This window comes from Dermacentor silvarum, chromosome 4 (genome assembly GCF_013339745.2).
Source record: "Dermacentor silvarum isolate Dsil-2018 chromosome 4, BIME_Dsil_1.4, whole genome shotgun sequence".
NCBI classification, from domain to species: domain Eukaryota; kingdom Metazoa; phylum Arthropoda; class Arachnida; order Ixodida; family Ixodidae; genus Dermacentor; species Dermacentor silvarum.
The window spans coordinates 192,633,312-192,705,400 of record NC_051157.2 but is presented as its reverse complement, the minus strand read 5'-3'; positions in this window follow the sequence as shown (position 1 = coordinate 192,705,400).

Below are 72,089 nucleotides of genomic sequence, written 5' to 3'. Positions count from 1 at the left end.
CTGTTTCAGTTTTCGTTAGTATGTTCCTTCGGACAATTGAATAACTTGAATTAGCAGTTTTAGTTTACTTTGAAAATACAATGCAGTTTAGAGATTGATATAAATTATACTTGACGGCTCTTTAAATAGCACGTCACATTTGAATACGGCAAGAAGGGGAAGCCTTAGGGTAAGCTATTTTACACTTCCAGGATCCTATCTATTTATAGCAGCACAATGACCTATTTACGGGGAATTGAGAACGGCAATCTTGTGTTCAAGGTCCAGATGATATTTGGTGACAGATATATCATAAATAGCGTACTTTCAAAAGGATTGTCGGTTGCAAGGTCTTCACCGCACCTAGTGGTATCTGTGAAAACATCATTCCAACTTATTTTACAATAGCTAAGTTGCCGGTAAACGGCGTTTGGGTGGCTGTTGCTTGACGCACGAGTGCAGGCAAAATAAGTCATCCGGCGCTATAAGGATGGAGAAAATGAAGTTGTGAATGAGACACGCACTCTAATTGTAGTACTTTGTGCTATGAACCATGCTCTCTTAAGTCAAATTTGGCCTGTGAAATCATGTTTTATAATAGTTGTAGCCAATGAGGTCAATGGTGTTCCGCTGCTAAGCACGAGGTCGGGGCATCAAATCCGGGAAACAAATCCGGGACACGGCGGGCACATTTTGGTTCGGGCGAATTGCGAAGACACCCGCGTAGACCGATTTATGTGTGCGTTAAAGATCCCCAGTTGGCCCATATTAATCCGAATTCCCTCACTACGGCGTGCCTCATAATCCGATGGTGGTTTCGGCACGTAAAATCTCATGATATAGACAATGAGCTCAGCATGCTTACTTGACAAGTATAGAGTTATTGGCTACGCTCTACGCTAGGGCTGTTCTAAAGAAGAGACTACATGAATAGCCATGATGCAAACCCCGAAGCTTTCAGCTAGGAGGCAGCGTCGTGTTAATTTTTCATTATTCCTTCTTTAACAAAACTACATAATGTACATGTCAGCCCTGCAAATGTTCGTGTTCTGGCTTAGGATCAAAAGAATGATTCTCCATGCCATATAGGTTGCCATGGTATGGAAGTGGACGTGTCAAAATTGTTTCCACGTTTAACACTACTGGCATGCTAGCGTGTAAATTTATTGCGCACTTCACATTATGATGTCAAAAGGACAAACACTAACACCCTGTCTCTTCAGAATAATGCCGGAGGCGCATTGCACGGAGGCATCACATATTCCATTACGTCAGTAATTACCGGCATTCTCACAGTACACTCCCCGATGGGCTTCGCTGGTATTTACGTAGGAAAGTAGAAAAATGTATGGTGTATTTAGCCCTGTAGGGTCTCCTAATGCACTCGCCGTTAAAATATTAGTGAATGTGCTTCAGTCACTAAATAAAGATAACATTAGATGACATCGCTGTTGCTATCTTCGAGCAGTGAACACAATGTGTAATGCGAACTTTGCTTTTTTTTTAGTTTTCGATTAGGAAAATATGCCTTCAAAACGGCACGCGCTGCTATCTATTAAAGTTGGAGCCCTTTTTTATTTGATTCTCTGGATGCTTAGCTCAGTGGAACGTGTTGTTGACATTGTTCTTCAAGACCATTATGGCGCAGCCTCAACAAGACGGAAGAGAGTTCCATCATAGCAATGTCGAATTTGCCATTCCTATTCACATTTGTCCATAATGCGGTGAAGACAAAAAGACACCTTAAGATCATAACTATAGTCGTACTTTGCATGCTGACCCAGCCAATATTCATGTCTGCCCTTTTGATGAAATCAGAATGTTTCATTCCCCGCCGAAGGTCACATGCACTGCCAGGACGAAGAAAAGGCAAAACATAAATTTGGAAGAACGTCACTGAATTCCAGACCTCATCGAGGCACTCCGCGTATACGTACACGATGGTAAAAAAAAAGAAATATTTCATGGTAAAAGGAATGCCGACGCCCTTATGCACTCTTCTTTTTCCATAAAACCCCAGCTTAATACAGGAAAGTGCGTCAGCATACACGAATTTTAAATGATCAACATTCCTTGAGACAAAGAAAACGTGACGCGCATGCATGATGTCGTTGACGTTCACGTTCGTACACGTTCGTGTACGTTTATTAACAACGTTTGACATTTTACAGCCCAGCAGAAATCTAGCCTTTGTCTTTTATTACCATTGTATGAATTTCATGCCCACAAATGAAATGGCGGACATGTTTCTCAATTTAACATATCTGCCTTTCAGGTAAAAGCGATTTAATGAAAACCGCGTATTTATCGCATCTTACTTACCATTACGAACTTCGAAAGCATTTTCTGCAACAGAATATATGCAAGTGTGACATTTTCGCATTGCTGCAAAATATATTTTTTCGTTGACATTCATTCATTTTCGATTCGAGATTTGATGAATCATTCTCACGCCGACTGCTCAGGTAACTCTCGACTGATTTGGCAACATAATTCAATCAGCTGCTTTATTGTAGTATAGTGGCGGTTCTCGCTGTCGTAAAATAAAACATACCGTAGATTGCGTGAGTATGACTTGAAGCTTGGTCAAGTCTTATTCACATAAATGTGACGGAAAGTGTGCATCGCGCGTTCGCAGTTTTCCCTGAATGTATGGTAATATTAGAAGTTCTTTACTGTATCTGGGAGGCTTGTTGAGCCGTTGTAGTGTTTTTAAAGGAGTTAAGTCCCCAGAGGCACCACAACTGCGCAACTCAAAGTCCTGCATTTTGTATAACAGCAAGGGCTATGAGGTATGCATGCTTACCTTAGCTCCTTAGATCTTACCTAGCACAATAGTTTACCCTACCTTTCAAGAATTAGTCAGCACACCATTGTGAAATCATTTTGAACGATTTAGAGCCTGGGTATTACGCGTCTTAGTGGCTTACATGTACAGAAGACAGGAGGTCCGCAGTTGCTGAATAAAAGTTATTGCAATGAAATTCTCTGTTTCAGTTTTCGTTAGTATGTTCCTTCGGACAATTGAATAACTTGAATTAGCTGTTTTAGTTTACTTTGAAAAATAAATCAGTTTAGAGATTGATACAAATTATACTTGACGGCTCTTTAAATAGCACGTCACATTTGAATACGGCAAGAAGGGGAAGCCTTAGGGTAAGCTATTTTACACTTCCAGGATCCTATCTATCTATAGCAGCAGAATGACCTATTTACGGGGATTTGAGAACGCAATCTTGTGTTCAAGGTCCAGATGATATTCGGTGACAAATATATTAATAATAGCGTACTTTTAAAAGGAATGTCGGTTGCAAGGTCTTCACCGCACCTAGGGGTACTTGTGAAAACAACATTCCAATTTATTTTACAATAGCTAAGTTGCCGTTAAACGGCTTTTGGGTGGCTGTTGCTTGACGCACGAGTGCAGGCCAAAATAAGACATCCGGCGCTATAAAGATGGAGAAAATGAAGTTGTGAATGAGACACGCGCTTTAATTGTAGTACTTTGTGCTCTGAACCATGCTCTCTTACGTCTAATTTGGCCTGTGAAATCATGTTTTATAATAGCTGTAGCCAATGAGGTCAATGGTGTTCCGCTGCTAAGCACGAGATCGGGGCATCAAATCCGGGACACAAATCCGTGACACAGCGTCCACATTTTGCTGCGGGCGAAATGCGAAGACACCCGCATAGATAGATTTACGTGCGCGTTAAAGAACCCCAGGTGGTCTAAGTTATATCGGAGTCCCTCACGACGGCGTGCTTCATAATAAGATGGTGCTTTTGGCAAGAAAACGCCTGTGATGAAGCCAATAAGCTGAAACGCTAGCTTGATTGATAAAAAGTTACTTGCTACGCCCTGTGCTAGAGCTGTGCTCTATAGCACAGTGCGTACACGTTGTTCTTGAAGCCCCTTATTGTCACTTTGGCACTAATGTGACCGTTCACTTGAGCGGCTGTAGCTCGCCAACTAACCCTCAGAGCGAAAGGTGTTAAATGGCAGTCTGTTGTCTAAACCTGCCGCTATGTGTGCTCTGTAGGCGCACCGCACTATATCTGCCGGTTGGCCCGCTATTTCGAAAGTTCGGTTTCTTTTCAACACACCTGGTATAGTGGAGCATGTTTTTTTTTTCAATGTACAAGCATTGATAGCTCCAACATAGATTGTGGTATTGAAATTTAACACAGGTGTGCAGCAAGAAACGCTATCACAATAGTAATAATGCAGGGCATATGGCCTGTGAGTATTCACGGAATATTTCGTCGTACTGGTGCCATAAGATGCATTTTGGTGCACACCTATTTCTTCTTCAAGTGGGGCTTTCTTCTTCTCTAAGCTGTGTTGCTTCCCTGAAAGCGGATCTTTCTTCTAATATACACCTTTAGATTGCCCAATATGCACTTTGGCTGCTCCGCAAAGTTGCTCCAAGCTTATATATGCTTTTGAGGTTTCTGCTTCATGATCACAGTAGTGCTGCAAAAAAGTTGTAGGTGGCATTATCTATTACAGCATCCCAATATGCGAGCCAAATGAGATGCCAACAACAGGAATAGTACAATATAACTAGGGAATAGCCGTTCAATTCTTCATTTCATGTCAATGCGTGAAAAGTGTTCACAACAGAAATCTGTTCCCAATACTGATAGGCACGTTTTGTGTAGGATTTCAAGCAATGATACAGGCAGTGAGGCAAGCCTTGCAAGTCAGCCAGTGAACCCAGCATGCCAGCCAGCGAGCCCAGCATGCCACCTGCCGAGACCTGCGAGCCAGCCAGTGAGGCACCGCGATCCAGCGGTTTTCAGCGGTACAGATGAGCATGACGTCAATGACTGGTTGTCTTCTTACGAACGGGTGAACTTGCACAATCGATGGGACGGTACGTAGAAGTTAAATAACGTCATCTTTTACCGTGCGGTGGTCGCTCAACTCTGGTTTAAAAATCACAAAGCCCACTTTCAGTCGTGGTCCGTATTAAACACCAGTTTCGCCGAGGTTTTCGGTTGCCCCGCCGTTCGCAAGTTGCAGGCCGAACAGTGGTTACGAGAGCGAGCGAAACAATCCGGTGAAACATTCACCTGTTATATTGAAGAGGTTGTGGACCTGTGCAAACGTGTGGATGCTTCTATGTCTGAAAATGACAAATTAAAACACATTTTGAAAGGCATTGCCGATGATATTCTTCAAATGTTGATCGCCAAGAGTCCGCGCACCATAGCAGAGCTCATAAACCTGTGCCAAAGCTATGACGAGTTGAGGAGGCAGCGCGATTTGACCAGGCGCCCCTCAGCTGACGAGGCCCTCTCTTCCATGACCGTCTTCTCTTATCGCTCCCTCCTCCTTACATCAATGCAAGCTTTCGTGCGGGAGGAAGCTGCACGTCATCTTTCTCTACTACCCTTCGCTGCGCTACCCCAACAGCAGCCGCTGCCGCAACTGCCTCCTACACAGCTCGCCTGAGACTCCCCGACAGGTTATTGAAGATCAAGTTGCTGAGGCTCTATCAAAGGAGCATCAGTAGAACCATGTCGCCGTGCCACTTATTCACGCATCGGTCACCACGCAGCTCCTCGTCAACCACTCGCTGCGCTACATCAACGGCGGCTGCCACCATTCATTATCCCGTTCATCGATCTGTTCCTGCCTTTGCTAACCCGTGGCGCACGCAAGACAACAGGCCCTTATGTTATGCCTGCGGTATTCCCGGGACTCTGCCGCCGCCGCATGCTGCACTCTAATGGCTTTGTGCAGTCGCCTCCCTACGCCGACGTGCTACCATTCCATGACACCTATTTTAGTCGGCAGTCGAACAGGACACCAGATGAGCGCCCAATCCTTACACGTCGTTCACCTTCCCCGCATCGCCGCTCGTTCTCCCCCATGCGTCGGCGCCCTTTTCCCACGCAAGAGGAAAACTAAGGGCCGTAGTTCCGGAGGCAGGAACTTCATCACCATCGATCCGTACAAGTCCTCCATTCTGGCCTTCAAACGTTGTCGACCTTACTGTTGACGGCGTCCCTACCGTTGCACTTATTGATACTGGAGAAGCCGTCTCTGGACTAAATGAACGGCTCTCGCGTGCTTTACGAAAAGTTACGACGCCACTTCCTCGGTTTTCTATTCGCACAACAAGCGCCCAGCTAGTTCAGCCTTCAGAAGCATGCACAGCTAGACTTGTTATTCAGGGCGTTGTCTATATCGTGGAGTTTGTGGTTCTGCCATACTGCTCTCACGACGTGATACTTGGGTGGGACTTTCTTTCGCGAAATAACGCCACCATCAACTGTGCGCGTGTTGAAGTCGAATTATCGTCTTTGTGTGACGTGCCCCTTGTTGGCGCCACTTCTCTTCCCGCTAAGCAGGTCCTTCGGGAGGATATCGCCATACCGCCGTACTCTTCTGCTGTTGTTCCCGTTTTCTGTGGCGCTGTCTCGGAAGGCGCTGTCATCTTCACTCCTTCGGAACTCGTCATAACTCGCAAAGATGTTTCCGTCCCTTTCGCCACGCTTGACATTTCAGCTGGTTTCAGCTCCATCGTTGTCTGCAATCCGCTTCCTACAGCCCTGAAAGCTCCCTGCGACAAAGCATTTGGCCCGTGTTCAGCCTCTTGATGACATCAGCTCACTGACTTCGGTGCACTTCCCACTTCTGCTCCGCCATCACCTGCCTTATCCACTCCTTTCATTGCCGACATCGTTGTGTTTGTCCCTTATTGCAACACCTACCTTCTCCGCCTTAGGCAAGTGTTGACGTCCTCGACCAACCCAGGCCTGCAACTGAACCTAAAAAAGTGCCAGTTCGCCGCGCGCAAGCTCATGATTCTATGTCACGTCTTATCATAAGAGGGCTGTTGCCCCGACCCATCGAAACTTCGGGCTGTGGCAGAGTTTCCAAAACATAAGACACTCAAAGAAATCTGCGCCTTCATCAGCCTCTGTTCAAACGCTTTGTTCGGAAGTTTGCCTCGATTATAGCATTTCTGACACAACTCTTAAGTGGCGCCAACGACCTATCTTCCTGGTGCCCTGCATGCAGCACCGTGTTCGCGACCTTACGCCATCTCCTGACGTCTCCGCCTATACTGCGACACTACGACACCCCTGCCCCAACTGAAGTGCATACCGATGCCAGTCGTATTGCCCTTGGCGCTGTCCTTGTGCAGCGCAAACCTGGCTACTCCGAGTACGTCGTTGCTTACTTACGCCAGTCGTGCGTTGACCAAAGCGGAACGCAATTACAGCGTCACATGAAACAGAATGCCTGGCCATCGCTTGGGCATTCGGAAAGTTTCCCCCCCATTTACACGGCAGGCCTTTCAATGTGGTTACTGACCATCATACCCTTTGTTGGTTGTCCTTTTTAAAAGTCCCGTCTGGACGCCTTGCCTGCTGGGTTCTTCGCATTCAAGACTACGACATACACGTCGTTTACCGCTCAGGCCGCAAGCATACTGACGCTGACGCTCTATCACGCTCTCCGCTGCCAGCAGGCACTGCCTCCCTCTGCACCTTTGAGGTGGTGTCGTCGGTCGACATCGACAACTTCGCATCAGAACAGCGCAAGGATTCTTGGGTGGCCTCTCTTTTGGATCTCCTTTCTGGCTCGCCTGCATCTCCCATCTCCCGCTCCCTGCGTCGCCAAGTTGCCCATTTTGATTTGCGGGATAACCTCTTGTATCGACGCAACTACGAGCCCGATGGCCGGAAGTAGCTCGTAGTTATCCCGAGGACTTTGCGTTCTGAGATGTGCGCGTCTTTATGTACCGATCCACCATGTGCACACGCAGTCATTTAAGAACACGTATGAGCACCTGCCTACTGCGCTGTTACTACTGGCGAGGAATGTTTATCTTTGTCCAAAAAGCTTTTCCGCTCGTGCCCGCAATGCCAACGCCGCAAAACCCTGCCTCAATTGGCCCACGGTTTATTACAGCCACTTCCCTGCCCTGCTCGTGCCTTCGACCGTGTGGGAATTGACCTGTACGGGCCGCTACCGCTAACACGCGCTGGCAAACGACGGATTAATGTCGCAGTTGATCACCTTACACACTATGCTGAAACCGCCGCTCTACCTGCAGCCACCGCCAGTGACGCTGAATCCTTTCTGCTCCATCGTTTCAGTCTTCGTCATGGCCCACCTCGGGAAGTGCTGAACGATAGAGGCCGTGTATTTTTGTCACAGGTGGTCGCTTGCTCAATGCCGCATTGTTCACCGGACAACCACGGCGTACCATATTTAAACTAATGGGCTTACGGAGCGTTTCATTTGAAGTGTTGGTGAGATGCTCGCTATGTAGCTTTCATCGGATCACAGAAACTGGGACATTATCCTCGCATTTGTCACGTACGCATGCAATACGGTTACACAAACTACTACGGGATTCGCCTCATACTTTCTCCTCTACGGTCACCATCTTTCCCACACCATTGATGCAGTTTTTCCTTATCAACCAGACGCGTCAGAGTGTGCTCCCGTTTCGACCGTCAACCAATACGCCCAGGAATGCCGTCAATTAGCCCGAAATTTCACTTCCGACGACCAACAACGACAAAAAATTGTCGCACTTTCACCCGAAACGCGAAGCATCAATTGCGATAGCAAATTAGTACACACTATACGGATTAAGGATAGTAGTTTTATCAACTGCATAAACTTGGACATGCAGCAGCACTAGCAACGCGCAGAACTATTGTCGACGCCGTCGGCGTTTTGCCCGTGTTCGAAACGAACGCGCGCGGCGTTGGTGATTGATCCTGGTGCCTCTGGCGGTGGCTCGGAGGTTTTCGTCGACATGTCGAAATACGCATGTGGTGCCGCAGCTAAACGTTGCCTCCCCGCCCTTCCTGCCGTCCCCCCGCGGCTTTTCGCGCGACGGAAGAAGTCAAGTTTGCTCTCTCTCTCTCTCTCTCTCTCTCTCTCTATATATATATATATATATATATATATATATATTATGAAAGAAAGGCTCACACGTTTAACAACAACAAAAATACTATTATTTTACTTACTGTTAAACGTGTGAGCCTTTCTTTCATAATATTTTCACCGGGTTCAGCGCAAACTCCTAATTGACTATATATATATATATATGGTGATAGTAAAGGAGGAAAGAGTCGCTTAATTCTGCAGCCTTTCATGGAGCACAGCGCAGAACGCGCGTTTGCTTTCCGCCGTGCATTCGGTCCCCGTGAAAGTGCGCGTCCCTCGGGCCCTTTCACTCGCACATACAGCATACGGCACCCGGCGACGATTTCATCGCCGTTGTCATCATACGGAACCTCACGGCGACGGCGACGGGAGAAATCCGCGTTAGAGTGTTCATATAATTGCTATCGCAATAAAAGGCAATCGTGATGGCGACGCTATGAACCCCAACTTTGTTCCCGGCACACTTATCTTGTAGTCCTTGCCTTGTACCACGCTTAGACTTTCGAAAAAAACTTCTCTCAAAGTATGATACCGCATCGTCAAACGCACCTTTCCGATCACGCACATACTAGAACACAACGGACTATCGCGTAGAACATTCCCTCCACCACACGTGAAGCTGAACCGTGCAGATGCAGCGGCTTGGCGCGAGCTCCCAACTAATGTGTTCACCAGCCTTGCTCTCCGCCACACTTTTTACCCTAGCCAGTACCCCAACAAATATCCTTTCTGTGGTGGACACCCAAACATCTCCCATTCTACGCGGGAATGCTCAAAACCACCCGGCCTACCTAGAATACCCAATGCCTCCCCATCCCAGTGGGAAGCCGCTCTTTCCAGCACAGCCTTCGACGACCAGCAATACCTGATCGACCGGGCCAGCCGGATAGCAGCAGCAAATGGGGCCCTAGACTGAGGCCTCAACCCTCTGAGACTTCGTCACAAAACACCAAATGATAGTTGACCTTTCCGGTCAACTATGTCATAGAGCCGCTTACACCGACATCAGACAAGCGCCGCCGTGGACGTGATGTTGTCCACGTTCACCGCCTGAAAGAATACTATGACACGCTCGTCTCCACGTCGTAAGTCACCAGGATGGCACCGCTTTTGCGCCGGGGGTAATTATAATAAAGAAGAAGAGCACATAGACAAGGCCAGCCTGATCGTCTGTTTGATGCCTGCAGTGCAACCAGTGGGCCAGCCGGATCGCCGGTGTTTAGTACGAGGGTGAGCCGCTCAGGCACACAACTGTTCCTGCTCTGGGTCACCGGATTCTCGGTTACAAAGAGACGCTGCCATCTCAACTGTTCAATACACCCCTCTACAATTTATTACAGCGTAAGCTGTAATGGGCTCATTCCAATAGCTGCTTCGGTTCGCGATGCTGTCCGCAACCGCCGTTGGGGACCGTAACCGCTATCGCCGGAAATGCGAAAAAAGAGACCGGTTCCCTCTGGGATATAACCCGCGTCCACTGCGTGGGAGCCAGATGCTCTACCACTGAGCCACGCAAGCGCTTGCTATTGAGCGGCGGGAAAATGCCATGATAAACGCTCCCTAGGCAGGCGCACAGGCGCAGATGGCCCAAGCGTCCGCGAGTATGGTGGCGCCATCTAGGTAAGGCGCCTGGAATCGCAGCGTGCGCAGGCGCAGACGACGAGATACGATTCAGACGAGGCGCGCAATCAACGCGATTCCGATGCGAGATCTGCGCCACATATTCTGGATACCTCTTCGGTACACATTATGGCGTCTCCTCGTTGGTATACGAACCGCTGGTGAAGAAGCGAATCGTAGAGCTACGTGCGCGGCTACAACCAGGCATCATCGGGCTCAGCAGACTGCTGCGCAAAAAGCATTACAAGCCGCAGCTCGCCGTCGACGACAGGCGGACAGTTGAGATCGCTGTCGTCAAAACGTGGCGAAGATGACTTTGTCGCGAAGACTGTGGTGTGCGTGGTGCCGAAATTGGAGCTACTCTTGAGCCGCCCCACCAGCTGACGCTGTAACTGTGCTGCGCGTGCCTGCGCAGGCCTGTGACTTTTTTAAAGAGTGGTTTTGCGGGGAAGGGGAGTGACGGTGACAATGAACTTTAATTGGGAGTGTCATCTGTTCTTTGAATATGCTGCCAGTATGCTTAAAGGGACACTGAAGACAAATATTAAGGAAACCTAAAGTAACATATCAGTGCTGGCGAAAGTCTATGGCGTCAATATTGATACGGAACAGCTGCCACAGTGTGGCTGCACTGAAGAGGAGGAAGAGGATGCGTTGCCGCTTGATATAGGTCACCATCTTGGCCTCTTTTGCTTCTGTGTAAATAAATTGTAAATAGCCTTCCGCATCAGCTACACGTAACATTATTTAGTGGAAGTGGACTTTCCCCGTACCCGCTATGGAGCTTCCCAGCGGTCGCAACAACGCCAATGCAACTTCGGCTCCTGCTGGCGGCACTTCGTCTATGCAAGCCTCTACGCCGGAAGCCATGACTTACGTCCCCATTTCCCCCCTCGTAATCCGGGCGATTTCACTGGAGTCGGCAGTCCTGATGTTGACTACTGGCTCCGCTTGTACGAACGTGTCAGCACCAGTCACAGGTGAGATCCAACTATTATGCTCGCGAACATTCTTTTCTACATCTACGGCACTCCACAAGCATGGTTTCAGACTCACAAAAAGGAGATCACGAGCTGGGATTTCTTCAAAGAGAAGCACCGCTACCTTTTTAGCAATCCTTCTGGTCGCTAATTCTATGCAAAGAAGGCTCTTGTCACACGCCTACAGACGTTGACCGAGTCCGACGTGTCGTACATGCTCGACTTCATGGCCCTTTGTAGCAAGGCTGACACGAACGTGTTGGGGGACGAGACGGTTAGTCACGCCCTCAAAGGCATTGCTGACGATGCCTTCAATCTAGTGGTGTTCAACAACGTTACCAGCATCGATACCATGCTCGAGGAATGCCGCCATCTCGAGCATGCTAAAAGCCGCCAGGTATCCCAACAAATCACGCGCCTTCCAACACAGCTGCTACGTCATCTTGTGACGACCTCTTCCACCAGCCCTCACGATGTGACAACTCAACCCGCATCATTCGTCGTGAGTTCGAAGCAGCACAACCGGCGGTCACTTAATTCCCGTCATCTGATCCTTCTCCGGCGACGATCTCCTTGGTACAGGCCATCGTCCGTCAAGAATTGTCCAACGTCGGCCTTCACTCCGTTCGTCCCGTGTGCTCTGAACCTCTTTCTTCACCCACGTTCCAACCTGGCTCTTCTTACTACTCTTATGGACAGCGCAAACCGTCCGAATGGCGCACCATGGACGACAAGCCGATATGTTTTAACTAGCGACGCATCGGGCATATTGCTGGAAACTGCCGCAGCCGCTCGACATCTCCGACACGCTATTCTTATGACTACAGCCCGCGTTCCTCTAGTTCATGCTTTTCATTCGCTCGTTCTATGCCTAACCCTTCATCTCTCTCTGCGACACCTCTGACAAGAACTCGCCACTCCCGCTCACCTTCTCCCTCCAGCCGTCAATCCCGTTCGCCTCCGTCACGGCGCGCTCCTTCTCCGACCTATTCGCAGCTCCCCCGACCGGAAAATTAGACAGTGCAGCTTTTGGAGGTAGAGCTGCATCGACGACATTGGCACGAAGTCCTCGCTTCATATTACCGACGAACCACAATCTTTTGGACGTTCTCGTGGACTATATTCCTGTGGGCTCGGTGATTGACACAGGGGCGCATGTGTTCATTATGAGTGTTGCTCTGCGCCGTGGGCTCGAGAAAGTTCTGATGCCTGCGCCGAACCGAACCGTACGAGTCGCCAACATAGGGACTATCGCTTTTGTTGGCATGTGCTCTGCCTGACTCACCTTCGCTGAGAGAAACACCGTCGTTCTCTCTAGTGTCATCGAGTATTGCTCTCACCAACTCGTTCTCAGTCTGAATTTTCTCGCCACTCATTCTGCCCTCATTTACTGTTCGGTTGGCTCACTTCGCCTTGACTTACCTCTTCTTGCCAACCATGTGGACCCGCCTCAAATCCGTTCAAGCTGCATGGATTGTTTCCGCCTTCCGGCTAAATCTGTGACACACGCCGACTTGTTTTTCACACCAGCTGTACCCGACGGCAATTATATGGTCGCACCAATTCCAACCGTTATGCTCACACATGGTGTTACCGTTCCGTACACTCTGCTGACAATTACTGGCAACTGCACCTTCCTTCCTCTAGGCAACTTCGCACTAACCGCGCACGTACCTGCCCCAGGGGTTCTCACTGGCTGAAAATTAGCGCTCTGCAGGATGATCAGGTCGAGCCATTCACAGTCGAAGACTGTTGCAGCTAAGCCCTTCCCGCGACGTCATCCCACGGCAGTGGCATCGACATTGAGACCATGATTTCCTGTGATCTTACAGCTCAAGCTGAAGCCCTCTGCCGCGTTTTTGAAGGCTATCGCGACATTTTTTACTTTGACAATCGACCCTTAGGCCAAATGTCCATCGTGACTCATTGCATAAATACTGGCGATGCGAACCCTATTCACCGACGCCCATATCGTGTTTCCGCATAGGAACGAGCATTTACCCTGCAGGAAGTAGCAAAGATGCTTGAAAAGGAAATTATCCAGCCTAGCTGTGGTCAGTGGGCTTCTCCCATCGTATGTGTCAGAAAGAAGAATAACACGTGGTGCTTTTGTGTACATTATCCTAACCTGAACAAAATAACAAAAAGGACGTTTATTATTTGCCAAGTAATAATAACGCTCTAGACTGCACGTACGGTGCCACCTATTTTTCTTATTTGACCTACGGTCAGGCTACTGGCAGATTGCCGTCGACGACACGGACCGAGAGAATACCACCGACGTTCTTGATCAGTTCAAGGTGATGCCTTTCGATCTCTGTAATGCACCGGCAACCTTCGAACGAATGATGGAATCATTGCTTCAGGGACTCAAGTGGTCCACCTGTTTGTGCTATCTGGACTACGTCATCGTTTTCATGCCCACATTCATCACGCATTCATTCATTCATTCTTTATTATTAGGACACAAATATACAATCTCAGTAATTCGTCAGCCCGCCAATTATATGCGTGTAAAGCTGTATGCTCGCTTTACAGCTTTACAATTCGCTCGTTGGGCTTTACAGCTGGAAGAATATACTTTCTCTGTCGCGCACAAGATAGGCAGCTTGCACCAGGATGCAGATTGTTTATCCCGCTATGCCGTGGTAGATGCGGAAGATGCAGACGCCATCGCTTCCGTTTTCGCTGTGTCAAAGTTGCTTCAAATCGGCAAAGAGCAACACCGCGATCCTTCGTTACGAGCCCTTATCGAACGGCTGGATTCAACAAGTGATGACGCCTCTCTCCGGATGTTTCTCCTCAAGGAGGGGGCATTATACCGCAGTAATTTCGATCCCCATGGCCCTGAACTTCTACTAGTCATCCCATCACACCTTTGTTCGAATGTCCTCTGCCGAATCTCGACCGTCTTTCAGCCATTCTTGACGTTTTCCGCCGGGCCGGTCTCAAGTTGAACTCTTCGAAATGTCACTTTGCTGGCCTCCAAATCACCATCCTTGGACACCTCGTGGATGCAAGCCGCGTACGACATGATCCGGACAAAATTTGCACCGTTACGAACTTTCCTGTCCCAAAATATACAAAGGAGGTTCGCTGTTTCGTAGGGCTCTGCTCCTATTTACGGCGCTTTCTCAAGGATTGTGCGTCCATTGCACGTCACCGTTACCGACCTCTTGAATAAAGACGTCCCGTTTTCATGGGGTCTTGACCATGCCGCATCTTTTTCGCAGCTCACTACTCTTCTTACCACGCCTCCAATCCTGCCCACTTTGACCCGTCTCCCTGATGCCAGTGGTCACGGCATTGGCCAGTGTTAGACAACGCCAGCGTGGACATGATGGCGTTATAGCCTATGCCAACCGACTTTTATAATCCGCCGAGCGCAATTAGTCAATCACCGAGCGCGAGTGCCTCGCTCTTGTGTAGGCAGTCGTGAAGTTTCGTCCGTACTTGTACGGACGCCACTTCCGTGTGATCACTGATCACCACGTTCTCTGCTGGCTTTACAGCTGCTCGCTTTACAGCTTTACAATTCGCTCGCTGGGCTTTACAGCTGCAAGAATATACTTTCTCCGTCGCGCAAAAGACGGGAAGCTCGCACCAGGATGCAGATTGTTTGTCCCGCTATGCCGTGGAAAATACAGACGCCATCGCTTCCGTTTTCTCTGTGTCAAAGTTGCTTCAAATCGGCAAAGAGCAACGCCGCGATCCTTCGTTACGAGCCCTTATCGAACGGCTGTATTCAACAAGTGGTGACGCCTCTCTCCGAATGTTTCTCCTCAAGGAGGGGGCATTATACCGCTGTAATTTCGATCCCCACGGCCCTGAACTTCTACTCGTCATCCCATCACACCTTTGTTCGACTGTTCTCTGCGAACTTACCACGTTCCCTAGGCTGGACACTTGGTCGTCTCGCGCACATGCGACCGTGTACGTCATCGCTTCTTGTGACCGGGTCTCGTCCGCTCTGTGCGGCGTTACGATGTGAGCCCTGTCAGCGCCGGAAGAAGCCCTCTGCGCTTCCAGCTGGATGTCTCCAGCCAATCGACGTGCCCCCCGAACCCTGTTTCAGCGTTGGCCTAGACCTTCCTGGGCCGTTTCCTCTATCGGGCTCCGGAAATTAATGGGTCGCCGTCACTACCGATTACACTACGCGGTGCTTAATCACAACAGCCCTGCGGACAAGTTGTGCTACTGACGTCGCTAGCTTTCTACTCTACATCATTTTAGTGCACTGTGCTCCGCGCCAATTACTAACGGACCGTGGCCGTAGCGTTCTCTCGTCAGTCGTTGAGGACCTCCTCCACTCCTGCTCCACGTCATACCATCCACAGACCAACGGCCTCACGGAGCGCCTCAAACGGACCACCACCGACATGCTTTCGAAGTACGTAGCGGCCTACCACCACGACTGGGATCTTCATTTAGCATATGTGACGTTCGCGTATAATTCATCGCGTCACGATATCGCCGGCTATTCACCATTCTCTATCCTATATGACCGAGACCCCGCTTTACCCTTGGACACCCTTCTGCCCTCGCCCGCACGTTCAGCCAATGAAAAAAGTTAGCAGCCGATCCACGAAGTGAATGGTGATGATGGAGCGAAGCTCCTTGGACCATTATGAAATGTTCATGAAGTGCTTATTAAATGATTACGAGACCGTTTATGTGTTTGAAAGTGTTTGTTAAATGATTACGAGACTGGTTATGTGTTTCAAACTGTTTATTTATAGACATGTAGTAGTGGTTTTCGTTTTGCTTTAACGAGAACGGCTTTGTGGTCGTGGAAGGGTAGTGTGAGTAGCGTCTCAATCACATCCATTGGCGTTCACATCCACGTCACATCCACGTTGGCGAATACCATGTCTGTGCACTTGCGTTCAGTAGCGTGTCTTGCCTTGACTTCGGGGTCTTGCAGCCGTCGGCGCTGAGCTTCTCTCCTCGAGCTTTGGCTTCGGGGTGTTGCAGCCGTTGCTGGCGTGCTGCTGCTTCTCGTGTTCGTGGGTCGAGGTTAGCTTCGCGGCGTTGCCGTTGGGCTGCCGCGTCTCGTTCTCGATGTGTAGCATGAGAGTCACGACGTTTGCGCTTACGTTCGCGCTCCTCTATATTACAGTGCTAAGTGTAGCGAAAGCGGCGCAACACCTGCGCGCGGTCCGTATGCGCACCGCGTGCGCTCTGCGAACGGTTCTGCGCATGACGTCGTGCGCTTTCTCGGAGAGGGATTTCGGAGTGGCGCCGGCGCAGCGCAGCACCTGTGCGCGGGCGGTATGCGCGCTGCGGGCGCGATGGCGAGCTACGACGACGACGGCGACAACGGACATCGTGAGAGCCTAAGTAGCTTCGCTCCTAATACGCCCGCGACGCGATCGCACGTGCCGACCATGCGTGGCAGCTCGCCCGCACCCGTCTAGAGGCCTCACAGGATCATCAGAGACGATTCTATGATTGCCACCATCGCGATGTCCACTTTTCTCCGGGTTCTGTGGTGCTTCCCTAGTCACCCATCCACCGTGTGGGCCTTTCCGAAAAGCTGCTGTAGCGTTACACTGGTCCATAGCATGTGGTGCGAAAAGTGATCGATGTCACAGGTGAAATCATCCCCACCGACCCCTCAGCGTCGTTGTCAGCTGCAAGCGACATCGTTCACGTAGCAAGACTAAAGCCATATCACACACCTTTCACCATGGATGTGTAGCTTAAGCACTTGCACGGTGCTTCTACTGCCGGGGGTGATGATACGGAACAGCTGACACAGTGATGGCTGCCCTGATGAGGACGAAGACGACGTGTTCACACTTTATATAGGTCACCGTCTTGGACCTGCGTTGGCTTCCGTGTAAATAAATTTTAAATAGCTTTCCGCATCAGCTACACGAAACAATATTATCGCGAACAGAGGTTAGGTATTCGAGAAATTCAGGTAAATGCAGTACACAAGTTGATACTGCCCGGGCACATTTAACTACTAGCCTGATGACAGAGGTATTCCTAATTACAACTTTGTCAGTAGGTCTCGAACCACTCCTAAGAAAATGAACATAATAGTACAAAAAGAAATGCTACTTTTCCAGTTCTATTTCAATTTTAGAAAAGAACTCATTGACGTTACCCTCCACAACGATGCAAGCGGTCAAAAGGTTTCGTTTTCTCTGCACTCTGTACCGCCTGCACTTTCGCGTCTCAGTAGGTTTTTTTACCGCGTAGTGCTGCGTTGGTGTTGCTGTCTCGCAGTGCACACACAAACTGTAAGTAGCATAGAATGCCACGTTCATATGTGTCCACGCCACTTTACCATGAGCAGCCCTTTTTGGCTCTGTTTTGGCTCGGTTCTTGGCTCGGTTTCTTGATGCGTGCGCGTTTGCTTTTTGTACTAAAAATGTAGTGCCGTCTGTCGGGTGCCTTATTACTCACCGACGGTAGTAAACGGCGATGATTACGCATGCAATATATATATATATATATATATATATATTACATGCGTAATCATCGCCGTTTACTACCGTTGGTGAGTAATAAGGCACCCATAAGAACTTTGTTTTGAGCAAACCTTTGTCGTGACTTGTCTATATATATATATATATATATATATATATATTTATTTATAGACTAGTCACGACAAAGGTTTGCTCAAAACAAAGTTCTTATGCATTTTTGCAGAATGTGAATAATTCACGAGTTCACGCTTCCATTGGAACATTATGCTGATATGCAACATATGCACTTGAAATAAATACGACAAAATATAGGCGCAAATAGGGAAACGTTTTAATAGCGGACCTGTTTAATCTCAGTGTTAGTCCGTAACATGCGAACAGAAAATCTGGGCCGATCCTGGCGGTAGTGCGGATAGGGTCCAAGCGTAATTGCACATACCCCTGCGAACTAGCGAAGCTGAGCCTGGCTAAGTCTAACTAAGCAGTGTTGGGACTACTTAAGCTTAGTCAGTCATCAATAGCCAATCGATAGCCAATCAATAGCTAATCCATAAGGGATCAATAATCAATAAATTCCGGAAAATGCTGGGGAGGACTTTGTAGTGCTTAGCCTAGCCAAAATACGTGGCCAATACCATGCATTAGCCAATCGATAGCCAGTCAATAACGAATCGATAATTCATAAATAATCAATGAATTCTGGGAAATGCTTGGATGACTTGGCAGTGCTTAGCCTAGCCCAAAAGCCAGGAATAGCTAGGTGCCCATCAGCTCCGCTGTCTCTTAAGCATTAAGCCTGCAGCCTCCAGTGCCAGCTACGCTAATTTTTTAATGGGCAAAACACAAGGTACCTGTCCAGCATTACACGCGTTTTGTATATTACTAAAGAAACATAGCAGGCGTTCTTCGTACACATTTGTAGGGCAGAGTGCATGCCCTGTTATGCAAAATCATTTACGAAATGTATCTCGCCGGACACATCCACATGGCTCATACCGTACACTTTTTCCGTCATTCTATACAAGCCAATTGAAGATAATTGGTTATTGTTCAAATACGAGATGTGCGCCTTCGCAGGCCAACACGTGCCTCTAATAAAAATAACAGCAGATAAAAACCACCCATTGTTTACCTAAAATCTTCGTAAGCTCCGAAATAAGAGGACACGTTTATATAAAGCCGTTCAACGTTTGCGCATCCTGTCAGCTTAGGAAAATTATAACTGCGCAAAAAACAACTGCCAAGCTCTCTCTGTTGCAAAAGATAAATATCTTTCTCAATACCTCCCCTCGCTGCTCAAGATAACCACAAGAAATTCTGGCTAATTTTATGTCCTAACATATGCGATAATCACGTCAGCTTGCGCAAAGCTAACAGTGCTCGTCTTCCACACAACGAGTGTCCTTGAGTTTTCAATAGATTCTTTTCATCCGTTTTAACGACGGAAGGTTTAGAAGATCTGCCTGACGTTACGGATCTAGACTACCAGTATATGACACCTATAGACATGACAACTGCTGGTATCGCGCACATAATTAATAACCTCAAATTATCCCCTTCAGAAAGTATCGATAATATTAATCCCAAAATAGTAAAAAAGGCAGTTTCGGCTTCAAGCAAGACTTTATTTCCTGTTTTCCAGCACTCACTAACAACTGGTTGGAAGTCAATTCCTACTGATTGGAAGACCGCCAAAGTAGTACCTATATTTAAACTCGCGACACAAACGAAGTTGGAAACTATCGACCAAAATCACTAACGTGCATTTGTTGTAAAATGATGGAACACACTCTGGTCCCATGTTTTTCCTCACCTCAAATCCAATAACATTTTTTTCATTAAGCAGCATAGGTTCAGAAGCGGTTTATCATGAAAAATGCAACTACTGGGAATTAACGACAGATCTGCACATTTACATGGAGTTAAACTTACAAATTGACTTCATTGCTCTTGAATTTTCAAAAGCATTTGTCCGCGTAGCCCTTGTCGCCTCTTAATAAAATTATCCGCGTTAAAACTGGATTAACTAACTCTATCATGGCTTCGAAATTTTCTTTCCAAGAGGCAGAAATTCACTTTCGTTAACAGTTTCTCTTCGTTCCTTTCCAATGCATCCTCAGGTGTACCACGAGAGAGCGTACTTGGTCCCCTACTGTTTCTTATACAGGGAGTTCATTTTTAAGTTTTACGTAATTTTTCAAATTCGTCTGTGGCAGGTAGCGTAATTCTTATCGTTCAGCTGAGTTATTCGAAGAGGCGGACATTAGTAGCATGAGAAACCGAAACACATAGTCAACTAATTAACAAAAATTGGCACATGAACTACTTAGTTAATTACTTCACGACACATAATGCAATTTGCGACTTGTAGCCGGTGAGTTTGCAAGACGCATCCACTTGAAATGAATCTTCAGGATGGTACCAGTTTGGAGATATTATTTCCCAAAGTGTGGGATGAAATACATGGGCGTTACAGTTACTTTCCTGCTTCATTGTATAAAAGTAAGTGGAACAGTGCATTTTTGCTGCATATATCCGAACTTAAAAATGAACAGTCCGGTATATATTGCTACGGAACAGTATTTGCCATGATGAGGCGAGCAGTGTGAAAACGACGACGAAGATTAGAGGCTAGTGCGGGCTGTTGCCTCTTGGCCAAGTGCGGCGCATTTCCTTGTAAATATACTTGTATATAGCTTTTCGTCTGCGTCTTCCTACGTAACATATCTGGTGGAGGTGAACGTTCCCTGTACCTCGTCATGGAGCTTCGCAGTGGACGGTACGTCGAGCCTTCCGTCATGGCTCCCGGCGACGATAGCTCGACTCAGCCGGCTTCGCCACCTGCTGCCACTTCGACGACCTACATCGCTCTCCCCGCTCCCCGTGATCCTGGCGTATTCTCTGGCAAAGATGGGGAAGACGTCGAGGACTGGATCAGCCTGTAAGAACACGTCAGCCGCAATAACCGGTGGGACCCTACTATCATGCTCGCCAACGTAGTCTTTTACCTCGGTGGCACGCCTCGAGTTTGGTTTCGGACGCACGAAGATGTGCTCCGAGACTTGCTCGGCAACCCCTATGGTCACCAACTTGCCGCGCAGAGGGCGTTATCCGGCCGTGTGCCGACGTCAACAGAGCCCTACATCACGTACATTCAGGACGTCTTGGCTCTGTGCCGGAAAGTTGACGCACACATGACTGAGCCAGACAAGGTTTCCCATATCCTCAAAGGCATTGCCGACGACGCCTTCAACTTGCTCGTTTTCAACAACGTGGCGACGGTGGATGCAGGTATAAAAGAGTGCCGTCGCCTGGAACTCGCTAAAAGCCGACGTATCGACCAGCAGTTTGCCTGTCTGCCCAACACCCCTGCGACATCTTCCTGTGCCGACGCTCCTCGTCCCAACAACACTAGCGATGTTACCAGGATCGTGCGGCGTGAGATTGAGGCCACCTATCCGGCTGCCTTCGACTCAAGCCCCTCCAACGCACCTGCAGTCACGGTATCCCTGATCCAGGCAGTTGTCCGCCAGGAGTTCGCAAACATGGGTCTTCACACCGTCTGCTCGGCCCATCGCCCTGATACCCACCCGGCTTCTTCGATTCCGTCCCGTCCCACGTCTTCTTACCCACCACGTTTCCGCAACGCATCTGAATGGCGCACTGCTGACAAGCCCATTTGTTTTCACTTCCGTCGAATCGGGCACATTTCTCGCCATTGTCGAAGTCGCTGGAGCTCCCCGACCCGGTCTACTTATACTGCCTACTCTCGCCCAGGTGGCCCTTCTCGACCGTATGCCGCACGTTCTGATAATGCCACCACTGATTCTCCTAGTCAAGAGTTCGACGAAGGCTACGTCCGCTGCATTGTGAACAAGGAACCTGTACAGGCTCCGAAACGTCAAAACAGGTTTTTGACTTGGTCAGTGACCGTATTTTTCATTAACCCACTGATTCTCCTGCGCCGAACCGCCCCTATTCTCGTTCGCCTTCGCCCCAACGACGACAATCTCGCTTTCGCCAGCCCCGTCGCTCCTATTCGCCGACTCCCTTCGGACGCCGCTCCCAGCAGGAAAACTAGACGATGCAGCGCGTCGAGGTGACGCTGCATTGCTCCCTACGCCGCAAAATCCTCTACTGACGTTGCCCACTCATCCGAACCTTCTTGACGTGCAAGTCGACGGTGTTTCTGTGTCTGCTCTTATAGACACTGGGGCGCATTTATCGGTAATGAGCGCTGACCTTCGTAACCGGCTGAAGAAAATAATCACACTCGCCACGACACCTGTTGTCCGTGTCGCCGATGGTGGAACAGCCCCCGTAATTGGTATGTGTGCCGGCCGCGTCTCCTTCGCCGATCGCTCCACTATCGTGCTATTCACAGTCATCGCCCACTGTCCGCACGACATCATCCTCGGCTTGGACTTCCTCTCCGCGCATTCTGCTCTCATCGACTGTTCCGCCAGTACTCTCCGCCTTGACTTGCCTGTTCTGGATTCCGCTGAACCACACCCCAGTCGCCTCGGTTCCGTCGACTTCGGTCGCGTGCCACCTTCGGCACTGACTTACGTTGAGTGTCATCCCCACCAGTGCCCGACGGTCACTACATCGCGGCTCCCATGCAAGACGTCCTCCTTACACACGGGATCACAGTACCTCATACAGTTTTATCTATTACGGCGAATTGCGTCTGCCTGCCAGTGGTCAACATTGGCTTGACGACACAAGTGCTGCCGCGCGGGATGTCCCTGGCCCAGCTTTGCTCACTCGAGGATCACTCAGTAGCATCTATTGCAGTAGGCGACAATTCAGCCGATCCTCCTGTACCATCGGAGTCGGCAACTTGTACCATCGTCGACATACAGAAAATGATTGCGCCCGACATACCGTCCGAGCACGCTCGTGAGCTCTACCGCGTTGTTTTCCTACCACGATATTTTTTCACTTTAACGATCGTCCCTTGGCCCAAACTACAGCTGTTAAACATCGGAATTATTACCGGCGATGCCCCTCCTATTCATCGCCGCCCGTATCCAGTGTCACCGGCTGAGCGTCAAGTTATTCACGCAGAAGTTCGCCAAATGCTTGCCAAGAACATTATTGAAACGTCCTGTAGTCCATGGGCGTCACCTGTGGTACTGGTAAACAAGAGGGATGGCTCATGGCGCTTTTGCGTGGATTATCGGCACCTTAAGAGGGTTACCAAAAAGGACGTGTATCCCCTACCTCGGATTGATGACGCCCTTGACTGCCTCCACGGTGCTCGCTATTTCTCCTCTATTGACCTTCGCTCCGGCTACTGGCAGATTGCTGTGGACGATCTAGACCGCGAGAAGATTGCTTTTGTAACACCTGACGGTCTTTATCAATTCAAAGTGATGCCGTTCAGTCTATGTAACGCTCCTGCCACTTTTGAACGCATGATGGACTCCCTTCTTCGCGGTTTCAAATGGTCCACGTGCCTGTGCTACTTGGACGACGTTATAGTATTCTCCCCAACGTTCGCTACGCACCTCGAGCGCCTCTCAGCAGTACTGGACGTCTTTCGTCGAGCCGGTCTGCAACTCAACGCATCGAAGTGCCAATTCGGCCGCCGCCAGATTACCGTCCTTGGACATCTCGTTGACGCGAACGGAGTGCAACCGGACCCAGGCAAGATCCATGCTGTTACGCACTTCCCTGTTCCAAAGTGTTTCAAAGATGTGCGCAGCTTCATCGGCCTTTGTTCGTACTTCCGACGTATCGTGAAAAATTTCGCGGCCATAGCACGACCACTAACCGAGCTTTTGAAAAAAGACGTCCCTTTCCAGTGGGGCGATAACGAGGCCTCTGCGTTCTCGCATCTAATCGCCCTTCTCACAACGCCTCCCGTCCTGGCCCATTTCGATCCTTCTGCGCCTACCGAGGTCCGTACTGATGCCAGCGGCCACGGAATTGGCGCAGTACTGGCACAACGCCAGCGCGGCAACGACCGTGTTATTGCTTACGCCAGCAGGCTCCTTTCACCCTCGGAACGCGACTATTCCATCACTGAGCGTGAGTGTCTGGCCCTAGTTTGGGTGGTTGCGAAGTTCCGCCCATACTTATATGGCCGACCTTTTTCCGTGGTCACAGACCATCACGCCCTTTGCTGCTTATGCTTACTGAAAGATCCTACAGGAAGACTTGGTCAATGGGCATTACGCCTTCAAGAATATTCGTATACTGTTACCTACAAATCTGGCCTGACTACACAAGGACGCTGACTGCCTGTCTCGCTACCCGGTAGACGAGCCTGACGACGCCGACATTAGTACCGCCAACGGTATTTTCTCTATGTCTGCCTTCGCTAACATCGCCGATAAGCAGTACCGGGATCTATAGCTGCGAACACTCATCGAGCGTCTGCGCTCTACACCTACCGACGCCTCCGTTCGCCGATATGTCCTCCAAGGTGGCATTCTGTACCGAAGGAGCTTCCTCCCTGACAGATCTGATCTTCTTCTTGTCGTGCCAAAACATCTACGACAGGACTGTGCTCTTTGAGATACATGACGCACCCATTGCAGGACATCTTGGGGTGACCCGCACGTACGATCGCGTCCGGCTGCCGCTTCCATTGGCCTGGTCTCGCTCGCTCCGTCCCACGCTATGTTGCTGCCTGTGATCCCTGCGAGCGTCGGAAAACACCTCTGGTGCTACCTGCCGGTCATCTCCAGCTGATCACCGTCCCTGTGGAACCCGTTCTTTCGTGTTGGATTAGACGTCCTCGGCCCCTTTCCCACGTCATCCTCGAGGAACAAATGGGTAGCCGTCGCAACTGATTACGCCACCCGATGCGCTATCACGCGGGCTCTCCCTACCAGTTGCGCCACTGACGTCGCCTACTTTCTCTTGCGTGACATTATCTTGGTTCATGGCGCCCCGCGACAGCTGCTTACTTACCGTGGTCGCAACTTCCTGTCGAAAGTTATCGCCGACATTGCGCGTTCTTGCTCCACTCAACACAAGCTGACTACCTTATACCATCCTCAAACCAATGGCCTGACGGAGCGCTTAAACCGTACCCTTACCGATATGCTGTCCAAGTACGTTTCCAAGGACCACCACGACTGGGACATTGCCCTTCCTTAAGTCACATTTGCGTATAATTCTTCCCGGCATGACACTTCCGGATTTTCTCCATTTTATTTACTGTACGGTCGCGAACCGACCTTGCCCCTTGATACGGCACTTCCTCCTGCTGCGATCTCAACAAGCGAGTATGCGCGCGACGCCATCGCCCTCGCCGACCATGCACGCCAGTTTGCCCGTACTCGACTGACGGCCTCGCAAACCACTCAGCAGCGTCAGTACAACACCCGCGACCGTGATGTACAGTTTTCGCCTGGTGCGCTTGTGCTCCTGTGGTCGCCCTCTCGTCACATCGGACTTTCAGAGAAGCTCCTTTCGCGATACACACGGCCCTACCGCGTGCTGCGCCAGGTGACGCCTGTGACGTACAAAATTGAACCTGTCAGTTCGACCTGACCGTCTACTCTGGCATCTAGTGATGTCGTGCACGTCAGTAGGCTCAAGGCCTACTACACTTCTTCCGAGTCAGGCCTTTAATCGCTCCGGGACGGCACTTTTGCTGCCGGGGGTAGTGCTACAGAACAGTATTTGCCATGATGAGGCGAGCACTGTGAAATAGAGATGGGTTGCACAGGAGCGAGCCGGATCTTGTGAGCGGCTCTTTTTAAAGAGGGAGTGAGCGGTCGTTCAGTAAAAATGAGCGGCGGTTCTTTTGGAGAAAGGGTACCGGTTCTGTCGTGTTCATAGAGCCAAGCCGATGCATTCCGTCAGAGCCGGGTCTTCTGCTGGGTGCGACTTCCGCGCCATCTATTAGCGGTACGAGCAAGCAACTGCCCTCTCGCCCTTCCTCGCAAGAGTCGCCTTCTGCTGAAGAACGAAAGAACCGCCGCTCACAGAACCACCGCTCCCTCGCTCTTCAAAAGAGCGGCTCAAAAGATCCGGCTCGCTCCTGAGCGCTCAGGAGCCAGCCGCTCTTTTCGCCACGGCTCCCTCGCTCTTCAAAAGATCCGGCTCGCTCCTGAGCGCTCAGGAACGGGCCGCTCTTTTGAAGACCGAGGAAGCCGTGGTTCAGTAAGTGAGCGGCGGTTCTTTCGGAGTAAGGAAGCCGGTTCTCTCTCCTTGAATGAGCCGTGCCGAACCGTTCCGTCAGAGCTGGGTCTTCTGCTGGGTTTCGATGTTTTTCGATTTCTGACCTACGAATGGTGGCCGGTGTGGGCCGACTCGCGCTACTGGTACTCGCTCGCAGTGTGTGGTGTGCGCAGCAGTCCTCTTGGTTTTTTGTGCGTCTTATGGTGTGGCACCCGATGCCACCGAGGGGAGAAGAAGTCTTAATTGGCAAAGGATGCTACCGTTCGTTGCCTGCTGCTGTTCGAACGATGTCGCACGACTCTCACCGATCGCACATCGTGCGCTGGTCCAATGACACTTCGAAGATGGTCTTCCGTGTCTTTAAAGGGCCCCTAAACCACCTCAGACATTTTTTGAACATTTTAAGTAAATGTGGATCGAGTTCAGGATGCCGTCACGATCAACGATGCCAAACGCTGCAGCGCTACGCGCTGCGGGAGCACCACATAAAAAAAAAAATGCCGTTCTCCTCCCCTCGGCTTTCCGGTATCCCCAGCGGTCGTCACGATGTCAGCAGGGGGAATCTGGTGATGTCAACTGCGGAAACGATGTCCATCGGTTGAACAAGAACCTACGACTTCCGGGTAGTCTGCTAGCAGGTACGCGCGCGTTCTGCTCTTCCTCGTCGTGTTGCTCGTTTGTGCGCCCTTGCGAATCGGTAATTACAACCCGCAACGCAAGTGGCCAAATAGCTCGCGTTCCAACACAGTCGTGCTTAGCGGTCTGATTAGCTGAGCGAAGAGAGTGCGACAGTGTTGGCCTTTCCAGACGTGCGCGCAACACAGGGTCTATAGCGGTACGCTTCGCATAACACGGGCCGGCACCGCAGCAACAGCTGGTAGCCGAAGCGCTGAGTCCACATTACCGGCATTGTAACTCATCGCACGCCGTTTGCCATTCGCGCGCCGCCGTTCGACAACGGTTCTTGCCCGCAAACGGCGAGATTTCCTTGCCGTACCTAGAGAGGATGAGACCGGGACTCATTTGTGCGGCAGATTCACCGCCGCTGATCGCTCGACGGCGCCGATATCGTCGCTAGGCCTAACTTTTCTGGTTCCCTTGAACGCTAAAACGGACGGCGCTTTGAAATGAAATACCGACGCTCACAAGCCGCAATATTTTCTTATCGTTGTTATCGCTCTTCGCAATACTTGTACACAAAGAAGAAAAATACGCTGATATTAGCGGCGCCGTCGGCTGCGATGCGAGCACAGCCGAGCCCGTCGTCTCCCGGCTGCAGCTGATGTTTTAGTTGCCGGATGGCGGAATCAGGTTCGCGGTCGTCGATTGGGCCATTGATGGTGCAGCGGGCGGGGCGCCGGCCGAACTGCCGTCTACTTTGGACACCTCTCGCGCGGCAGACGTTCTACGGCACGGGCGGACGGTTCGCCGTCGGTATATGTGCCGCTAGCGTGGACGTGACCGGAAGTATGCAGTGTTTTGAGAAGCGCGTTGGCGATGACGCATGTCACGTGACCTTTCGAGAAGCACTCGGCGAGGAGGGGAGACCAGCCGATGAGGAGAGTATCGAAGGAATGAGCGAAACGAGCAACGGCCGTTTTTCGATCATCAAATGCGTGTAACTCCGCTATTACGGCATCATTTCGAAAAATTCTCGCGGCTCCGTGTTCGTTGTAGACTCGTGCACAACTGCAACACCACAACTAAACTTCGACCTCTGGGTGGTTTAGCAGCCCTTTAACGACAAGAGTTTACGTCCTGGTCTTCATTTGTGCTAATTAGTGTAGTCATGAAAATGTCGCCCATGACATCCACTTCAGTGCATTTTCTGAGCGTGCATCATTAGCACGTCAATAAAACGAGGCAAATGATCTGTTGTGTTGTAATATAACTTCATTTCTTTTTTTTTTCTTTCTTTTTTTGTGCTGGTGTATGATGGCATGATCGCCAGTATCGCGCGGGCACTCAAGAGAGAAAAAACGAAAGGTACATGCGGCAGTTTTGTGGATCTTTCGTATGATTTTTGTATTGTACTTCAAGAAATGCTTTCTACATTCATTTTGCATGGCGTTATAGCTTACTCATATTATACTGAACGTACGCATGTGAATAAATGAATAAACTTGAAACATAATGTACAATCATTTTGTGTTCTTAGTTTGACAAAAGTTGATTTTAAAGTACCACAATAACGGACAAGCTTCTGTAATAACGATGAAGTTACATATTTTTTTTTCTGAAAAAAGTACGTCGCATTCTGCCTGTCACAGTATCATAAGCGTTTTATCCACAATAGCACAAAAGAAAGCTTCATTACAAATAAAAATTCACGCTTTAATATATGTAAAAATATTCTCTAAACATAGCGAAAATACCAATAACACTGTTATTAAATTATGCATATGTTTTTTTCAAAGCCACATAACTATAGAATATGCATAACACAGATTACACGTTTAAGTGAACCGGTGAGCCGTTCAAATGAACCGGTTCATTTCAGTGAGCTGAGCCGTTCCGAGCAGCTCACTGAAGTGAGCCGCTTTGCCCATCTCTAGTGTGAAGACGACGACGAAGATTAGAGGCTAGTGCGGGCTGTTGCCTCTTGGCCAAGTGCGGCGCATTTCCTTGTAAATATACTTGTATATAGCTTTTTGTCTGCGTCTTCCTACGTAACAATATTAATGTTCCTGCCCAATAACATATCAATCTGCATGCACTTATTTGCTGATGATTGCATTGTGTATCGACCCATTAACAGTTGTCCGGACCACCAGACTCAAGATGACCTCAACCTAATTACCGATTGATGTGACAAAGACTAATGAATTTAAACTCCATCAAATGCAAAGTAATGTTTTTTAGCAGAAAGCCCTCAAACTATAACTTTTCCAACACTATAAAAAGCAACAGATTATCTCAGGTCTTTTCATTTGAGTATCTCGGCATCACCCTCACTCAAACCTTCAATCTGGTCTCCCCATCAAAACTATTTACCTGCCATGTTAGAAGCAATTCGAAATAGAGCCGCTCGCCTCATTTCTCAAAATTTTAATCACCACTCAAGCGTAACGCGAATGAAACTCTCTCTTTCTCTGCCACAGTTAAGTAATCGCCGTGTCAAAGCCCTGTTCTGCTTATTTCACAAATATGTGTATCAGAATAACTAAAATCTTTTAGGCATAGAAATGTCACCGCACACGTCACGTAGGCTACACAATTACCCAAGCTTCACGCACATTTAGCGACAATACTGACTTATATAACTTATCGGTGCTTCCACGTGCCATACGGCTATCTATAGCCTACCCCATAGCATAGTCTCAGAAGCTAACCCAGTGAAATTTCGGCAGTCAATTATTGCTGATATCACCAGCTAACGTTTAATCTTCCTAGCTCATCAAGTGTAGTGAGTTGTTCTTTGGGGTTGTTCAGTTGCCCGCGAGCCACCCATGTGCACAAGATGTTCCCGTAGCAACTTTTTACCAGTGTTAAGTTATCAGTTTGTTTTCAAGGTTAATTTTATTTATTTATACGTACGCTTTTGAAGTTATCTTTTTCAAGCGACGCTGTATACGCTAGCCTGTCGCGGCGATGTAACGCTAAAAAAGACCGCATACCCACGAAGTGAATGATGATGAGTGGGCGAAGCACCGGGGGATCATTCGGGTAACCGTGAATCCCCCGTACATTGCCCATTCGAAGGTGCAAATGAGTGACAACACATGTGTTCAGTATATAGAATGTTGTTGCATGGGTCGTATTTGGTATTTAGATGCGGACTTCGTTTTCCCTTCATTAAGACTGCCTTGTGATCAGTGCAGCATCAAGGCGACGCCGGCAAGCGGACCCAGAGGCGGCGAGAGCGCTGGAAGCGTCGGCAAAACGCCGAAAGCGTTCCCCGGAAACAGGAAGCCGGCTTCCGGCATCCGATTCCGGCTCCCGGCTTCCGGAAGCTGGAGCTTCGCGTACATATACGATATATTTACACACACACACACACACACACACACACACACACACACATATATATATATATATATATACTGCACATGTGTACAGTATATAGAACGCTTATTTAGCCCTTGTGCACCGCAGCGTCCCTAGCTGTCTCCATTCAAACCAGAGCTAAGGACGGACAATGGACAACGAGGGACAAGGCTCGGCCCTAAGGTGCTTCGCCCCTAAAACCAGCTGATCTGAGAGCTGCACAGGTGGCTCGTGCTCGGCACACGCTCGTGCCACTGCTCCCGCGTTCGTCGTGGTCGTCTTCTTCCCCAGTTGGCTCCGTTGCCGCTCATCATTCCAACGTAGAATTTCACTTCTCTTCTGTCGTCGTAATAGGTAGGCCGTGTTTATAGGGGTGTCAGCCATTGCTTAAGGGGGTATGAGCCATTCATTGTCTTACGTAACGGACAGATTTAATTTCGAAGAATCGCAAGCGGCAATCGCGTGCGAATGCTGCTAACCACGCAAACTCGAGACATCGTACGCAATCGACAACGGCGGACTGGGGGCATACCGTCAGTGACGTCGTTCTCTCTTTCGCAGCCGAACGTGTGGGTAACCTCATTAAGAAACACAAAGACGTAACCAATAATTGAGAAATACTTTAATGAAGCGTCCGGTTCATCATTTCAATTCAGCTGCCACACATAAGACAGATGCACAGTGAGGCTGTCACGTAGAATACAAATCAACTTTTACCTGTATTTGTTGCCCATTTTTAATAATTTTTTTGTTACTGCATTGGTGCTTTTCCGGATGCCCACTGCACAGGGCCGTTCACCTATAGCCATATATATCTTCAGGTTTCTTTTGACGCTACGCAGCTTCGGCAACACGTCTTCCCACGTATTAATTAGGGCACGCTTCTCCTCATCAGTCAAAATTGTGCCCTTTCTGCGTTGCCCGCCCTTCTCATTCTCAGCTTCCATAGCTGCTACAAGTGTGGTAGAAAAGTTCGCACCACAGGCGACGGCGAGCGTGGGACGGCGCCCAGGCCGCTGTATCTTGAAAGCTATCTGCGATGGGGACACAGTTTGCCGTGCGCTGTTTCCACGGCTTAGTTCGTGTTGATGCGAGGCGCAGCACGAAGGTCAATTCGGTCGCTGCCGCCGCGCGTCCTCACTCCAGCAATTTAACGCGATAGCGTCTAGTGCCCCGTATCGCAGAAAATGCGGCGTCGGCGTCGGCAATGGAGCCCGCGGCCGGCAAAATCATCCCCAACCACGTTAAGGTATGCCACACCATTCTATCGTTAATGTGGCTCAAGCCTTGTCTTGCATTCTTAGCAAAGCTATTCCTCGGAATTTTGAGAATGACATGCACAAAAAATACCATGAAACAAAACACCCAAAGCACATACCTTTTATGTTAAATCTTCTCAGATTGAAATATTGAAAGTGCCAAACAAACACTTACACCTCAAACTGATTTAATTTCTTTGGCGCGGTTGTGCACTATCTCCGGGATCGGCCCACGCAAGAGGCCGTGTTTCCACCAGAAAGCTCGCCTACGTGCATAGCGTTTGCCGCCAGTTTTTGGCAGTAACCATTACGCTTGCATACGCTGCAGTCGTCGGGAACCATAGGTAGCAGTCAGGGATCTTTGAATGTTATCGCGTTACACTCTTAAAAGCGAAGCTTAAGCGTCCTCCCAATTTTTTGACAGCGAGTTCCCAGCAGTAATCGAGTGATATGTGTTCATGTTTGATTGTGAACACCATACTGGTTAATTTATTTAGTATGGCAATATCTACAAGTTTATATGTCCGAGAAAAACTACAATCCTTACTTCGTATAGCGGACCACTAATTTGTTATCACAATCATTGATTCGCCTTTCAGGCGAAACTGCGAAATTTTCGGTAGAAGCTGGTCAACGAGTAAAATGAACTTTTGTGCCCTTTTTTCATGTGATATATTTTGTACCATTGTAGCCGCTGGCGAAGAAGCTACGAACTCGGCCGGCAAAGTGCCCGTTCCGTGAACGCACATTGCACGTTCCGTTAACTTGCCTGCTTTACGGGGGTATAACCTAGAATTTATTTTATGATAGCTATGTTATGGGGAAGCGGCGTTTGTTAGGCTGTTGCGTAATGCACAATTGCAGGCCAAAATGAGTCGTCCGACGCTAAGGATAAACAAAATAAAGTTGTGAATAAGAAATGCGTAGTATTTGTAGTCGTTGTTCATGTGAACCATGCTCTCTCCCGTATAAACTTGCGCTGCGAAGTCATGTTTCATAAATAATGCTTCCTTTCCCGTAATTGAGAGTAGATGTAAGCAAGAAATTGCTACCGGCAAAGCAGACTGGCGCCTCGACGCAGTCCTGAATGCTTACTGAGCAAAAATGAACCTGCTTTCAACTGAACCTCGTTCCAAGTCTCGTCTCAGCCATACCACCGTCCTCGGCGCGCCGGACGCTGCCAGGCAGGTCACGCCGTGAGGCGCCATCTCTCGATGGAGGTGGCGCAAAACCCGCGCCCCGGAACTCAAGTACCGATGACGTTGAAAAGAGCAAAGGCAACCCTGTCTCGGTGCCAAAAGATGACAATCAAGCATATGGTGCACTGTATCTGCCTTTTGAACGTCGTTATTGGAAATGACAAATTAAACCTCAGCGTACAAGAAGTTAAAGCTTGAGTGAGATTGTAAACCAACATTAGGAACAACTCGGAAGAAATATTTTTTGTAACTTGTTTCATCAGGAACTAGCGTATGTAATGCGGCCCTGTACAAAGGGTTCAGGGCTAGAGATCGCATTTTCTTCATTTCGACTGGTTGCCCGGATGATCTCGTTTTGCGCTCGCATCGATGCCCGGATGTTCTCCTTCCATTCTCGTCCTGGGTGCCCGGATAACTGCTCTGGATTTTACTCAAGGTCTCTTGAAGGCCACCGATAACGGGAGCTAGAAGCTTTGCATGCTTAATAGATGTAGCCAATGAGCTCAATGGGGTTATGCAGTTAAGGACGAGGTAGCGGGATCAAATCCCGCCCAAAGCGGCCGCATTTCCATGTGGGCTAAATGTGAAAACACCCGCGTACTTAGAATTACAACTGGCGTTAAGAACCACAGCTGGCCCAAATTGATCCGGATTCCCTCAGTACGGGGCGCCTCATAATACGATGGTGGTTTTGGCACGTAAAATCCCATGATATAGACAATGAGCTCAGCATGCTTACTTGATTAATAGAGTTATTGGCTACGCTCTGCGCAAGGGCTGTGCTAAAGAAGAATACTACACGGATAGCCATGATGCAAACCGCGAAGCTTTCAGCTAGGAGCCAGCCTCGTGTTAATTCTTGATTATTCCTTCTTTAACCAAACTATATGATGTTCATGTCAGACTTGATGTTATAGTTCAGCGGAAATCCACTAGGTGGAGTTTCCCTTTAATCATGTCAGACTTGCAAATGTTCTTCTTCTGGCTTAGGATCAACAGGATTATTCTTCATGCCATATAGTTGCCATGGTATGGAAGTGGACGTGTCAAGATTGTTCCCACTTATAACACTACTGGCCACCTAGCGTGTAAATTTATTCTGTACTTCACATCATGATGTCAAAAGGACGAACACTAACACACTGTGTCTTCAGAATAATGCCGGAGGCGCTTTGCACGAAGGCATCGCATATACCATTACGTCAGTCATTACCGGCATTCTCACAGTACACTCGCCGATGGGCTTCGCTGGTATTTACGTAGGAAAGTAGAAAAATGTATGGTGTGTTTAGCCCTGCAGGGTTTCCTATGCATTCGCTGTTAAAATATTAGTGAATATCTTTTGGTCACTAAATAAAGATAACGTTACATGACATCGCTGTTGCTATCTTCGAGCAGTGAACACAATTTGTAATGCGAACTTTGTTTTTTTTTAGTTTTCATTTAGAAAAATATGCCTTAAAAACGCACGCGCTGCTAGCTATTACAATAGGTACCCTTCTTTATTTGATTCTCTGGATGCTTAGCTCATTGAAACGTGTCGTTGACATTGTTCTTGAAGACCATTGTGGCGCAGCCTCAAAAACATGGAAAGAGTTGCCATCATAGCCATGTCGAATTTGCCATTCCTATTCGCATTCCTCCATAATGCAGTGAAGACAAAAAGACTCAGATCATAACTATAGTCATCCTTTGCATGCTGACCCAGCCAATGCTCATTTCTGCCCTTTTGATGAAATCAGAATGTTTCATTCCCTGCCTAAGGTCATATGCACTGCCAGGACGAAGAAAAGGAAAAACATAAATTTTGAAGAACGTCATTGAATTCCATACCTCAACGATGTCTGGAATTCGAGGTACTCCACGAGGTACTCCACGTATACGTACACGATGGTAAAACAAGAAATATTTCATGGTTAAAAGAATGTCGACGCCCTTATACACTCGTCCTTTTCCAAAATCACTAGCTTGATACAGGAAAGTGCGTCAGCATATACGAATTTTAAATGGTGAAACATTCCTTCAGACAAAGAAAACGTGACGCGCGTGCATGATGTCGTTGACGTTCACGTTCGTACACGTTCATGTACGTTTATTAACAATGTTTGACATTTTACAGCCCAGAAGAAATCTAGCGTTTGTCTTTTATTACCATTGTATGAATTCCGTGCCCACAAATGAAATGGCGGACATGTTTCTCAATTTAAGATATCTGCCTTTCAGGTAAAAGCGATTTAATGAAAACCGCGTATTTATCGCATCTTACTTACCATTACGAACTTCGAAAGCATTTTCTGCAGCAGAATATATGCATGTGTGACATTTTCGCATTGCTGCAAAATGTATTTTTTCGTTGACATCCATTCATTTTCGATTCGAGATGTGATGAATAATTCTCATGCCGACTGTTCAGGTAACTCTCGATTGATTTTGCCACATAATTCTAGCAGCTGCTTTAATGTAGTATAGTGGCGGTTCTCGCTGTCGTAAAATAAAACATACCTTAGATTGCGTGAATATGACTTGAAGCTGCGTCAAGTCATATTCACGTAAAATGTGACGGAACGTGTGCATCGCGCGTTCAGTTTTCCGTGAATGTATGGTAATATTAGAAGTTCTTTTCTCTATCTAGAAGGCTGCTTGAGCCGTTGTAGGGTTTTGGAAGGAGTTAAGTCCCCAGAGGCATCACAACTGTGATTTTTGTATAAAAGTAAGGGCTATCAGTTATGCATACTTACCTTAGCTGCTTAGATCCCACCTAGCAATTCAACAGCTTAGCCTAAGTTTAAAGAATTACTCAACACACCATTGTGAAAACATTTTAACGATTTAGAGCCTGGATATTACGTGTCTTGGTGGCTTACATGTACAGAACACAGCAGGTCCGCAGTTGCCGAATAAAAGTTATTGCAGTCAATTTCTCTGTTTCAGTTTTCGTTAGTATGTTCCTTCGGCCAATTGAATAACTTGAATTAGCAGTTTTAGTTTACTTTGAAAAATAAAATGCAGTTTAGAGATTGATACAAATTATACTTGACGGCTCTTTAAATAGCACGTCACATTTGAATACGGCAAGAAGGGGAAGCCTTAGGGTAAGCTATTTCACACTTTCAGGATCCTATCTATTTATAGCAGCACAATGACCAATTATTTACGGGGAATTGAGAGCGGCAATCTTGTGTTCAGGGTCCAGGTGATATTCGGTGAGAGATATATTATTAATAGCGTACTTTAAAAGGATTGTCGGTTGCAAGGTCTTCACCGCACCTAGGGGTATCTGTGAAAACATCATTCCAACTTAATTTTACAATAGCTAAGTTGCCGGTAAACGGCGTTTGGGTGGCTGTTGCTGACGCACGAGTGCAGGCCAAAATAAGTCATCCGGCGCTAAGCATGGAGAAAATGGAGTTGTGAATGAGACACGCGCTCTAATTGTAGTACTTTGTGCTCTGAACCATGCTCTCTTACGTCTAATTTGCCCTGTGAAATCATGTTTTATAATAGTCGTAGCCAATGAGATCAATGGTGTTCCGCTGCTAAGCACGAGGTCGGGGTATCAAATCCGGGACACAAATTCGTGACACAGCGGCCAGAATTTGCTGCGGGCGAAATGCGAAGACACCTGCGTAGATCGATTTATGTGTGCGTTAAAGAACCCCAGGTGGTCTAAGTTATTTCGGAGTCCCTCACTACGGCGTGCCTCATAATCAGATGGTGGTTTTGGCACGAAAACCCCTGTGATGAAGCCAATGAGCTGAAATGCTTGCTTGATTGATAAAACGTTACTTGCTACGCCCTGTGCTAGAGCTGTGCACAGGACGTAGCACAGGAAAACACGGGTATTTTCGCATCTCACCCCGTCGAAATGCGGCCGCCGTGGCTGGGATTCGATCCCGCGACCTCGTGCTTACTGCCCAACGCCATTGCCACTAAGCAACCACAGCGGTGAAAGATGTTTCCAAGTTTGCAGCAAAGTTTCACACACACACACACACACACACACACACACACACACACACACACACACACACACACACACACACACACACACACACACACACACACACACACACACACACACACACACACACACACACACACACACACACACACACACACACACACACACACACACACACACACACACACACGCACACGCTGTTCTTGAAGCCCTTTATTGTCACTTTGGCCCTAATGTGACCGTTCATTTGAGCGGCTGTAGCTCGCCAACTAACCGTCAGAGCGAAAGGTGTTAAATGGCCGTCTGTTGTCTAAACCTGCCGCTATGTGTGCTCTGTAACCGCACCGCACTATCTCTGCGGGTTGGCCCGCTATTTCGAAAGTTTGGTTTCTTTTTAACACACCTGGTATAGTGCAGCATGTGTTTTTTTTCAGAGTACAAGCATTGATAGCTCCAACATAGCTATTGTTATTGAAATTTAACACAGGTGTGCAGCAAAAAACGCTATCACAGTAGTACTAATGCAGGGCATATGGCCTGTGAGTATTCACGGAATATTTCGTCGTACTGGTGGCTTAAGATGCATTTTGGTGCACACCTATTTCTTCTTCAAGTGGGGCTTTCTCCTTCTCTAAGCTGTCCTGCTTCCCTTAAAGCGGATCTTTCTTCTAATATACACCTTTAGGTGGTCCAATACGCAGTTTTGGATGCTCCATATAGTTGCTCCAAGCTTATATATGCTTTTGATGTTTCTGCTTCATGATCACAGTAGTGCTGCAAAAAAGTTGTAGGTAGCATTATCTATTACAGCATCCCAATATGCGAGCCAAGTAAGATGCCAACAACAAGAATAGTACAAGATAACTAGGGAATAGCCGATCTATTCTTCATTTCATGTCAATGCGTGAAAAGAGTTCACAACAGAAATCTTTTCCCAATACCGATAGGCACGTTTTGTGTAGGATTTCAGGCACTGATACAGGCAGTGAGGGAAGCCTTGCAAGCCAGCCAGTGAAGCCAGCATGCCAGCCAGCGAGCCCAGCATGCGAGACGCTGAGGCCTCCAAGCCAGACGCTGAGGCCTGCAAGCCACCTGCCGAGACCTGCGAGCCAGCCAGTGAGGCACCGCGATCCAGCGGTTTTCAGGGGTACAGATGAGCATGGCGTCAATGACTGGTTGTCTTCCTACGAACGGGTGAACTTGCACAATCGATGGGACGATACCTCCAAGTTAAATAGCGTCATCTTTTACCGTGCGGTGCTCGCTCAACTGTGGTTTAAAAATCACGAAGCCCACTTTCAGTCGTGGTCCGTGTTAAACACCAGTTTCGCCGAGGTTTTCGGTTGCTCCGCCGTCCGCAAGTTGCAGGCCGAACAGCGGTTACGAGAGCGAGCGCAACAATCCGGATAAACATTTACCTGTTATATTGAAGAGGTTTTGGACCTGTGCAAACGTGTGGATGCTTCTATGTCTGAAAATGACACATTATAACACATTTTGAAAGGCATGACCGATGATACTCTTCAAATGCTGATCGCCAAGAGTCCGCGCACCATAGCAGAGCTCTTAAACTTGTGCCAAAGCTACGAAGAGTTGAGGAGGCAGCGCTATTTGACCAGGCACCCCTGAGTGGTTGACGTGGACCTTTCTTCCATGACCGTCTTCTCTGATCGCTCCCCCCTCCCCACACAAATCCGAGCTTTCGTGTGGGAGGAAGTTGCACGTTATCTTTCTCTACTACCCTTCGCTGTGCTACCCCAACATCAGCCGCTGCAGCCACTGCCTCCTACACAGCTCGCCTGAGACTCCCCGGCAGGTTATTGAAGATCAAGTTGCTGAGGCTCTATCAATGGAGCATCAGCAGAACCATGTCGCCGCGCCACTTACTCACGCATCGGTCACCACGCAGCTCCTCGTCAACCACTCGCTGCGCTACATCGACGGCGGCTGCCACCATTCATTATCCCGTTCATCGATCTGTTCCTGCCTTTGCTAACCCGTGGCGCACGCAAGACAACAGGCCCATATGTTATGCCTGCGGTATTCCCGGGACTCTGCCGCCGCCGCATGCTGCACTCTAATGGCTTCGTGCAGTCGCCTCCCTACGCCGACGTGCAACCATTCCACGACACCTATTTTAGTCGGCAGTCGAACAGGACACCAGATGAGCGCCCAATCCTTACACGTCGTTTACCTTCCCCGCGTCGCCGCTCGTTGTCCCCCATGCGTCGGCGCCCTTTACCCACGCAATAGGAAAACTAAGCGCCGCAGTTCCGGAGGCAGGAACTCCGTCACCACCGATGGGTACAAGCCCTCCATTGTCGCCTTCAAACGTTGTCGACCTTACTGTTCACGGCGTCCCTACCGTTGCACTTATTGATACTGGAGAATTCGTGTCTGGACTAAATGAACGGCTCTCGCGCGCTTTACGAAAAGTTAGGACGCCACTTTCTGGGTTTTCTATTCGCACAGCAAGCGCCCAGCCAGTTCAGCCTTCAGCAGCATGCACAGGTAGACTTGTGATTCAGGGCGTTCTCTATATCCTGGAGATTGTGGTTGTGCCATACTGCTCTCACGACGTGATACTTGGGTGGGACTTTCTTTCGCGAAATAATGCCACCATCAAATGTGTGCGTGTTGAAGTCTAAATATCGCCTTTGTGTGACGTGCCTCTTGTCGGCGCCACTTCTCTTCCCGCTAAAAAATTAAATTATAGGGTTTTACGTGCCAAAACCACGATCTTATTATGAGGCACGCCAGTAGTGGGGGACTCCGGAAATTTGGACCACCTTCTCTTCCCGCTAAGCTGGTCCTTCGGGAAGACATCGCCATACCGCCGTACTCGTCTGCTGTTGTACCCGTTTTCTGTGGCGCTGTCTCGGAAGGCGCTGTCCATCTTCACTCCTTCGGAACTCGTCATAACTCGCAAAGATGTTCGCCTCCCTTTCGCCACGCTTGGCATTTCAGCTGGTTTCAGCTCCATCGATGTCGCAAATCCGCTTCCTACAGCCCTGAAAGCCCTCTGTGGCAACCATCAGCCACCACATCGACATTGGCTCCAACGCACCATTGCGGCAGCAGCCCGTACCACGTCTCAGCCAAGGAGCTTCAGCTGATGAGTGAGCACGTCGACGACATGCTTCAGCGCGGCGTCATTCGACCTTCCAATAGTCCGTGGGCATGACCGATGGTTCTCGTCACAAAAAAAAAAGATTATTCAATTTGGTTCCGCGTGAGTTATCGCCGTCTTAATAAGATAGGACGTTCTGGCGGGCTAGTTGGTTCATAGTTTTTAGGAGTTTATATAACTGCGCGAAAAAAAAACAAGGACACATGAAAGAAACACACACGACACCACGAGCGCAGATGTCGTGTGTCGCTCCTGGTGTCTTGTGTTTTTTCTTTCATGCGTCCTCGTTTTTTCGCGCAGGTTTATAAACGTATATTAAGTTAACACGACAAGACGTGTACCTTATAGCGCGCATTGACAACGCTCTGGACAGCTTGCAAGAGGCTAAATTATTCTCTTCGATGGATTTACGCTCCGGCTATTGGCAGGTCCCAATGTCTGCAGTTGATTGCCCTAAGCCAGCCGCATTCATTACTAGAGATGGTTTATACGAATCTAGCATGATGCCATTTGGACTATGCAATGCGCCTGCTACGTTCGAACGAATGACTGGACAATATCTTGCGGGGCTTAAAATGGAGCAAGTGTTTATGCTACCTCGACGACATCATTGTGTTCGCCCCTGATTGCAACACCTACCTTCTCCGCCTTAGGCAAGTGTTGACGTCGTCGACCAACGCAGGCCTGCACCTGAACCTAAAAAAGTGCCAGTTCGCCGCGCGCAAGCTCATGATTCTAGGTCACATCGTATCATAAAACGGCTGTTGCCCCGACCCATCGAAACTTCGGGCTGTGGCAGACTTTCCAAAACCTAAGACACTCAAAGAAATCTGCGCCTTCATCGGCCTCAGTTCCTACTTCAAACGCTTTGTTCGTAAGTTTGCCTCGATTATAGCATCTCTAAGACAACTCTTAAGTGGCGCAAACGACCAATTTTCCGGGTCTCCTGCATGCGAAACCGCGTTCGCGGCCTTACGCCATCTCCTGACGTCTTTGCCTATACTGCGACACTACGACCCCACCGCCCCAACGGTGGGGTCGGTGGGGTCGGTGGGGTCGTACAATACCACTGTACGTATGTACAATACCACTGTACATACCGATGCCAGTGGTATTGGCCTTGGTGCTGTCCTTGCGCAGCGCAAGCCTGGCTACTCCGAATACGTCGTGGCTTACGCCAGTCGTGTGCTGACCAAAGCGGAACGCAATTGCAGCGTCACAGGAAAGGAATGCCTGGCCATCGTTTGAACACTCGGAAAGTTTTGCCCTTATTTATAGTGCAGGCCTTTCAATGTGGTTACTGACCATCACACCCTTTGTTGGTTATCTTCTTTAAAAGACCCGTCTGGACGCCTTGCCCGCTGGGCTCTTCGCATTCATGACTACGACACACACGTCATCTACCGCTCAGGTCGCAAGCACACTGACGCTGACGCTCTGTCACGCTCTCCGCTGCCTGCTGACACTGTCTCCCTTTCCACCTTTGAGGCGGTGTCGTCGGTCTACATCGACAACTTCGCATCAGAGCAGCGCAAGGATTCTTGGGTGGCCTCTATTTTGGATCTCCTTTCTGGCTCGCCTGCATCTCCCATCTACCGCTCCCTGCGTCAGCCGAGCTGCCCATTTTGCTGTCTAGGATAACCTCTTGTATCGACGCAACTACCAGCCCGATGGCCGGAAGTGGCTCCTAGTTATCCCGAGGACTTTGCGTTCCGACATGTGCGCGTCTTTCCGTACCGGTCCACAATGTGCGCATGCAGGCGTTTTGAAGACTAATGAGCGCCTGCCTACGGCACCGCTATTACTGGCGAGGAATGTTTACCTTTGTCGAAGAAGTTTTTCTGCTCGTGCCCGCAATGCCAACTCCGCTAATCCGTGACTCATCCGGCACATGGTTTATTACAGCCGCTTCCCTGCCCTGCTCGGGCCTTCGACCATGTGGCAATTCACCTGTACGGGCCGCTAACGCTAACACCCGCTGGCAAACGATGTATTAATGTCGCAGTTGATCACCTTACACGCTATGCTGAAACCGCCGCTCTACCTGCAGCCACCGCAAGTGACATTGCATCCTTTCTGCTCCATCGTTTCATTCTTCGTCATGGCCCACCTCTGGAACTGCAGAGTGATAGAGGCCGTGTATTTTTGTCACATGTGGTCGCGTGCTCAATGCCGCATTGTTCACCGGACAACGACGGCGTACCATCTTTAAACTAATGGGCTTACGGAGCGTTTCATTCGAACCCTTAGTGAGATGCTCGCCATGTACCTTTCATCGAATCATAGAAATTGGGACATGATGCTCCCATTTTTCACGTACGCATGCAATACGGCTACACAAACTACTACGGGATCCTCCCCATAGTTTGTCTCCTCTATGGTCGCGATCCTTCTTATACCATCCATACAGTTTTGCCTTATCAACCAAACGCGTCAGAGTGTGCTCCCGTTTCAGCAGTCACCCGATACGACCAGGAATGCCGTCAATTAGCCCGAAATTTCACTTCCGATGACCTACAACGACAAAAAAAAGTTTCGCAGTTTCACCCGAAAGGCGAAGCATCAATTGCCATAGAAAATTAGTATAGAACTATACAGAGTAAGGATATTTTGTCAACTGTATAAAATTGGGCATGCAGCAGCACCAGCAACACACAGAACTGTTGTCGACGCCGTCGGCATTTTGCCAGTGTTCGCACCGAACGCGCGCGGCGTTGGTGACTGTTGCCGGTGCCTCTTTCTTCGACGAGATCAGAATGGGACACTCGTCGAGCAGCGTAAGAAGTCTTTACCACCTTTTCGCCCCGCAACGTTTTATCGCGATAGCAATTATATGGACACTCCAAAGCAGATTTCGGCCGTCGTCGTCGCCGCGCGCCGTCGAATGCTGTATCTGCGAGAAAGGGCGCGAGGGACGCGCGCTTTCACGGGGAGTGAACCCACGGCGGAGAACAAACGCGCGTTCTGCGCCGTGCTCTCTTTAGGGCTGCAGAAGTAGGCGTCTCTTTCCTCCTTTACAATCACCATATATGTAGAGCAAACGCGCCTTCTTCCGACGCGCGAAAGGCCGTGGGGGGAGGGGGAGGGAAGGGAGGCGACGTTTAGCTGCGGAAACAAGTGCCTATTTATATCAGAGGCTCCGGCAACAGTCACCAACGCCGCACGCATTTTGTGCGAACGCGGGCAAAACGCCGACGGCGTCGACAAGTTCTGTGTGTGGCCGGTGCTGCTGCATGTCCAAGTTTATACAGCTGATAGAGCAACTATCATTACTCCGTATAGCTCTCTACAAATTTGCTATCGCAATTGATGCTTCGCCTTTCAGGTGAAACTGCGACCACTTTTTATTGCGATAGCAATTATATGGACACTCAAAAGCAGATTTCTGCCGTCGGCGTCGCCGTCGCCGTCGCCGTCGCCGTGAGGTTCCGTATGACGTCAATGGAGATGAAATCGTGACCGCGCGCTGCCGAACGCTGTATGTGCGAGTGAAAGGGCGCGAAGGACGCGCTCTTTCACGGGGAGTGAACGCACGGCGGAGAACAAACGCGCGTTCTGCGCCGTGCTTCCTTAAGGGCTGCAGAAGTAGGCGTCTCTTTCCTCCTTTACAATCACCATATATGTAGAGCAAACGCGCCTTCTTCCGATGCGCGAGACGCCGTGGGGGAGGGGGGGAAGGGGGAGGGAAGGGAGGCGACGTTTAGCTGCGGCACCAAGTGCCTATTTATATCACAGGCTCCGGCAACAGTCACCAACGCCGCACGCATTTTGAGCGAACGCGGGCAAAACGCCGACGGCGTCGACAACAGTTCTGCGCGTTGCCGGTGCTGCTGCATGTCCAAGTTTATACAGCTGATAAAGCTAATATCATTACTCCGTATAGCTCTCTACAAATTTGCTATCGCAATTGATGCTTCACCTTTCAGGTGAAACTGCGACAACTTTTTTTATATTAATAGGCATTTGGTGCCGCAGCTTAACGTCGCCTGCCCTCCCTCACTCCCGTCCCCCCACGGCCTTTCGCGCGACGGAAGAACTCAGGTTTGCTCTATATATATATATATAGTGATTGTGAAGGAGGAAAGAGACGCTTAATTGTGCAGCCCTTCATGGAGCACGGCGCAGAACGCGCGTTTGCTCTCCGCCGTGCATTTGCTCCCCGTGAAAGCGCGCGTCCCTCGCGCCCTTTCACTTGCACATACAGCATACGGCGCGCGGTGACGATTTCATCGCTGCTGGCGTCACACGGAACCTCACGGTGACGGCGACGGCAGAAATCCTGTTTGAGCGTCCATATAATTGCAGTCGCAATAATAAAGTTGTGACTAAGAAACGCGCAGTACTTGTAGTCGTTTTTCCTATGAATCATGCTCTCTCCCGTCTAAATTTGCGCTGCGCAGTCATGTTTCGTAAATAATGCTTTCTTTCCCATAATTTAGGGTACATGTAAGCATAAAATTGCTACCGGCAAAGCAGACTGGCGCGTCGACGCAGTCCTGAACGCTTACTGAGCAAAAATCAACCTGCTTTCAACTGAACCTCGTTCCAAGTCTGGTCTCAGCCATACAACCGTCCTCGGCGCGCCGGACGCTGCCGACCGGTCACGCAGTGTGGCGCCATCTCTCGATGGATGTGCTCTTTTCAACGTCATCGGTACGTATGTTCCGCGGCGCCGGTTTTGCGCCACCTCCATCGAGATGATGATAAGTGGTTCTTGAGGGAAAGGGAAAGCGCCAACCTTTCCCTTTCCCTCAAGAACCACTTATCATCATCTCGATGGAGGTGGCGCAAAACCGGCGCCGCGGAACATACGTACCGATGACGTTGAAAAGAGCACATGCAACCCTGTGTCGGTGCCAAAAGGTGACAATCAAGCATATGGTGCACTGTAACTGCCTTTTGAACGTCGTTATTGGAAATGACAAATTAAACCTCAGCGTACCAGAAGTTAAAGCTTGAGTGAGATTGTAAACCCACATTAGGAACAACTCGGAAGAAATATTTTTTGTAACTTGTTTCATCAATAACTAGCATATGTAATGCAGCCCTGTACAAAGGGTTCGGGGCCAGAGACCACATTTTCTTCATTTCGACTGGTTGCGCGGATGATCTCGTTTTGTGCTCGCAACGATGCCCGGATGTTCTCCTTTCATTCTCGTCTTGAGTGCCCGGATAGTTGTTCAGGATTTTGCTTCAAGGTCTTTTGAAGGTCGCCGATAACGGGAGCTAGAAGCATTGCATGCTTAATAGATGTAGCCAATGAGCTCATTGGGGTGCTGTTAATCCTTTAAGGCCCAGTGATTCCAAATAGAATCATCAATTTTGTAGCTCAGTGGGCAACCCCGGGTTAAAAGAAAACGAGTGTTCTTACGCTACAACTCGTATTTGGCCCTTGCTCTACATATGCTGGCAAGCTGGTAGACTCAAAGAAGTGCTGTCACCTCTGAAGGAAAAAAATAAAAGAATCGCTTGCACTGTTCCTGCCATTAGCTGAGATCCCCTCTTCTTTTCACCGTGCAGAGGTACGACAATAATTTTATTTTTGTCTCGAACATTTCGATTTGAATTATTAGGTGCTATGCTATCCCTTCGCAGTAAATTTATTCGGCAAAAAATATTTGCGAGTACCGGAGATCTTTGCGAATCTTGATGATTCCAAATGGAATCATTGGGACGTAGCGGCCCCGACTACTCACGCGATACCTTTTCGATTGACGTTACCTCACTGACAAAATCGCGTGTTTGTTCGCGCTCAAACGGCGTTTCCATGCCATACTTGGCCATGTTTTGTGCGCGTGTTACTGATGGATCATTATCGCGTCAGGAGCCTGTATTATTGGTGGAGCCTTGCTCAGTTTTTTGTGATTTTATGCTGTTGATACGAGCTTATGCCGTGTAGATAAAGTTTTTGGGGGGCAATTTCTTTCGGAACAGATGGCGACAATCAGCGCATGTGAGTTTTAATGGAAAAAGAAAGAAGTCGCGAAGCTTGAGCTGATCCTTCGAGGTGACATTCATTCGTCCGATGAAAAAGAAGTCATTGCGCAAAGACACCAGGGGCATATTGGTCCTGGACTTAACGAAAGCGCTCGACACGGTCAAACACAGATTTCTACTGGGAACGATCTCGGCGATGGAGCTCGGCCGGAAATTCCACTCGTACATAAGCTCCTTCCTCAGAGGCAAGAAGGCTACGATCAAAATAGGACAGGCCACGTACGATTGGTACACGTTGGGCGCGAAGGGCACCCCACGAGTGGCGGTGCTCTCCCCACTATTATTCAGTCTAGCAATGAAAGGACTCGCGGACCGGCTGACAAGAGTGACCAACGTCAATCACACCCTGTACGCAGACGACATTCCGGTGTGGTGCACGGGAGAGTCAGACGCAGAAGTCGAGCGGGCTCTCCAAGAGGCGCTGGATACAACGGAAGAGTACCTGATGGAAACGGGACTCCGCCTGTCACCCAGCAAATTGGAACTGTTGCTGTACAGGCCCTCGAAACAGGGCATGAGGAATCTGACGCCTATCGATCAAATCCCGATCAAATTACATACGAGCGACGGCCAGCCGATCCCCAGAGTGGACACTATATGAATTCTGGAACTGATAATTGAGGCTAAAGGCGGTAACACGCAGACGGTCATGAAACTCACGTCCAAAACGGAGAACATGCTCCGGCTGTTCCTCAGGGTGACCAACCACAGGGGAGGGCTCAGCGAGAGCAATCTCATCAGACTTTACCACGCCTTCCTCATGAGTCACGTAAATTACGTAGCCTCGGCGTTAAAATGGACCAAGAGAGACGCGGCCAAGATGAAGACAGTGATTGCCCAGAGCATCAAAAGGGTGCTATGCTTTCCGATCACTACAACCACAGAGCGGCTCGATCGGTTAGGGGTGCACAACTCGCTAGCAGAAATCATCGAAGCACAGACCAAGGCACAGATCGTGCGGCTGTCGACCACCAGGGTCGGCTGATGCATCCTAGAAGAAGCAGGCATATATACAGAGGCAGACTGCAACGCACGTAAGGTCGCGCTCAGCGCGGCGGTGAGGGGCACTTTCAAGGTAGAACCGCTTCCGAGAAACGTCCACCCGCAATTCAACGAGGGGCGCCGAAAGGCGAGGGCCCGAGCACTGCTGAAATCGACCGGCAACTGCCCGGGACTGGTGGTGGCATTTGTAGACGCGGCCCAGTACGGGAGCAGCGACCGGTACGCGGCCGTCTCGATACACTAGGATTGGACGATCATTAACGCGGCATCGGTCAAGGGGGTAACGTCCGAAGTGACCGAACAGGTGGCAATAGCCATGGCAATGAGGGACCCCGAACGTCCTTACGTGTACACCGATTCGCGATCGGCGGCCAGAGCATTCGCCTTGGGCTCGATATCACGGGAAGCGGCGGCCGTCCTCGGCAACGAGGGAGCCGCGGGTCATCCCATCGTCAAATGGTTTCCGGCCGACATGGGGGCCGACGTGCACCCCGACTTTCCTAACGCCAACGAGCAGACGCACGACCGCGCGCGAGGACACCGCGGCGATCGTGGCGAGCGAAGTGGCGCGGAGGGAGGGGAGCACCGAGCCCCGCTGCTCACCTTCAACGAAACAACAACGCACTATCAGCTGTCGAGGAGGGCCTTCCCGTTCCCCCACGCTAAACTCAATAGACCACAGTCATCGATATTCAGAATGCCTCAGACAGGGTCGTTCCCCTCGAGAGGCAGACTGAGCCTTTATTCACCAGAGGTAGAGCCGCAATGTCCGGATTGTGGCGAATCATACTGCTCGCTAGCACACATGCTCTGGCAATGCTCCGCGTTAAGCGGCACCAGGTTCCGTAAAGAAGAAGACTGGGAGGACGCCCTGCGCAGCGACGACCACCAGACCCAGCTCGGGGCTGTGCAGAGGGCTCACGAAAGGGCGGAGGCTCACGGGCGTCCCGTCCCAACGTAGGCTCGGCCCGCGACTCCTGTCGACCACTAAACCAAGAGTCGGCGGGGAGGGGTTCCTGAGGACTCAATAAAGTTATTTCCTCCTCCTCCTGTGCTTCGGTCACTAAATAAAATAACATTACGTGACATCGCTGTTACTACATTCGAGCAGTGAACACAATTTGTATTGCGAACTTTTTTTAGTTTTTGATTAGGAAAATATACCTTAAAAATGGCACGCGCTGCTAGCTATTAGAATAGGTACCCTTTTTTATTCGATTCTCTGGATGCTTAGCTCATTGAAACGTGTTGTTGACATTGTTCTTGAAGACCATTATGGCGCAGCCTCAACAAGACGGAAAGAGTTGCGATCATAGCGATGTGGAATTTTCCATTCCTATTCGCATTCCTCCATAATGCAGTGAAGACAAAAAGACACTTTCAGATCATAACTATAGTCGTACTTTGCATGCTGACCCAGCCAATGTTCATTTCTGCCCTTTTGATGAAATCAGAATGTTTCATTCCCCGCCTAAGGTCATATGCACTGGCAGTACGAAGAAAAGGCAAAGATCAATTTTGAAGAACGCCACTGAATTCCAGTCCTCACCGAGGCACTCCGCGTATACGTACACGATGGTAAAAAAAATATTTCATGGTAAAAAGAATGTCGACGCCCTTATGAACTCGTCCTTTTCCAAAAATACACCAGCTTGATACAGGAAAGTGCGTCAGCATATACGAATTGTAAATGGTGAAACATTCCTTGAGACAAAGAAGACGTGGCGCGCGTGCATGATGTGTCACGTTCGTGTACGTTTATTACAATTGTTTGACATTTTACATCCCAGCAGAAATCTAGCCTGTGTCTTTTATTACCATTGTATTAATTTCATGCCCACAAATGAAATGGCGGTCATGTTTGTCAATTTAACATGTCCGCCTTTCTGGTAAAAGCGATTTAATGAAAACCACGTATTTATCGCATCTTACCATTACGAACTTCGAAAGCTTTTTCTGCAACAGAATCTATCTGCAAGTGCGACATTTTCGCACTGCTGTAAAATGTATTTTTTCGTTGACATTCCTTCATTTTCTATTCGAGATTTAACACACACGCTGTTAAAATATTAGTGAATTTATTTCGGTCCGTAAATAAAGATAACTTTATATGACACGGCTGCTACCACCTTCGAGCAGCAAACAAAACTTGGATTGAGAACCTTGTTTGCAACAGCGAAGCTGTTTAAGCTAGGCTCAATTTGTGGTGCGCAGCCATGGTAACCCTGGCAGCCAATAAGAGTAAAAGGAGGAGACCGCGTGCTTGCGCACGCGGTCTTTTTCTCGCCAGCTTCCTGCCTTCCCGACCCCTGCCTCTCTTTCTCCGCGGCGCGCTGAGCCAGGAGAAAAAAAAAAAAAAAACAGGCGAAAGCTTGCACTAGGCCGCGCAAAGCTGATCATGACACAGCGAGGGTGGCCGATTGATATCGAGCGGCTAACCTCCAACACGTTCGGCGTCGGCAAGCAGCAGCGTGCTTGGCACTGTGTCAACCTTGGTTAGCCTGCCTGCGTTTGTTGCATGCCAGGAACGCTGTCGCTCGCGGAGATGGTGGTTAAAACATTTATTAAATCGTGAGCTTTATGATTACAGCCTATTAATGGGTTGGCTCGATATCGCGTACGGTGGCCGGGAGCTTATGGCTCTCAGCGACTCTCAGCGCCGAGCCCTCCAGCTGAGTTTGTGCAGCCGGGTCCGAGCTGGACACCATGGCCTCCCATCGCTCTTTGTCGGTGAGCTGCCATCCGGAGGGTAGCTGGAGCTCAGAGCAAATGAAGACGATATGTTGAAAGTCTGCTCTGGGTGCACCGCAGAGGGTGCATTCAAGGACCCCTAAACCACCCAGAGGTCGAAATTTAGTTATGGTGTTGCAGTTGTGCATGAGTCTACAACGAACACGTAACCGCGAGAATTTTTCGAAATTGTGCCGTAATAGCGGACTTACACGCGTTTGATGATGGAATGCGGCCCTCGCTCGTTTCGCTCTTCCTTCGCTACTCTCCTCGTCGGCTGGTCTCTCCTCCTCGCCGAGTTCTCCTCCAAATGTCACGTGACATTCCTCGTCGCCAACGCTCTTGTCCCACTTCCGGTTAAGGCACGTCCGCGCTAGCGGCAAATATATACCGACGGTGAACTGACCTCCAGTGACGTAGAACGTCTGCCGCGCGAGAGATGTCCAAAGTATACGGCAGTTTGGACGGCGCACCACAATCGGCACGATCGACGGGCCAGTCGACGACGCGGGAAGCTGCGCGCCTCCGCCGCTACCGACGAAAACATCGTACAGCTTCTGTTCCAAGCGAAATTATTTCCGCTAGTTAAAGCGATGCATAAATTGACAATTTAAGAAAAACAATATCCGCTGTCAAACGTTTAACATGAACGAGAGGTCCGATACCTGTCGAGCTCAGCTGCCGCGCACGGCTACCGACGGGAGACGACCGGCACGGCTATGCTCGCATCGCAGCGGACGGCGCTCGTATTTTAGATGCGAGAGAATCTTATGCTCGGGGCAGTGTCCGTTCTGCGGCGTCCGCACCCATACTGCGCATGCGCAATTCTCCCTCATTCTCCTCTCCTACGCAGGTGTGCGCTCTCCACCTCCACTCTTCCCCTCTCCGCCAGCAAATCATTGCATATAACTCTCACTCTCTCCCTCTCGCTCTAAGGGTACGCCGGTAGGCGGCGCCAGTGTCGCGGCGCAGTGTAAAGCGCGCGTTCGCTGTGCTTCCGTCATTCTCTCTCTGTGCAACGATGTGCGAAACACCATGAACAACGTCAACGTCGGCGCTAGTTGCAGCGGCAGCGCCACCGCTGCGGAGCAGAGGAAGGCGCGGGAAGCCGAACGTCAGCGTCGGCAAGCGGACCCCGAACTTCGAGCCAGGGAAGCCGAACGTAAACATCAACGTCGGCAGGAAACTTCTACGGAAGCAACACGGGCTCAGCACGCCGAAGTGGAACGTCAGCGTTATCAAGCCGACCCCGAACTCCGGGCTCGTAAAGTCGAAGCGCAACGGCAGCGTCTTCAAGATACCCCGCGCACCGACGCTAGGAATACCGTACGATCTCTAAATAAAGACGCAACAACCCCGTACAAACGTCTCCTCTCTTCTCAATATATTCTCTCACTGTAACTTTCATTGGGTTGTGTTGCCAAGTGAAACGAAACGGAAACTCGATGCGCACGCCCCGCGATGCTTTCGCATCCCACCATGGTTGCCCGTAGGGTCAGATGATGTGATTTTTTCTTCTTTGTGTACAATTATTACGAAGAGCGACAACGGTAAGAAAATATTCCGGCTCATGAGCGTGGGTAATTTATTTAGAAGCGCCGTCCGCTTTAGCTTTGAAGAGAACAGGAAAAGGCCTAGAGACGACATTGGTGCCGTCGAGCGATCAGCGGCGCTGAGGCTGCCGCACAAATGACTCCCGGTCTCACCCTCTCTACGTACCGTACGGCAAGGAAATCTCGCCGTTTACGAGCAAAACCGCTGTCGAACGGCGGCTCGCGAATCGTGGCGTTATGTGAACGGCGGCTCGCGAAAGTTACCGTGGCGGTATGTGGACGGGCCTTATATAGCCGCGACTCAGCGCTTCTTGGCTACCCGCTGTTGCTGCCGTCCCGGCCCGTGCTCATGCGAAGCGTGCCGCTGTATTGCGCGCACGTCTGGAAAGGCCAACACTGTCGCACTCTGTTCGCGCTGCTAATCAGACTGCTAAGCACGACTGTGTTGGAACGCGAGCGATTTGTCACTTGCGTAGCGGGCGGTAATTACCGATTCGCAAGGGCGCACAAGCGAGCAACACGGCGAGCAGGAAGCGCGCGTACCTGCTAGCAGACTAACCGGAAGTCGTAGGTTCTTGTTCGACCAATGGGCGTCGTCGCTGACGCTGAGATCAGCAGATGCACCCTGCTGACATCGTGACGACCATAGAGTTTCTCACGGTTTTATAGTGTGAAACTCTATGGTGACGACCGCTGCGTATACCGGAAAGGCCAGGAGAGGAGGACGGCATCGTTCTTGTGATTTTGTGGCGCGCCCGCGCGAAGAGCTTCAGCGTTTGGCATCGTTGATCGTGACCGCATTCTGAACTCGATTCGCGTGTTTACTTGAAATGTTCAAAAAATATTTGAAGTGGTTTAGGGGCCCTTCCAGAGGATAAAAGGCCAGGGTGGATAAGGGTAAGGTGAGCTGGGGATAGAAAGGTACGGGATTGGAGCTGGTGCCAGGCCAGCTGCTCGAGTTTAGAGAGGTAGGCGCCGACGTGTCCAGCGCTAGTCACGCGAAATGTCGCCAACGCGTACGGCATCCGCAGGCGACAGCGTTCTTGGTACTGTACCAAACTTGGTTAGCCTGCCTGCGTTTGTGGAATGCCAAGAGCGCTGTCGCTCGTAGGCGCCCACGCGTCCAGCGCTTGTCACGCGAAATGTCGCGAAAGGGAAGGTACCTCTGAAAATGATCGGTCGAGAATACCTTCCCCTACATGCGTAGTTAAGGTAAACCAACTTAACACCCAGCAGGAAACAAGTTTATACCTAGCAGTAGCAGCCAGTAAACTTCGCTGTGCCTAAGTTTTGCGCGACCAAGTGCAAACTTGCCTGACTTTTTTTGTATCGATTAGAAAAATATGCGGTTAAATAACGGCACGCGCCGCTAAATAATTCAATAGGCGCCCTCTTTTATTCGATTCTATGGACGCTTAGCTTATTGAAACGTGTTGTTGACATTTATCCTGAAGACCATTATGGTTCAGCCTCAACAACACGGATAGGGTTGTCACGATAGCAATGTGTTTTTGCAGTTCGTGTTCGTATTGGGCCATAATTCCAGTGAACACACAAAGAAACTTTCAGATCGTATCTATATTCATGCTTTGCATATGCTAAACAATCGAATGTTTTTCTGCCCTTCTGGTGAAATCTCAATGTTTAATTTCCCGCCTAAGGTCACATGCACTGCCAGTACAAAGAAAAGGCAAAACACAAATTTAGAAGCACGTCACTCATTTCCAGTTGTCACCGAGGCAATCTTCGTGTACGTACACGATGGTAAAAAAAATATATTGCATTGTAGAAGGAACGCCGACGCACTAATGCACTCGCTTTTTCCAAAAAATTCTGCATATTAGCTTCTTTCCTTGTGCCTTACATGTCCACTTTTCATATAGGCTACGGAACTTGTAGTTTGGGGATAAGACGACATAAGACAAATTATTTGGCGATACCTGTTGCATACTGAAAAGTGCGCCAAATACCCTAATTTTTAATGGTAACACATTGCTTGGGTCCGAGAAAAGGAGACGGGCGTGCAATTTTTGTGACGTTCTTGCACGTTTGTTTCCAATTATTGAAATTTTACATCCCAACAGGAATCTTACCTTTATTTCGTATTACCATTGTAGTAGTATAAACTCTAGTGCATACGTGTAAACTATCGTGACCGACTATAGCACGGTGTAGTACGCGTCCCAGCAAATTTGTCGATAGAGCGGGAGTGCTGTGCTCTGAAGTGCAGTTTTCAGTGAGCGAAACTTTCCGTATATATTTGGTTTCCATATGCCGAGCCTTGGTATCTGGCATGCGGTATATGTGGGTTTTATTTCCGCGCCATTCTATCACTAAAGCTGCTCATAATTTGTCTTACATTCTTCAACACTTATTCCTCGCAATTTTGAGAACGACAGCCCACAAAAAAAATGACATGAAAAAAAAACTGCCTCAGGGCATGCCTTTCACGTTAGATCTTCTCAGACTGGAATATTAAAAGTGCGAAACAGTAACAGAAACCTGAAAATGATGTAATTTTTCTGTGGCGGCTGCGCACGACCTTCGGGATCGGCCCACGCACAAGGCCGCGTTTGTACCAGAACGCTCGCATTCGTGCATAGCGTTCTCCCCAACGTTTCCCGGTACACGTTACGGTTACATAAGCTGCAGTTGCCGGGAAGTGTGGGAAGCAGTAAGGGATCTTCGAATGATATTACTTAGCATGGTTAAAGGCGGAGCTTACGCGCCCTCCAAAATTTTTTTCGTGCTTCCCGCGATGTTATTGACATTTCATGCTCCCTCTCGTTAGTGATGGCCTTGTACGCGAGACGATCCTGAGCTGTCTGGAAGTTAAGAAAGGATATTGCGCCTTGTCTGCTCACGTGATTTGCCCTTCAAGATAGCTGTTGTCCTCGCTCTGCAAAGAACAGCTGCAATGACGGCCCGGTAATGCAAAGAGCATTGTGAGGCGGTGTGGATAGCTAAGCGAAAAGTTGAATATCTTGTTGCTGAATATAAAGCAAATAGCTTTGTTTGCCTTTTTCGTTCATTTTCGTAATCTACGGTGCATGTATACGGTCGAAAATTCGCAGCAGCGCAAATTATAGGAAGGCACTCCGCCATCGTATAATAATTGGCGTCTGTTTTCGATAGCGACCGGATAGCGTAAGCTATCATCATTTCAAGTTCGTCTTTAACCCGGACAAGCTTGGCGCTGAGTGCCACGCAACTTGCCTAGCAGTAGCTTTCAGTGTCGGCCTCTTCATCGTAGTGTGTGAGTGCTGCAGCAAACTGAAAGCGTCTTTTAAGCTGCCGGAATGCTTCGACCTTCAATGTTTTCCACATGAACTCGGTGCCTGATTTTGTTGTGAGATGGGTGAGTATCTCGGCTATGAGGGAAATTATATGACGAAGCACTTATAATACAGTAGACAAACAGACCAGCGAAGCGGCAGTTTTTCAGCATCGCCGTGATCCCATATCACTAGACGGCGTCTCGCACTGGCGCAAGATGCCTGAGGTGATCATCGGAATTCGGGGCAAAGACTACGACGTTGTTCAAGTAGATGAAACAGGAGAAACGTTGCTAGTACTGAGCAAAGCCCCAGTGACACGACTTTCAACCCATAGAGGCCACCAGGCGTGATTTAGGTAGTGTCCTCTCATCCCTTCTCGTTGACATCTATTTCCCCGTGGTCAGTGATTTCGGGCGCCTAAAGAAAACAGGCGGAGCCCACCTATTACCCCTCCTTTGATTTCGCTGATTTGGAAAACGAAGTTGCTGGAATATGTCAGTTACACTTGCGAGGGGAGGACGCAACGCTGACTTGCATACTTATGGAAGTTTCACATTCTCCGATATTTTGTGGCCGGGGTGGAGGTAACACTGTGTTGTTACTGCAGATGGTGAAGGCCCGGTAGTCCTTGCCGGAAATCGGTCGTCGCGTATTCCTAGCAAATGACATCCAGTTATGGTGCTAGAGCTTGTGCTCAGCTTGCGGAAAAGTGTGCCTTACGATCGATTGTAAATAATGTCACTCCTGCATTGAGTTCGCACACAGTATCATCGTACACATTCAAGTCTCTATCGCCGTTCTTGCATTTCACGACAGAGCACATCTTCCCTCTCCGCTTCCATTACTTAAATAAATAGCACTAGGCAGTTGCCGGACATTTGGTGGAACATTGCTGGAACGGCGGAGTGCGGCTGATGCTTGCTTGCTCCTGATTCAGAAGGCATTTTAATGGAGACCCCTGGTGAGCGATGCGCAGAGTGGTCGCTGTAAAAGGTCTATATTAAAACGAGCGGAGACATAAGGTCAAATGGGGCCATGTTTATCAGTAGAAGATATGGCCGGTAGAACCAGTATGGCGGAACGTTAGGTTAGCCCCACTATACGTCGTCTCTCTCACCTTGTCGTTGATCGTCGTCTTCATCCCTCTCGTGGCACCGTGACATAACCCCCGGTGCGAAATGGCCGAACCGGCGCCTTCTAGATTGCGGCCACATGGTATGGCATGAGACGACCCACGGGGACAATATCAGATGACGTGGACGACGGGGAAGCATCGGCTAGAGCTATTTCATAGGTGACATCAATCAGCTGTCGGACGACGCCGTGAGGGCCAGAGTACCGGGACAACCGTTTTTCCGATAGGCCAACACGCCGTGAAGAAGTCCAAAGGAGGAGGAGGAGGTCACCGTCAGAGAACTGGACAGCATGATGACGGTTGTCATAAAGAGACTTCTGTCTTGCCTGCTACTTAGAAAGGCGACGGTGGGCAATCTGGCGTGCCTGGGCGGCTGTAGCTATGGCGTCGCGAGCGTACTCAGATGGGGACTCGAGAGCAGTTCGCAGTAGCGTGTCGAAAGGCAATATCGAGTCACGACCAAAGATGAGATAGAAGGGGTAGTAGATAGCGGTGTCGTGAGGTGGCGAGTTTTACGCGAACGTCACAAAGGGGAGCACGGTGTCCCAGTCACGATGATCTGTGGAGACATTCACCGAGAGCATATCTGTAAGTGTTCGGTTCAGGCGTTCAGCGAGGCGTGTTTCATGGCATAAGAGCAAAGTAGGTCTTCGATAACCCAAGATAAAAAGTAGCGGCTCCTGTCTGTGAGAAGCTGGCGAGGAGCTACGTGGTGCAAGATGACGTCTTGGAGCGGGAAGTCTGCGACGTCGGTAGCACAACTGGTCTGCGTGGCTCGTGTGATGGCGTCGCGGGTTGAATAATCCGTTGCGACGGCGATGTACTTATTTCCAGCTCCGGAGGTAGGGAAAGGGCCCAACAGGTCGAGGCCAACACATGGTTCGGCGGGTATATCAATTGGCTGGAGGGTTCCAGCCGGAAGCAAAGCAGGCTTCTTACGACGTTGGCATGGTTCGCAAGCAGCAACATAACGTCGCTCAGTGCCGTAGAGTCCAGGCCAGAAAAATTGTCGCCGAACGTGGTCGTAGGTCCTAGAAACACCCAGGTGGCCAGCAGTGGGGATATCATGGAGTTCCGCGAGTACAGCTTCCCGGAGTTTTCCGGCGGTGTAAGATGCCGTCCAAAACGAGGAACAAGCTAAGGAGGAACAAGCTAAGCGAGGGATCTGACGGCTCAGAACGGAAGCGGCTGATGAGGTCGCGCAATGGATGTATCACGTGCTTGCTCCTCGCCGATGTGGTAGAAGGCGGAGAGCGTGAATATTCCAGCAGTTGCATCATTAAAGTCTGGAGCGTCGACGGGGTGCCGAGACAAAGAATCGTCGGCATGCTGGTGTAGTCTACCGGACTTGCACATCTCTGTGTAGGTGAATTCTTGAAGACGTAGTGCCCAGCGACCTAGACGACCCGTTTGATAAGTGTCGAGAGCAAACAGAGAGCGTGAATGTCCGTGGTAACAGTGAAATGTCGACCCTATAAGTACAGCCGGAATTTACTCACTGCATATACGAGTGCGAGGTACTCGCGCTCTGCAATGGAGTGATTGCGTTCAGCGTGTCAAAGCAGGCGACTTGCATACGCAATATCTTTGTCACGCCCACATTGACACTGAGCTAAAACCGCGCCAATTACATAGCCACTAGCATCTGTACAGACCTCTGTTGGGGCAGATGGGTCAAAGTGAGCAAGAATTGGCGGAGTAGTGAGCAGGGTGACAAGGAGTTGGAAGGCAGCAGCTTGGTCAGGACCCCATGAAAAGGGGGTGCCTTTATTGAGAAGGTCCGTCAGCAGCCGTGCATTCTACGCTAAATTTCTGGCAAATCGACGGAAATGAGAGTATAAGCCTACAAAGCTGTGGACGTCTTTGGCACAGGTCGGCACAGGAAAATCGAAAACAGCACGAACTTTCGCGGGATCGGGACGGATGCCAGATGAGTCGACGAGGTGACCGAGGATAGTAGCTTGGGAGCTACCAAAGTGTCACTCCGAATAATTTAATTGTAGCCCAGCAGCACGAAAGACCGAAAGAATAGACGAAATGCGTTCAATGTGTGTCACTAAGGTCGGCGAGAGCATGATGACGTCGTCGAGTAACAAAGGCATACAGACCTCTCAAAGCTGTGCAAGAGCGTGTCCATCATGCGCTTGAATGTGGCTGGCGCGTTGCACAAGCCGAATGGCATGACTCGAAACTAATAAATACCATCTGGCGTAACAAATGCGGGCTTGTCACGGTCCATGTCGTCGACGCCAATCTGCCAATAACCGGAGCGCAGGTCTATCGATGAAAAATATCTCACACCGCGTAGACAATCCAATGCGTCGTCTATGCGTGGCAGTGGATAGACATTCTTCTTTTTATCTTGTTTAGATGGCGGTTATCTGTACATAATCGCCAGGTGTTGTCCTTCGTTTTTACCAAGGCAACAGGAGAATCCCACGGGCCAGACGATGGTTCAGTTAATGCCCTTGGTAAGCTTCTTATCAACCTCCTGTTGTATTACTGATCGCTCAGCGTGTGATCACGTCTTGGAGCAGGAAGTCTGCGACGTCGGTAGCACAACAGGTCTGGATGGCTCGTTTGACGGCGTACCGGGCTGAAGAATCCGTTGCAACGGAGCTCTGTTGGAGCAGATGGGTCAAAGTAAGCAAGAATTGACGGAGTAGTCAGCAGTGTGATAAGGAGTTGGAAGGCAGCAGCTTGGGCAGGACCCAATGAAAAGGTGGCGCCTTTCTTCAGAAGGTCACTCAGAGGCCGAGCATTGTACGCAAAGTTTCTCACAAATCGACGGAAATGAGAGCGTCCTGTCGCTACACGTTGATCAAGTGAAAATGACAGGCTTGTCGATTTGCACACCTCTCTTGGAAGTACCACCTCTGAGCTATTATCTTAGAATAAGTTTGGCTCTCTGTCTTTCTCCTTGATATGCTCATAAGCGGCCATCATAGGTGGTAAGGCTAGTACCTGAGGGCCGAATCTGAAATTCAGGAGCAGAAGGTAAATTTTGTTAGTCGATATGGCCACTACGATGTGAGGAAACGACACGCCGTGCGCAAGTAAGGCGCTAACACAGGGAGTGACGACATAGTCATCTTCCTGTATTATACAGTGCTGCGCTTTCTCTCTCGTGGCACCGTGACATAACCCCCGGCGGCGAAAGCGCCGACCCGGCGCCATCTAGATTGCTGCATATTTATTCAGCCGCAGAATACCGCTCCTTCGTTACAGTCACAAATAGGTGTTGATGAGGTACGCATATATCAACGAAATGGAAAGATAGGTTAAACAGCCAAAAAAATGTTTGTCTCTAACAGAGAAGTTGTGACGGCACTAAGCGAAGAATTGAGGAGCAATTCTTACCAAGTATGATGGCCGCCTATGAGCATATCAAGGAGAAAGACAGAGAGAGCGAAAGTTATTCTAAGAGAATAGCTCAGAGGTGGGACTTCCAAGAGAGGTGTGCAAATCGGCTAGCCTGTGATTTTCACGTGATCGATGCGTAGCGGGAGGACGCTGATTGGGGGAAGTAGAAAAAAATTTGGAGAAGCTTCACACTAAGACTGGGCAAACAGCGAAGCTTGCTTTCCTTTGCTTAACTTGGTTCAGCTTGGCTGGTTCTTAGCTTTAACTTTGCTTAACTTGTTTTGGCATGGCTGATTTTTAGCTTTGTCTTTGCTTTCCTTTGCTTGACTTGGTTTGGCTTGGCTGGTTCTGAGCCAAACTTTGCCGACCCCGAGTATCAGGACGATACTGGGGTTCTAAATGTCATTATATAGTCCAACGTAGCGCTGATGCGAGAGCGCGCCCGGCACGGGGACGCCACGCCGGCGAAAGCGCAGCACTGTATAGTCCATCGCTTTTTCTTTGCCCTTGTGTGTTAAAAATGTTAAAAATAAAATGGGGCAAGCCCGCACCACCAGAGAGGTATGGCAGGCGTAAAGCCAATATAAGATAAATGAAAAGGGGTTACCGAAGCAACCGAAAAAGAAATTTAGAGAAAGCCAATCAAAAGAAAAAGAAAAAATGGTCTGGGAGGCAAGCCAGTCAATTAGCAAAAGCAAAATGCCCTCGTGCAGTTAGTAAACAGTAAAAAGCGAGGAATGCAGGAGAAAAACAAGCTCCAGGAAAAAAGATTGGATGCCGATCCGCAGAAAAAGATTGCACAGCGATCCGCAGAAACACCCGATCCCACTTATTAACAAGCCGCGCATTTGTCTGCGCCTCGCTGATGTCGGGAAACCGCCCTATTGTTTTGTCAGAAATGTAACTGGTAACAGGTAATTGGTTACTGAAAGAAAGTAATTGAATTATGGTCAGCGCTGGCGAGTAAAGAATGTAATCGCTGGATAACCGAATTACTAAAGACTATTAAAATTACTAAAAGTAACTATTTACATACGATGCGTTTCGCAGAAGTTTCCACTCCACATACGTTTTGCCTCTTTTACGAGCGAAGTGCAACTGACGGTGGCCTTGAACAGACCACCACCTAATGCGCTATATATAGTGTCACGTTGTAGCGATTCTGCAGAACACATTATAGCAAAACTGTGAATCACGAAACTAACTTTTTAATGGGCGCACACTGTGTCCACAAAAGCAAAGTGACTCTCGAAGCACAACGATAGCTGCTTGCGCAGTCGGCGACCATCGAAATCTGATCTGCGGGTCAAGCGCGTCGGCTATAATACATGACTCGCAGAACGTTCCATTGCAATCGCTGGTTCCCGCGTGCATTCTCACACACCACAATTCTCGTCGTGCTATTATCACATTACACAAGGTTCTTCGACAACAGACAACGAATAGAACCATCGCTTACATTCGGGAAACTTCCGGTACATGCAGGCGTGTCCTGCGCCGAGCGATTATGTTAAACATGTGTTAGCTGGTGAAAAGCGGTCAGCGGGGAAAGATACAGAAGTACGCGTGCGAATGCACCCTTGTTAAAATGCATCGTCCGATTTTGATACCAAAAGCAAAAGACATAAACACCCGTTGTAAAGAAAGCAACAAAGAGACAATGTCCTTAATTCCGTCAGTGGGCGTAGAAAGGCTTAAGACACACCACGTGGACGAGTTCAGGTCATGCGCGGCGGAGCTGTGATTGCGAAATGCCGTCTCACATAACCTCATAGTCCAGTGCGCCAATACGTCCGATGATCTTGTAGGGTCTACATGGGCTTCTCATGCAGTCCTCTTCATCGGACCGGGGTCCAAATCACAAAACGGTCGCCGGGCTGGTGTTCCACATAGCCTCGTCGAAGATTGTGGTGTTGGCTGTCCGTGCTTTGCTAGTTCTTGATGTACAGGCGGGTAAGTTGTCGTGCTTCTTCCACGCGCTGCAGATAGGCGGTGACGTCGAGATTCTCTACGCCAGTGACGAGCGGCAGCCTGCCGTCGGGAGTCGTCGTCAGATTCCTTTTCCTAAACCATGCTTAACGAGGTGATCGACCTTGTTTCTCGCACAAGCAATTTTTTAAGCGAAGGTTACGTACGGAAGGACGGCTTCCACGTCTTGTGTTCGACGTCAACGTACAACGCTAACATGTGGGCGAGCGTCTTGTTCAGGCATTTCATTAGACCATTCGTCTGCGGGTGGTTGGTGTTTGTCCACCGGTGACCTGTCTGGCTATACTGCAAGTTGTCTTGAGTAAGCTCCGCTACAACAGCTGTTCCTCTGTTGGTAATGAGGACTTCTGGCGTACAATATCGCAGTAGGATGCTCTCGACGAAGAATTTCACTACTTCCGCCGTACTACCGGTATTTGGGCAGGGTTTTCGTTTCGGCGTAGCGGGTGAGGTAGTCGGTGGCGGCAACAGTCGACTTGATTCCAGATGTTGATTGCTCCAACAAGTCCATCCTGATCTGCAGAAACGGTCGGCAAGGAGGCTCGATCGGCTTTAGCAATCCGGCTGGCCTTGTCGGTGGGGTCTTGCGTCACTGGCAATCTCTGCACATCTTGATCTAATGGGTGCCGTCGGCGTTCAGGCGTGGCGAGTAGTGCTTATCCTGAATCCTCGCAAGCGTGCGGAAGAGCTTCCGATACATGCAGGCACGTCCTGCGCCGAGCGATAACTTATGTTTAAGATTTCTTAGCTGGTGAGAAGCGGTCACCGGAGAAAAATAAATAACGCCAGATGTCACATTGTGGTGACTGTGAAAACACAGTAGCAAAAACTTTGTATTGCCAAACTCAACTCTTTATTGGGCGAACCTGTGCCAAGAAAAACAGGCTACACTCAAAGCACCCCCATTTCATTCAAGTGGATGATAGAGGTCTGCCACTTCAACCCTGATGATACAGTATCCATGACGCGCTGGAACGTTGCAGGGGCCGAGAAAAGTCCCAATGGCAAGGCCTTGATTTCGTAGAGGTCGTTCGGCGTGATGAAAGCACTCTTCTCGAGGTCCCTCTCGTCGACTTCTATTTGTCAGTAGCCAGTTTTGAGATCCATCGATGAGAAATGCCTAGCGTTGCAGAGCCGGTCCAATGCGTCGTCTATCTAAGAGAGCGGGTCCTTCTTCGGCATTTTGTTCAGCCGACGATAATCCAAGCACAGGGTTCCATACTTTTTCTTCACCTTACTTCGGCCACTCCTGATGGTGTGACCAAGCGCATTCTTCGGTTATTATGTCATGCTTAGCAGCTGGTCTTTATCGAATCCTCCATAACCGCGAAAAGCAGTCTTTATATATTCGAAGAAGACTTGAGCTGTTGCTGCTTACTCATGGGGAGACTGGGATTGATGTCGAAGCCTAGTTCAAGAACTATGGCCATCGAGGTGCAAACATATTGCTAGCTTCCACAGTTTCCTCGATGTATGCGATCGGAGTGCCTTTGCTGAGGTGGTTGTGCTTCTGGCTAAAGCTTGTCAGCGTTACTTTCGCTTCTCCTTCATGCAGTTAAGTGATTCCTCTTGCGACGCAAATTTCGTGGTCTTGCAATAGACGTTGTTCGCCCTTGACAACGCCTTCTACGTCTACCAGCGTCTTGATGCCGACGGAAATCATACCGGAACGAAATGGTATGCTGACTTGATCTCCAATGTATAATCTATATTGTAAAGGAGAGAATCATACAAGAGGCCGTCCCTGCAATCGCCTGCTTCACTATCATTTCCTCGTCTTCTCCTCGAGCCCGCATTGCGAGCGCCCGCACCCGAGTACGTATCTTGGTCTTCGGTGCACTACGTTTTGCATTCCTCGCGCTGCCTTGTGCTTGCATTATGATGACAATCCTTACACTCAGCCACGCTGCAAGTTTAGTTTCCGCTGCGACTTCACGTCTAAGTCTGGTCGCCGAATATGGCTCTGGCGGGCGGCATTGGCTGTTTCGGGACGGTCGCAGATCTCGCAGACAATTATCTAGTCGCACTTGGCAAAGCACAACAGGAGATCTTCCACACTGAACGGCGGCTGGTCGCACTGAAGCGCAGTGCAAACAGCGAAATCCTCTGCTCAACCGTCGCGTGTATCTTCGCAACGTTACGGTGATGTATCAAGGCTCACCGATACACTTGCATCTGCCGAGCTCGACCAAATGCCGGGTGTTGCCGAATCGTCTATGTCCAAAGCTGGAGGTGGAGATGCGTTGTCAAAAGCCGTAATATTTTCGGGATCGAACCAGGGAACAGCTGTATCTGCGCCTGGGTTGGCGATCTCTTGTCTGTCTGATAGGGAGCTTTGAGCGATACGATAAGGTTTTCGATAATGATGGCCTCAGCGATGCTAGCCGTCTTGGCTTCCTATAGGGAGACCTCACTCAGTACGGGGCAATTGCCGCGCGTTAGCAATGACTGCTACGAAATCAGGACGTAAGACTCCGACGGGTCCAGAAGTACATCTCTTGCGGAATCCGTAGAGAGATCCCAGTTGCGGAGCGGTAGGTGCCTATTATCGATGTTCAACGGGCCCAGGAGGTTCAGGGGCATAGACGGTCGTCACTCGTGAACTCGAACTTCGCTTCCGCCAGCCGTTATGTGTTGAACGGAGCTTCCGCGAAGATGATTTCGGAGGCTACTTGGCGCTGGGTCGCATGCTGTAGCAGAGGTTTGCCAGGCAATTGATGATAGGTAGAAGTAGATTTGTGTACGGTATCAGCGGCCCGAAGAACTTCCTCGAGAACTTGGGAAATAAACGTCCTTGTCACGGTCACCCAGAAGAACGCGAGCAACCCCGTGGCGCGAGACGATGGAGTGGAAGAAAAAGTCAGCGACCCCAGAAGTGGTACCGGATCGCAGAGGGGCAGTCTCGGGATATCTTGTTAAATGGTCGACCGAAGTGAGAATCCAACTTTGACCGGAGGGTGTCAAAGGCAAGGGACCATATAAATCAATGCCAACAAATTCAAAAGGTACGTCCGGGCAAGGGAGAGGTTGTAGTAAACCGGCAGCAGGGGATGTAGAGCGTTTGCGGTGCTGACATCACGCACAAGAGGCAACGTATTTGGCCACCGTTGTGGATAGGCCAGGCCAGAAGCAGCGGGTCTTGATGCGGTCATAAGTCTTCTGGAAGCCTAAGTGGCCAGCCGATACGTCGTCGTGAAGTACCTCTAATACTCGCAGCTGAAGGCAGTGAGGTAAAACGGGGACCCACCGGTGACCTGTTGGGTGGTAAACGTAGTGGTGTAGCACGCCACCTTGAAGGCGGAATTGTCGAAGTTGGCGTCGCAAGCTGCTGTTGGGTGGTTCGGCGAACCCACTAAGGCTATCCATGAGCGTTCGACAGTAGGAGTTGGCTCGCGGAAACAAGATGAAATCAGATCGTGATGAAAGCGTAGCTTGGTCCAGGGGTGTTATCGAGAGCTGGTGTGATCCACGCGTAGCATCGGAACGACGTGGTGGGGAAGACGACGGCGCGTTATCGGGACATAGCGAGAGTGTGCAGCGAGACAATGCGTCTGCATCATTATGACTTTTTCCAGACTTGTACGTTATTGTAAATTCATATTCCTGCAAGCGGAGTATCCAGCGTCCTAAGCGTCCTGAAATGTTTTTCATTGATGACAGCCAACACAGAGCATGATGGTCGGTGACGATGGTGAAGAGGCGGCCGTAAAGGTATGGGCGAAATTTCTCAATCGACCAAGCGTTAGCCAGGCACTTTTGCTCTGTAATGCTGCAGTTCCGCTCAACTGGAGAAAGTGTTCGGTTGGCATATGCTATGAATTGCTCTTTATAGGCTGCATTACGTTGCAGAAGTACTGCTCCAATACCTTGTGCGCTTGCGTCAGTATGGAGTATGGCGGGGGCTCGATCATCGAAGTGGCGAAGCACTGGTCCGGAAGTAAGATGTTGTTTAAGAGCTTGAAAAGCCGACTCTCACTCTTTAGTCCATGTGAAAGAGGCACCGTTAACCAGTAGCTTGTGTAGAGGTGCTACTATTGCAGCGAAATTGCGTATAAATCCACGAAAATATCACGCCAAGCCGAGGAAACCACGTAGATGTTTCTGCTGCTGGGGGCGAGGAAACTGGAGAACAGCACTAATCTTTTCGGGGTCTGGCTGGATGCCGTCTTTGGAGACGATGTGGCCCAATACATTTATTGTTTTGCTTGCAAATTTGCATTTTTTATTAATCTGGAGACCAGCATTTGCAAGGCACTTGAGAACTCCGTCTAATCGATGAAGATGTTGGCTCAAGTTAAACGAAAAGATGAAAATATCGTCCACGTAACAAAGGCAGGTCTTCCATTTTAGTCAACGAAGTACGTTATCTATCACGCACTCAAATGTGACGGGAGCGTTACAAAGGCTAAAAGGCATCACATTAAATTCATAAAATTCGTCTGGTGTAGCGTGAGTCTCGTTCATAGAAATTTGCCAATATCCTGATCGAAGATCAAGACTGGAGAAATACTCCGCCCCTTGTAGTGTGTCCAAAGCGTCATCAATTGGAGTATTATATAGACGTCCTTGCGTGTGATCTTATTGAGCGCTCGATAATCGACGCAAAAGCGATCGGAGCCGTCTTTTTTCTTTACCAGAGAGAAGAAGACGACGACGCTCGAGCAGCTCTGAGAGCAGCTCTGGCTCCGAAAGTTTTGACGTTTTTCGGTGGGACGTTTCCTTGCTACCGCCTGGAATCCAACATCACTAGATCCGAGAAGTGCTCCGCTCTCCAAGGACACCACTTTTTCGGAGATTGGACCTTTTTTCGGGAATTACGGCCAAGAATCCACTTGCACCTCGTAGCGGCCCCGCTAACCCTAACGATAAGTTGGGCGGCGGTGGCGACGCCGGTGAACACGCGCTCGACGCCGGCGGCTTAGACCCCGACGGCTTCGACCCCAACGATGGCTTCGACGGCTGACTCCGGTGCAGCGGGAGCCTCTACATCGACCCACGACATCCCACGAGGGCCCTGCGGCGATGAAGGTATGGATGTATCCGACCCTTATGCCAACCGCATGTCGACCCTTCCCGATAGAGATTCCAACTTCCAAAATGGCAGCGCTCGTTCAGCAGCACTGCAAGACACTGAGGCGGAAACGGGATGGGAGAAAGTCTTTTCACTACGTGAGAAGAAACGGCAGGCGAGGGAGCGCAAGAACGCGCCAGGAGAAAACACCTCGTCGCACTTAACCGACAAACTGAGCAAACAACGACACCGACCACGCAGGAGGCGTCTGCCACCGCTACCGCGTCAAGATCTGAAAGTGGTTATCCGCCCGCATCAGGGCTTACCCCTTAAGAACATCAGCAGCCAAGGACTGGCCCGGGCCGTCGTGGAGGCATGCCAAAACAAGATACGAAGTGACAATTTCATCCTACGTATCAAACCAGGATCGAACATCGCCGTTGTGTCGACACCGGAGAAAGAGGACGCACGGATGATGCAGAACATAAAAACGCTGAACATTAATGGACGACCCCATCCCGTTAATGCGTACGTAACGACTGGAGAAGGTGCAGTACGAGGCGTAGTGCACGGAATCGAACCCCACACGTCACCCGCAGTTTTAAAGGAAAACCTCCGGATCCGCACCCAAGGAGTGGAGGTAGTGGAAGCCCGAATGCTCGGCGACTCCCAAAGTGCAGTGATTACTTTCTTCGGAAACGTAGTACCGAGATACGTATACTACTACGGTGGAGAGAAGGCCTGCCATCCGTACCGTAACGCAACTCAGGTGTGCAAAACCTGCTGGAGCGTAGGCCATCGAACGGATGTGTGCCCACAACCGGACTTGTCTGTGTGCCGCGTGTGCGGGTTACAGGACCCACCGGAAGGACACGAGTGCAGCCCGAAATGCGCTGCCTGTGGGGAGGATCACCCCACGGGTGACCGCAGCTGCCGAAGACGACTTAAACCTGTGCGACTTTCAAAGAAGACTCCGCTAGCAAAGCGCACACCACGGTGGTTTGCCAGCGAGGATGAGGACTCTGAACTAGAGGCCTACCCAGGGCTCTGGTCTGAACATCGACGCAGCTGTTCCCGTTCGAGGTCGAGGGAGCGGACCTGGTCCGGGCAACCTGTAGTGCAACCACGACCAAGGTCCCAGTCGCGACCGGGAAACCAACAGCAGCAACATCCCATCCAGATGGAAGACAGCGCCAAGGCCGCAAAGGGCCCGCTGGCACAGAGCAAGTCACAACATAATCAGGTGAGCTGGGCACAAGTCGCGTCTCACACTGCCAAACCAAACTCTCCCAAAAAAGCGCCGACGCCCATTACACAGAACCCCGAATATCTTAAAATAGTGGAGGAGAACCGTGCCCTCAAGAGTAGCTTGGCGGAACTCAGAGCCGAGTTTGAGGCATTTCGTAGATCGGTTGCTCACAACAATACAAATGCACACACACAGGCCGACACAAACAGACAGGTGATCACAGCGACAGCACACACACCGGCTGAAACTAGCTCGCCGACGACGACGCTAGACCAGGTAGCCCAAAATGTGCAGAGACTATTCGCTGAGATTCACACGCTCAAAAGACATGTCGATGACTCTATTGCGTCAGTTCGCGCGGGACTCCGCAAGCGCACGAGCGTAAGCCCGGGAGCGCCGACGCGGGGACCAAAGGGTATGGATGCGACTGACAGCGATAGTACCATCCATGGCTAACTAGGAACACGTATCGCAGAAAGTCTTGAGGTGTGGCAGTGGAACTGCTGCACGTTTCGTACTAAACACGCTAATTTCATACATATATGGAGTCGGTGCCTATTCCTCCGGATATCATTTGTTTGCAAGAAATAGGAAAGCACAAGAGAAATCTTAAAGGGTACGACTTGTACACCCATCCCGATTACCCACAGGTTGCCACTTTCGCCAAAAAGGGTGTCGCGCTAAGTGTAGAATACATTCATGGGGAGATTATACAACATCAAATAATCACGATATGGCCACATAAGCGCGGCAAGCCGAAAACAGTGATTGTAAACATATATAGCCCTCCCAGAGACAGACTGGCGGACTTTGAGGATGTGGTTTCCGCAGCGATGCGTTTAGCGTCTAGGCGGGACAGAGTCTTGGTTTTAGGGGACTTCAATGCGCAACACTCCGAATGGGGATACGCGGTAGACTCTCCGAAAGGAAAACTTTTGCTGGATTTGACGGAGAGGTACGATTTAACCCTGTTAACTCGTCTTGATGAACCCACCAGAATCGGTAATAGCGTCTCGAAAGATACCTCGCCGGACTTAACCTTTACGAACCAAGCGGATGAGATAACGTGGACAAATCTAGGGGAAAACCTTGGAAGTGACCACTATATCCTCAGCCTTTCGGTAAACTCGTCCCGTATAAGACGCAAGGTTGGGCAGGCCACACTGACAGATTGGAAGAAATATCGCGATCGCCAGGGTAGCACAGGTCCGATAACGAACGTCGGAATCTGGGCGCAGCAGCTTCTCAACACGCTGGCGGGTGTGACGAAGGTTGCAGACACAACGCGAGGACACCCCGGTAGTGGACAGGCACCTGCTACATTTATGGGAGGCCGCCGTAGCCTCGCCAAGAGATGGAAAAGGCAGAGGTTAAACAGGAAGCTTAAAATCCGCATTGCTCAGTTAGCTCAGGAGGCGAACACGTACGCGCAGGAATTATGCGACGGTAACTGGCGCCAGCTCTGCGATTCCTTTAGGGGGACCCTCAGTACCAAAAAGACATGGCACATTCTCCGCAGCATGATGAATCCCGGGGGAACCAAGACGGCAGCGCACATGACACTCAAGCTACTGGAGAATGAATTCAAGGGCAACGACGAGGAACTCATTGATTACTTAAAGCATATTTATATAGGTTCGAATTCCAAAGAGGCGAGCCGATGCGGTAACTATACGGGGCCGGAACAACCCAATCTGGACGCACCGATAACTACGGCGGAGGTTTATGCCGCGGCGCAGTCCTTCAAAAGAAACACGGCGCCAGGGCCCGATCAGATTACTAACGCCATGATTCGAAACTTGAGCGACGAAACCATAGAGCAGTTAACTGAATACTTCAACGAGAATGTATGGGTGGATCAGGGAGAACTACCTGCTGAATGGAGGGAAGCAAAAATCATCCTTATTCCAAAACCGGGGAAGCCCCGAGATATTCGAAACCTACGACCTATATCGCTAACATCGTGTGCCGGAAAGCTCTTTGAAAAGGTGATACAGACCCGGTTATCGCGCTACATAGAGAGCAACAATCTTTTTTCCCACAAACATGTTCGGATTCCGCCCAGATGTGTCGGCACAGGACGTTTTTCTGATGCTTCAGCAGGACGTTCTGCACCCGGTAAGGGGTTCCGAAGACAGCATTGTGCTTGCTCTCGACGTAAAAAAGGCATTTTATACAATTTCCCACGATGCAATACTGGAAGGACTAAAGCAGTGGGTTGCGGGACGCGCATTTACCAGTATGTACGCAGCTTTCTGAGAAACCGCACGGCCACCATCGGTCTGGGCTCAACTAGGTCGAAACCCTTTGCAGTTCCTGATCGAGGAACCCCACAAGGGTCCATACTCTCCCCTCTCCTATTTAATCTGGGAATGCGTAAACTCGCACTAGAGTTGGATGCGAAGCAAGCCCTAGGGAGCGCCATTTACGCTGACGATATTACGCTGTGGGCAAATCGGGGATCCTACGGGGATAAGCAGGAGCTTCTCCAGTGGGCGATCCAACAGGTCGAAACCTTCACGCAAGGGGCCGGCATGACATGTGCCCCAGAGAAGTACGAATTTATTCGTATAAGAGCGAAGTACGCGAGACGAGAAAATCGTCCGAGTTTCGAACTTTTCTTGGACGGGGGGCGTGTAAGAGAGGTGGATAAACTCCGCGTCCTGGGATTATGGATCCAACAAACGGCCGGAGTAGCGCACACGCTCCGCCTCCTCAAAGGTACTACACATAACGTAGCCAAAATGATCCGTAGGGTTACGCGAACCCGTGAGGGCTTCTCGGAAGAAGAAACGATTCGACTGGTACACGCCTTTGTCATCAGTAGGATAACGTATGCACTCCCCTTCCAAAGCATTACCAAGCAGGAGCTCAAACAGCTTGAAGTGATCATCCGGCGGGCATTTAAAGCTGCTCTAGGACTCCCAGAAAATACCAGTACAGAACGTTTCGACAAATTAGGAATCCACAATACCTTCGAGGAATATGCGACGGCCACCCTCATCGCGCAAAAGGAACGGCTGTGCGCATCAACGCAGGGTCGGGCCATATTAACCAAACTGGGCTTTGCCCTCCGCCCCCAGTTCAGTGCAGAAGAGACAGTGCAGATGACCCAGGAAGTCAGGCAGCACATAATAGTGTCCCCAATTCCGAAGAATATGAGCCCGAGATATCATGTAGGGCGCCGGAAGGCCCGAGCGAGAACCTTGCACCAGAGATTTAGAGGACAACCGGACGTGTACTACACAGACGCGAGTCAAACGGACAGGGACAAGTATACGGTGGTAGCCACGAACCAAAATCGTGTGATAGCTGCATCGGTCAAGGCAAAATCTACCAGCACAGCAGAAGCCGCAGCGATTGCACTTGCAATTAGGGGACGCGGAGAATAGGGACGTATCTGCTGCCATACTCACGGACTCACAAACCGCCTGCCGCCTGTATCTCTCCGGGACGGCGCCGCGCTTAGTACTAAAAATTCTAGGGAGTCAAATTACCGGATTCCACAACCTCACTTGGTGCCCCGTACACGAAGGCATGGAGGGCAACACAAGGGCGGACCGGCTAGCTCGCGTACTAAGCATCCGAGCTGCGGACCGACCCAGTGACGAGCCTCCTTCTACACCGCGCGACATCCTCGAACACCAAAGACAGGAGCGGAGGCAATATGGACGCCCTCATCCTAAGTTAAACAGTCAACAGGCGAGGAATTGGCGCCGACTTCAAACACACACATACCCAAACCTACATACACTTAGCCGTATTCACCAAGCACGATACACTGACGAATGCCCATGGTGTGGGGACACGCCAACGTTACCGCACATCACGTGGATATGCCCAAACAGACCAAAACATATAACTCCACACTACTAAAACCACAAGATTTTAACAGGCAGTGGGAGGCGCGGCTTGCGGACGAGGACCAGGACAGCCAACTGGCTCTCCTGGACCAAGCCCAGCGAACCGCTCGTGCCAGTGGAGCCCTGGACTAGGGGCCCCAACCACGGGACATAAAGTTTCATTTTATTCATTAAAGTTTCTCTCTCTCTATGCAGTATATCAAAACAGGGACCCCCCCCCCCCGCGGGGTGTGTGTGGCACGTGTGCTGTGGAAGAAATTAAGCAACTAACCAATGTAAGCCAGTAAAAACCAGTAAGACGAACAGGACACAGTGGGCCGTTGGAGCAAACCGTCTCTCATCGCGCCTACTCAATGGACCCAGTCTTCGAAAAACATCACTGAGACGACCCGCCCGAGGACCACAATCCATCGGAGAAGACATTACAATTAATTGCTAATCGTTAGCGAAATGGCGTCGTCCCGTCATCGGGGCGAAGTGCGTTCACAGGTCAAGGACGGCTATAATGTGAAAATGCCCGTGTTACCAGTATACCTACCCCCATAGCAATAGCTTGTCGCTGCGTCTTTGCGCTAGAAAACTTAAATACGCGCAAAAAGAGTAATGATTTTTTGACGAGCTTTCGCGCTTTACATTTCCGCGGCGAAGTGCATGGCGGTGTGTCTCCGCTGTGTGCGAGCGTGCAGCCGTCATTTGCCTTTACGTCAACAGATTCAGAATTGTACAGAATATTTCACCGCACTGCATAGTTATGGAATGTGACGCATTTTAAGTAGTCGTGCGAGTCATTTCTGCTTCACTTAGGCCGGTGCAAACAGGAAGTGGCTTGTACCAGCAACGCCACTCACTGATACCGTCACAGAAGGTGACTGACCCACGGACATGTGTACTAGTGAGCAGGAATGAACTCGGTCTTGTTCAGTGCATAGTGCACATAATCAATTTCTCAGGACGCGTGAACTCCGACGAGAACTGTCAGCGCCTGCAACAAGAGTTTACTTACGCTGTACTGCGCACAGCAGTAATCTATGCTTGTCGGCTGTCTGTGTCGTGCATTCTGTTGCGAGGTCGGTGGAATTTCACTGCTGGCATCAACCCTTTCGTGTGCACATTGCTGGTTTGGGATTCCACAACACAACAGCAAACTACCAGCCTCCGTAGGGGCACAATCGCAACACGAGAGACGTTTGCGCTGCAGACTATGGCTACGTTCACATTTGGGAAGCGGCAAGCGGGTGGAGAGGCCAAAGCGGCCGGAAAATCTTTGCGCGCATGTCCAAGTTCACATTTGTTTGC